At 36.3% G+C, this 72,089-nt stretch overlaps 1 protein-coding gene across 1 annotated transcript; it reads right to left on the bottom strand.

Moving 5' to 3' along the window:
* Window positions 1–4,687: 4,687 nt before the first annotated feature.
* CAND1 (cullin associated and neddylation dissociated 1) lies at window positions 4,688–48,506 on the bottom strand. The gene is made up of 15 exons (XM_061205137.1): window positions 48,111–48,506; window positions 33,188–33,331; window positions 24,012–24,166; window positions 21,731–21,854; window positions 20,171–20,427; window positions 19,985–20,090; window positions 18,584–18,729; window positions 15,087–15,379; window positions 13,388–13,529; window positions 11,534–13,027; window positions 10,315–10,410; window positions 7,759–7,928; window positions 7,516–7,680; window positions 6,274–6,381; window positions 4,688–5,510 (listed from the first exon to the last, which is right to left on the bottom strand). The coding sequence occupies exons 1-15, from the start codon at window positions 48,176–48,178 to the stop codon at window positions 5,286–5,288; spliced, it is 3,693 nt and encodes a 1,230-aa protein (XP_061061120.1). The 5' UTR covers window positions 48,179–48,506; the 3' UTR covers window positions 4,688–5,285.
* Window positions 48,507–72,089: the final 23,583 nt, after the last annotated feature.

A 72,089-nucleotide genomic window follows, 5' to 3' on the forward strand; every position in this document is an offset into this window, starting at 1 on the left:
CTAAAATGGTTCAGAAGCTTGAAAGATGACTCGTTCAATGGTCTTGTTTCAAAGAGTAAGCAATTTGATTTGTGATAAGTTTTTCTGCCACTTGCCTACACCACCATTCAGTCTTTAAAATCTCATGGGTGGTTATCAAGATTCGTAAGAAGGATTTTATTGTCTCTAAACATCAACTAATCCTAGAAAAATAGTAAAAATCTGCTAGAGTCACCTTTACTTTTACAATTTACTTTCAAAGTTCAAATATATAGTTTTGAAATAATACCTAATACCCCCCCATCACTATTTGGCATGTCTTTAAATATTACAGCTAAACAGGAAATTACCTGTACTGAAAGCAAGTCTTTAGTTCAAGAAAGTAAATTAATGAACAAACTGTTCTCTTGAAGAGAATGTAAATGAGTAATTTTGAAAATCCACTTATTCTTTTTCAAGAATTCAAGTAAAATGTACTAGTTGCCTTTTTATATAGTACACCAATTGCAAAGCACTCACATTGCCTCATATTCCCCTGTGTAGTAGAAGCCCCCTTTATACTCATATTTCTTTAAGTAAGAGAAAGCATTTTATAGCCAGAAAAAAAAAAAAGTATGTTAAGGGATTTAATAAAGACCATCCATTTAAATCAGAGGAGGTAATATATAGAATAGAAACCTATTTTCACTAAATCATGATAGTTCTAATTAACTGGTGGAAGAAAACAGGTTAAAAACAGTACTTAAATTTAGTTAGGAAGATGATGAACTGACACTAAGAATGTCTGAAAACTTCTGCATATATAGAATCTCAGTTGGTTTTACCTACTAACAAGAAACAAGAAAAAGCTCTCTAGAGTAATGGTTCTTAACTGGGGCAATTTTGTACTCTCTCCCTCTTCCCCTACTCCACTGGGGACATTTGGCAATATCTGGAGACAATTTTGGTTGTCACAACTGGGGGTGGTGATGGTACTACTGGTATCTAGGTGGGTAGAGGCGAGGGATGTTATTATCTTACAATGCACAGGGCAGTCGCCATGACAGAATTATTCAGTCCAAAATGTCATAGTGCTAGGTTGAGAAATCCTGATCTAAAAAGAACATGCATTTTCCTACTTAAGTCTAAAGTCTGGAGGAAAGCATGGGTTTTATTTCTAGAATAAGAAACTAGGTGTTTATTTCCAGACCTTTTAGGAAAGCCTAATTTAGTTCATGGATGGTAAGGATTCCAAGTAAAGTACACATTTGGTGTCTTAAAAATACATTAGGATTACAGTAAAATACCATCACACACATTTAGCTGCTCTTACCTAAGTAAGCAGTTGGGTTTATATTAAAAGTGAAATGTCTATGAAACAAGTAAAATAGTTTTTCAAAGTAACAGGATTATTACGGGCTACTAAATCATGAGGTTATCGTGGTTATCATATATTAACCAGTTCTAAAATACAATTCTTCAGATTTTTCTTGTGAGTGAGAGAGCATTCTAGAATAAAATCACTCAGTGTGCATCAGCCATTATTTACTGATAATGGCTAAATACACTAATTCCAATACATCCTAATCTAGAAAGAATTTCAGTTCACAGATAGCTTTTTCTCATCTAAGACTTAAGTGAAACAATTCAATTTGCCAAAATCACTGATAATCACTTATCAGAACTAAAAAGTACAAAGAGGTCAGGGTATTAAGACTCCCTCTACTAAAAAAGCATTCTGACACATTAACATTACAGAGTCTAACAAAGTAAAATTATCTGCAATACTCCCCTTCGTTTTAATTGAAGTTGGTTTTTATGAAAAGTGCTAACTTTCAAAGTTGTTACAAAGAGCCAAAAACATGTTGCTGGTAACTCTTGTCCTAAATTACAGTGTAGGTGTTCACAAAGTCCTATTTTTCTAGTATTAATAGGAAAATAAGCAACTTACTGTATTGTAAAGGGAAAATATGTAATTTCATTGTACATGTTTCTTAAGAAAATGGCCATATCTGGTGAGATTTTGGCAGCTTGCCACGTAATACTTCCAGTGTGTTGCATTTTGCAGCCAAAGGCATCAGAGGAGTTTTACTTAATTAACTGGAAGAAAATCAGTTAAAACCAGAATATCCTTTTCCCAAACAGTAAACTGAACTGTTGTTCTTGTCCATTTTCCATTTCACAGAGGATTAATTAAGATTTCAAAAACAGATGTGACTCTGGGGTGGCAGTAGTTTGAAAATTGGGATTCAATATTTAAGATAGAGCTAGAATCAACATGTACTGAAAATTTTAAGCTCTTTAATATCAAAATATTTACTAAGCATAATATATCTAGAGATTGGCAGTTAATTTTAACAATTGAAATTTTTGGTAAAATTTTTGATTTGGGCAGAAAATGTTATTTCAACTTCTAAAAAATTGTCAAGTATTACTACATTACTACATGTGGCTAAACACACCTTACAAGGTTTATTCGTTAACCAGTTAACTGAATTTTTCAGTGACTGAGGATTTTGTATATTTCATCATTTTAAACTTCAATCATGCCTATATAATCATATTCATATATCTGAGACTGAGCTAGATATAAAGATACCAGAACATCCCTTAAAACTGGTTAAATTAGATATGCCCATATGTTATTTCTTTACCATTTACCCAACAAAAGTGTAAAAAAAACCATGATTTGGTTACTTACGGTTACATAAAATTATATAAATATTCAAACATTTGTTGAAGTCTCCATACTCCAGTTTTTTAAGAATTCTAATTCCCAGGGGTTAAGCAGATTTAGATATCATTAATGAATACATGGCCACATTTAAAAAAAATCATTCAGTGCTACTGATTTTAAATTTTTAGTTTAGGCTTTGCCATACCAAATTTCCTTTCTACCTTAGTTTCATAAAATAACCTAACCTAAAAACACAACCCCATACCAAGCTTTCTTTAAAAAGAAATTGGGTAGATCCAAACAATTTAAACATTCTCAAGAAAATCAGAGAGCAGCTGTTCTCTTACTATTGTAGATCTCCTGAGGAACCTACATATGCAGAATTGCTAAGCAGAACTTCCTAATAATATTTTAAAGACCAGTAAGCAGTATGAGTGGCAGATTATGACGGAGCGCCACACCTTGCAACTTCCATCCCAATATCAGGACATTACCACTAGAAGTATGAAGTTAATCAGTATGACTCAGCATTTAAAATCTGAGTATTCTACTTTTACTAATTTTGTTATACATGTGAATATATACATATAATATATATTATACATATATAAACACTAAAACCATATCTACTACTAGAAAAGAGCAGAATCTTTCTTTTGTTAGAAGATAGAATTTCAGCTATATTAGAAAAGTTAGCCATTTTGCAAGACTCAAAAAAACAAAAAAAAACTGTAAGCATTTTAGAAGTTAAAGAATGGAGAAATCAAATACATGAAAAGTATTTGGATTTAACTTCGGACACTTAACTAAGACAGTCACACAACATATGCATGTCAGTCTCCTATATGGTCCTAGAGCCTGCAGTATTGTAATTTATTGTGAAACCACGTAACCAAATACTTAAATATATCCACAACATCTATATCACGGTAATGCATAGTACATAATATACCAACATCTCAAAATAAATTTCTATTACAGTTTTATGCAAATTATGGTATGATTATCACCTGCCACATTCTGAAATGGCACCAACTTCATGTAATGGTCCATGTCCATGTCCTAATCAAAATCCTTACTGGTAATGATGTCTTATGCATTATCATCTGAATATCTGAAGTCAAGCTGTTAATCTAATAACCACAGTATGTTACCAATTAAAATCACCGCATATTTGGATGTTAAAGCAGGTTAAGTAATACAGCAGGAAAAATATTTCTAATTCACAGTTTCAAAAATAAAGGGTGCAGTTTTCAAATATCTGAATGCTTAAAATTGGTCACTCAATTTAACAACTGCCTCCTTCAATACATGTAAACTATGTTTGCACAGCATTAGGAGATGTCTTTTATTTCAGAAATTAGTTCTTACTGTTACAGGAGCACCACAAATTTGAAGGAAGAGGCTACAGTGTGAAATGAGCTCACTGAAGGATATGTTAAATAAAATTTCAACTACAATATAAGGTACTGTTCCCCCAAGCACAGACCCTTTAATCAGGAAAAGTAGTCAACGCTTACCGAATACAATATGTAAATTAGCTCTACAAGAAAGGGGGAAAATCTAACTCAACTAAAAGAAAATACTATTATTAGCTAACAAACCTGTGATGGCCAGCTTCAGCATTTTCCTAAAAGTAAAATTCAAAAGCATATAGTTATTTGACTCTTTCGATAAGGAATGTAGAGATCCTAAAGGAAATGAAAGAAAAATCTGGCTTTAAGAATTTCTAAGTGGAAACACACGCACACAAATGGGTAACTGAGAAAAACTGAGTACTTAAATATTCAAATTTTAAATGTATACGAAAATTTATAATAGAAAAAGAAGTGGTGAATGAATTGTTATTATGACTTGATTTGCTGAAAACATCTGCAAATTCACACTGGCATTAAGAAAACCAAAGTTTCAAAAATTTACTCCTCTCTTTCTCTCCAGATATGTTTTCTGTGCAAAAATAAATATCTGAAAATTGCACTAATACAATAATACTTATTTTTACTTTTGTATTATGAATAATCTGCACATGCTGCTTTACAGACAATACATATTTGTAAACTTGCTCATGCAAAATTAGTGTGCGCAACAGGGATACTGTTAATCCCCATACCTAAAAAAATGATATCTTATTATCTCTTTTAAACTGCCAACCCCTCCGAAATGTAACAAATCTTACACAGATATTCTTGTCTGCCAGCTAAAAATCAATTTGTGTTGCTGAAACAAAAAGTTATACAAGAAAAAGAAACATGGTTTTTGTCTTGCAGAATTTTTGATTTTTAAATAAGAGAAAATTTATAAAAGAAAGAAAATTCATGGTCACAGAATTTTAACATTTTAATCCTAAACATTACAGGGTAAATAGATACTGGACCCTATCTCCATCAATCCTAACTTTTAGATGTCATTTTAAATGTTGCCCTAACCACTAAAACATTAGTGGTTTTACAACCTCTGGATTATGGAAATATGTTATTTCTGAAATAAATGCTACAAAAACAACAATGGAAGAAAGTCAAACTGTCTCCATGAAGGAAAAAAAAAAAGTGGAACATTTTGAAGCTTTACTTCTCTTTCCATGTCTTATGATTAACCTGTCAATTCAGTGCATCATATGGTCAATGTAATGGTCCCCAGGTTGAACCAACATCTAACTAGTGTCCATTGATTCCAAGTTAGTGGATGATGAATCTTTTTGGATACTTTCAAAGATGGCTGCCAGCTCAGGGTTAGAGCTGATCTGTGACTGGAATTCACTCATCAGTGGACTCTTCTCTGCTTCTGGAATGGTTAGCAGTGCTGCTACTGCTCTCATGGCAGATCGCTTTAGTTCATCTTGCTTTTCAAACTCCTGCTTTACTGAGTTTGCTTTTACCTGTAACAATGAGTAAATTTATATTACATGCTATAAAAGGCAGTTCTTATACAAACAAAACTTAAGCACATATAAATAAAGCAAAGCTACTCTTTCATAGATCCAAAAGGCACATTATTCTTCAAGCAGAGTTGCTCTGAAACTTTTTAGTAGTAGCTATGTATCTCATTTTAAGGGAATAGTCTATACAAGGCCCATTATAAAAACCAAGAGTGGGATCTGCTTATTAGCAAGTCCTACTTTGTCCTCCATCAAGAAACTACCCCTCTAGCTACCTTGTTTATTCATTATTCTTCAAACATGTCATGTACTGACATCTCTGTGCCTTAATTCATATAATTATTTTTGTATGGAAAGTCCTGTTTCACCTTCTGGACCTAAAACGATCCTGACTTCTCAAGGTGCATTTTAAATGCTGTCATGTGCATATGAAGCCTTCTGTGACCCCCCCCCACCCCCTCCTCCACCAGAATTAAACATTCCCTCCTCCTTTGTGGCCCTATCACACTTTAACCCATATCAGTACTTTAAAAATATGTGTCAGATTGTTTTAACAAACTTTTAAGAATAGCATTTAACAGTGCTAAGCTTTCTAAAACATCCACATTTGAAGGAAGTGAGGAATAGGAATAATAAGTTAACTTTTGAAACAAACTGCTACATAAGGGTGCTAGCATAGTTAAATTTGGAAAACCACAGTATAGAATCAACTAGGGATCCTGAACATACTAAGTCTGGCCTAAATCAATGACATCAATATTACCTTAGTTGTACATGTAGCACGTAATGGCTCAACAAGTCGGTCCAACCTCTGCAGTACTGCACTTGGACAAAGGGTAGAGAGTCTCACCAACATTAAAAATGTTAGCATCTATTATGAATAAAAGAGACAAAATTTAGATTTTGCATTATTTTCTAAAGACAAATCCCAAATTCTGACAAAGCTTTTGAAAGGAAAATGACTAACCTGTGCCATTAAGTTTCATTTTAATGTAATCTGCCATTGGAATCACACAGAATTGCGTCAAATCTTGTCTAAGGAATTTTACCTACAAGTACTAGAGTTACCTTATCTATCATCATGATTGATAGATGGTCACGGTCCTAGAGTACAGAACTAAAAAAGTGCTTCTCAATCTTGACCGCACATTACAGCTGGGGAGCTTTACAAATACATCTATTTTTACTTCACTCATCGGGATAGGGCCACAGACTCAGTATTTTTTAAAAAGCTCATGTGCACCAGATGGAACAATCAGTGAATAAGAAAATAATTGAACTAGAAGAAAAGCTTTATAAGAAGTTTCTACTGTCTTTGCAAATTTCACTAAAAAAAACAAAACAAAAAGCCTGCTTATTCAGATTAATCCATATAAAGTCCAGTAACCCATAATCTTTTCTCTTAGACCATAAACTGTAGAAATAAAAGGATCCTATTCTTTCAGGTCTCTGTTCATTGAGTTCCGGAGGGGTCAGGTTATTCCATATTACATTATGGAAACATGAAAGTTGGAGTTCTGATAGTATGGATGAATTACTGCTCAACTACCACTTTTGCCCTGCTTGACCAAAGGTCCTGAGTAGAAGAAAAAGATTTTTCAAATCACCCTTTTATAGTTCACATTTTAAACGGACTTAAGCAAATAGGAAAACAAAAAGCAGTTATGAACGAAGTTCATGCTCTAAACCTAAGAAGCAGTATAATTTCTCTATGGTTGCTTCTACAGATTGCTTTGTGTATCTGAAAACAGTTCTTCCTCTTATCCTTTAACAAAACTCTTGATATTGACTTCCTCCTCCAATGAAAAGGTTTCTGGATTTTTCCTGTTTGTCAACTGATGTCACATTGCAACGCTATTACTTTTGCATATTAGTTTATAACACACTAAAATCATGACAAGCAAACCAATCTTTCTCACTTAATAACAAGAGTAAATTACAAAGGTGAAAGTCACTAGTAAAGTCTTCTTCTAAAACATTCTATAAACAGGCACAAACATCTTACCTTAATATCATAATGGTCCTTCAAACCATCTTCAACGTGATTTAGAAATTCAAAGATATCAAGTCTATCCAGACAACTGTCTAGAAGTGTGTACATACACTCAAAAGCTGCCTTTCTAATATCCAGGCCGTCATCAACTGTATGCTTAAATGGACCCATTTCTACCTGTTGAAATAAAACAGGATACGTAGATATACTAGAAAGTAAAAGACAAGCTTAGGTAAACAGTGCAATCTAACTTACCTCTCTTATAAGCTCCTTTCTAACTTTTGTTTCATTATAAAGATGTGGAAGAACAGTATCTAGAAGATCCCTTATTAATGATGGCTTATTATGTGCTGCTGAGTTGAATGTGACCAAGGCCACTCTTCTTACATTCAAATCTGGGTCTTCCAACGTTTTTAGGAAATCACCTGAAAAATTGAAAGAGAAGCAACACAGTTATGGTAAGCTTAAAATAAAATATGCATTATATTATTTTCCTAAATTGATAGTTTATTATTGTTGGTATTATTGTTATTTCTTCAATGTGGGTCATGGAATATGATGAAATCCTAAGTGAGCTATATAATTTCTTTTGACAACAGGTAAACTATTAACGTCTGAATGTGAGTGGACTTAATTGATAAACCTATTCTCAGCACCTTTAAATGCAAAAGGTAAGGAGTGAGAGCCCCAAAAGCTCCCCATTACTTTTACAGATAGTTGATTTAACAGGTGGGTGACATAGAAAAGTGATGGAGCCAGCAACCACAAGAACTAGTAACTTGAATGATTCTCCTTAAAATTCAAAATTAGTACTCGCACTAAAAAAGCACCAACAAAAGTGGAATTTTCTTTTTTTCACTCATTCAAAAAACATTTATTGAGCATTTATGGCATGAAGCAGTGGGGATACAGCTGTGGACAAGTCAAATAAATTTATGCTCAGATGAAGTTTACATTATATTTACTTTAAATTTTAAATTCCAAAAGTGAAATTTAAAAACCTGAGTTCAAAAGATAAGCAAGGTGGAGACAGATCCACTGCTTGATAAAGATGGAATACTGTTAACAAGTATACAATCTATCAGATGACGGAGAAATGTGCCTCCAAAAGCCTATTTTTATCTTTAACAAGAAATAGGTAAGAGGTCTAAGAATACAAAAAGGAGGAAACTGAAACCTACCATAGGACAAAAAGCTAAAGAAAGCACCTAGCCACTTTAAACACAGATATAAGTCTGGTTGTTCTTCCACACGGGGGAAAGAAATTATAGTGCAAAGATTTTTGGAGTCATACAGACGGTGATCCACACTGCTTCACTTGTCAACTGTATGACCGACTTCTGGCAAGTTACTGTAGGCAAGAGCTTCAGTTTCCCAGTTTATAAAATGAGAATTTTATACGTACATTACTGAACACAGTGTCTGGTACACATGTGATATTCACACAGAGCTACTCATCATTATGTAATCTCAACCCTACCATAAGCAATCTTTTAGAATATACAGGGGAAAAAAGGTATGAGAAGACTTAAATGTATCACAACAGCAATTTGAAGAAATGGGAGGGAAAAAAAAATACTTCAGACACCATAGGTTGGTAAACTCAAGGTTGACCACCCAGGAAAGTTCTGACTACAAAAAAGGTTAAGAGGTAGCTTGGGTTCAAAAAGAATTTAAATGTACCAGACTAAACCTCCTCACCTCTGTTTGCTTAGAATTACTATCATGGTGAATTGCTTTCAGTAAAGCACAAAAAGTATTGCTATTATGATAGACAAATGGTGACGTGGTCTAGGAATTTCGATTTTAAACAAACAGAATGATAATCATCTGACTGAATAACTATACCAACGATGCACACTGGTTGACTGTTGTCAACCTAGAAAGATGTCTCTAAAGATCTGGCACAGGTCTCTTCCTTTGCTGTTATCTTGTACAATGACAAAAATGTGAGTAAACATATCAAAGCAAAAAGAGGGGAGGGGAACAAAGGCAAGAATCTTCTGATAGAGACTTTCTTTGAATTAATTCTAGGTCTCAGCATTGGCACCCATTTATCCCCCGTGTCCCCCTTACTCTGAATTGGTAACCCCTTGCTGTAGTTCTTTTCTTTTAGACTGTGTTTTTTTAAATGGCATGAAACTGCAAAGCTTCTTTGCCATATCCCTCTATCCTCTCTGCTGGTATCCCCATTCTTCTGTCCTCAAGAAAACACCAGAGAGTTTGGTTACTAAAAGCTCTAGGAAAACTGATGATGAAAACAACACAGGGAAGTTATAAAATCATGAAAAATAACACTAAAAGCTAATTCTTGTCTTCATAGAAAGAGATGGCCCTTTTCTTTCTTGGATAGCTCCTCTTAGGTTGGTAGAACTAATTACCACACGAATAATCTTTTTTAGTCTTAAATTTCTACCTTAAATTTAAAAGCCTCCAAAGATCCCCTTGGGAGCTGGAGGGATACAAGTAATAACGAAGAACTGGGGCCATCACAAGCTCAAATGAGATTCATTTACAACTGGGAAGAACTTCAGATTAGTCAGATAGATCATATATCTTTTTCCTTTACCCATTAGTTTACTTTAGGTCATTCCCAAAATATGATTATCAAATGTGTAGTTGACTTTAAAGACATCCTAGCATATTTACTAATTTCAGCTATTTGCAAAATTATTTTTTTAACGAAAGAATTACCAGACCCTTAAAAGCATTTTAGTTCCTTGGTGATATATTTAGCTATTGAAATGATTCGGTTTTTGACAGTTAACTATTAACTAGTTATTCAGTATGTTCATCTTCATTTCCACTTACCTATGCAGTTCTTTAATAGTGGATCAATAGGCTGTGGATGATCAGAAATAGTAAACTTCACAGCTGTAACCACTGAGCTTCGGGCATATGATGAGCCTAATTAAAAATAAATTGTAAGTCTATTGGTATTTAAGTCAACTAAAACCCATGGACACCTTTATCATTTTCAAACCACTTCAAATAACACCAGGGTCTTTAATTCCTTAAAACTCTCTTTGGTCGGGCTCCCCTGGTGGCGCAGTGGTTAAGCATCCGCTTGCCAAGGCAGGGGACACGGGTTCGATCCCTGGTCCGGGAAGATCCCACATGCCGCGGAGCAGTCAAGCCCGTGCGCCACAACTACTGAGCCTGTGCTCTAGAGCCCGCAAGCCACAGCTACTGACCCCATGTGCCACAACTACTGAAGCCCACGTGCCTAGAGCCCGTGCTCCGCAACAAGAGAAGCCGCCGCAATGAGAAGCCCGCACACTGCAACGAAGAGTAGCCCCCGCTCGCCACAACTAGAGAAAGCCCACGCACAGCAACGAAGACCCAATACAGCCAAAAATAATAAAAAACAAAAAAAAACCTCTCTTTGGTCAAGAGGGGTATTTCTTATTACTTCCAGGATACTAATGAAGCAAAGTTTACTCATCTTATGAAACATAATCCCATTAGATTTCAAAAGGAACAATTTCTTCCAGGAAGGAGGCGGCCTGAGAGACCAGCAGTGGAGGATCTATCCCTCACAAAAGGGAACTGGTTAAACCCCTGTATGACTGTCAAGTTTTTTATTAAAAACGAAAGCAATTTCTAAGAATGAATGGCCTTTATTACCTTCTCCTTGGACAACAGGGGTTGACACTGGTAATCTGAAAACTCTTCTAGAATCTTTCATTTGAACCAGGTTAGTTCACCAATTTTAGTACTGTAATTAATTCTAGCAAGCTCCTCTGGCTATATTAATTCAAGAGACATCTGTCCCACATTAAGACAAGAGTAACATTAAAATACATTAAACACTAGAAACTACAACAGATTTATTTAATCATTATCTAACTACATTCTCTTTATCCTTTTAAACAACAAGGTGTCATCTGAATATGGCTCCATATCGTAACATAAGGCAATAGGTTCTACATATAACAAGATACAGAAATGTTTTAACTTCGGCCCATCTTTCCAGGCAACAACTGCTAATAAACAAAAATTTTTTAGATAAGAAAATCTAGGTACCCACCTGATATTAAGTACCCCTTAAGCCGTGGAAGGAGAGTTTCTGGATCAATTAGAGTGAGTTTGCCTAGACATTCAGCAACAACATTTCTGGTTCCTTCTTCTGCACACTCACAGTGCTTTAGCAATAAGGCCCAGATGTTTTCAACATATGGTTTAAGGCCCACCACTGATGCAGAGCTAATAATTTCCTTCAAGGAATGAAGCAGTAGATACTGCCTTTTGGGTTGACTGGTTATTTCTTGTAAGACAAATGGTAGATATTCAGGAAGGTTGCCCACACTAATGCTGCCTAATGCATAGGACGCAGCTGATTTGACTTCTTCACTAGGAGATGAGAAGGCTTCTAATATGACAGATTTTAGTTCCAGCTGCCCACTTAAGTCAATATGATGCCCAACTTCTCCAAGAGAAAGTAGAGCTAAGAGGCGAATAGAATCTGTAGACCTTGAGTTCTTGACATCTTGAATAAACTGACCCACTACAGCTGGTCCTTCTTTAGGGCATGCTCGAGTAAGAGCAGCTACACATTTGGCAATGGAATAATAAGACTGCTTATGAGTAAGAGCTGTGCTCTGAGAATAAACTGGACCGGTCAGCATGCGCAACAAATCCATGTATCCTAGGTTATTTGTTCCAGTGACAACCAGAGCTTGGAAAAAGTCTAGCATGGCGCTAAGAGCTCCCCCTTGCAATAAAGGTGATCTAACAAGTCCAATAAGTTCATTGAGAATGGATCCACTTATCTTTGAAAGGGAGGAGGGATACACTTTTGCCAGTGTGGTAAGAAAACTGATAGCCATCTGTGAAACATGCATATCACTTTCGCTGATAAGAGGTGGGAGCTCATCTAGAACTGCATCAATCATGGCAGCTGTCAGGCTATCACTATAGTTTTTAATTAGAATATCTAGAGCTGAAAGGGTACCCAGTTTCAAAGCTCTCTGGTTTTTCCTGAGAAATGAAGCAAGGATAGGAACCCCTTCTCCCAGGACAGGCCTCAAATCTATCTTCAAAGGCGACCCAGCAATCAGTGTCAACGCCTTCACTGTAGTTAACCGCGTAATCTCATTCTTCAGTCTCTCCAAAAAAATCTGAAGGGTATTAGGCAAGTCAGAGCCCAAATTGTCTCCAAGGTTGCAAATAATTTGTCCCATACAGGAAATAGCCCTTTCCTTGACTTCCTGATCAATGTCAGCTGCTTTTAACCTCTTAATGGTACAGGTAAATAGATCTTTGATGTAAGGAGTCGCATCAAACGAGGAAGGCTGATCTAAAGGACGAATTACTTTGACAAGCTGTTGAGTAACAAGAAGCGCTTCAGATGTAATCTTGTAAAATGGATCTCCAACACAAGCCACCACTGGAGGGACCAAAGCTTGAACATGAGGATGGAAGACTTGAGGAGAGTGGTTACAGAGGATTACATATAGACAGGACAAAGCATCAATCTTCAAATTTGACGAGCTTGATTTATCGTTCAGTGAGAAAATGATTCCTAAAACCCAACCAAAAAAGAAAAATCCAGTATTTTTATCCATGGCACCTTTATGAATTTAAAGCTAGTTTTAAAATTTAAAACTAATTCCTAAAAGATTGCTAAAGTTCCCACTATATATTATCTCTAAAGCAGCTGAAATTCCACAAGCTATGATAAATATTAAAGTAAAAAATTTTAGGGTACGATTTTAAACTTTTTACTTTTAACTTTAGGTATTCAATGGTACTGTAAAAAAGTTAGTTCCATGTGCAAAGTTGTCACAAATTATCCTTTTCAAGGAAACAATTATTTAAGCTTATCTAAGTCTTAATAAAGCCCATAATAAGTCCCAAAAGTTATTTACTACTTCTTTCATACCTGGTACAAGTACAGGAATGTGTTGTGTTAGGGCCCCAGGTAATACATTTACCAGTTCAGTTAACATGTTAAAACAACACTGTCGGGTCTTCACACTTTTTTCTTTCATCTGTTTGTGCAGAGCTTTAACAATGTTGGGAACCTGTAATTATCAAGTGCTCATTAGCTGGTTCAGCTATTGGTACTTCCTCAGTACACTTAACACAAATTACAGGGGATGGGGACAAATGGAAGAATTTTTTTGGTCAAATTCCTAATTCCACCAACTGTCAACAATTTGTACAATACAAACTTTGTTGCATCTACTATATATGTTCTCTTGAAACTATATTAGCTTGATATTGATAAATAAGAGAGCAGAGAAAAGCTATCATTAGCTTTCTACAGAGCAACAAAAGTCTTCCTTGATTAATTTTACTTATGAAAGGCACAAGACTAAATAGAGATCTAAACAATAAAATAATTTTCAACCAAAACTTTAGGAGCATAATTTATAAATGGTTTTTGAAACTGAAATAGCACATACAAGCAGTTAAAGGAAAAAGACAAATTATGGAAAAGAAACCATTAAATGGGTCCTTGTGTTTGCTTTTTGTTGGCTGTTACAATGAAATCAACCTCACTTCAAATGTAGTTACAAGCGGCAGGAATAAGATTCAAAGACATCTGCTTCTAAACTTTCTAATGTCAGTCAGTAAATACTAAACAGGCAATTTACCAATAAATCTTATGGATGCCAGGATACAGACACCATATCGAACAATGATGTGAGAGAACTAGAGGCAAAAGAAAACATCTATCTAATTAATTCACCACAGCATCATCAAAATTTCCTGTGATTTTTATCTGCTTTCCATATACTTAGTCAATTGCTTATGTCCTCCATACATTTTATCTTTTTCTTCTACAATTAATCTTCAGTGTTCACCTTTAAGTTCACCACAAACTTTTAAAATTTTTACTACTTGAAAACAAGATAGATATGGCATGTACATCCCCTCCTCTGGTTTAGTTGTTTAGTCCCTCTCAAGATCTGTTTTGTAATCTACAAAAATGGACAAATACGTACCCCATAGGGCTGCTGTAGAGACTGCATATAAGATAGGAAAATACCTAGCATGTACTAAATATTCAACAAATGGGGGCTATATAGAGCTAACATTTAGGATCTTAGCAAAGATGTCCTCAAGTGAAAAAAATACGTATTTTATCAATAACAATAGCTGGTATATATAAATACTATGTAGCAGGCTTCATTGTATGTTTACATAGATCATATCATCTCTACCTTGGGTAGACAGTTCTAAGTAAACCCTTACTACAAATGAGAAAAGTGAGCCTTAATAAAATGTCTAAATAACTTGTCCAAGATCACACAGCTAAATTAATTAGGAGGGAAGGAAGCTATGAACATAAGTAGTCTAATTCCACCGCCCTAAGATTTCTCCATTAATCAAAGATGAAGACTACTTCACTGAATCTTAAAGCTAATATTGTTTAGCCAGGAAAAATCAAGAAAACTTCAATCAGAATAAATTATTTACAAGTAATGTGATATGAGCATCCATAAACTACTATACAAACATATCCCAGAACTGTTTCTCTAAAGCTATTCTGGAACTCATATTTCCATATAAAAACACCACTTTAAAAGATCACATTTACTAGCATGACTTTCAAAACACACTTTTAAACTGACCTGACTCTGAAGCATTGTTAAAGGTGTTTCTCCCTGTTCCATTGCATCAGGGTCACACAGCCAACTTTGCACAGGACGAGTTTGCTTCAAAAGAGAAAGGTATGCATGAAAAACATCTGCCTTTACATTCTCTTCACGCTCTTTAAATCTGGATATCAGTGCAGGAGAGACGGTCTTGTAGAATTCTGGAAGCATTTCATGCCTTGTGCTAACTACAGCATCCAAGCACTTAGCAGCTGCACGTCTCACTTTCCAACTCATGTCATCATCGTCACTGTATTCATCATCACTCCCTAAAGAGAAGTTTTAATGTTAACAGGCTATTAATCATAAGAAAAGTTTAATATAGAAAGTGAACTGATATTCATAACTAAGATAGTTTTCTAACTTTCCACTAAGATATACAGCAATAGATAGGTTTAAAAAGAACTAGTACTTAAATCGGAGGCAGAATTTACTTATAAAAATTTACACATAAACAAACCTCTAAAGAAAAATTATCTGATTGTGTTTTTAATTTGTTAAACATTTTCTTATTTATGGGTAATGAGCTGCTTATTAACTCTTTAAAATCATTTATTAACACATGAAACTTCTTCAGATTATAAATATTTGTAAAATCATAAATGTCCCAGCCTTTTAAAATAATGTGAATAGAAGTTCAATTCAAAAGATTCACTTGACACTACAGGAAAATCAAACAAACAACTGGGGAGTTTATAAGATAAACTATAAAATAGATTTGTGGTATAGATGATGTGATAAAAAGAATGATCACCAATCCCAGGTCATGCTGTGAAACTAATTTTTCAGGGAAGAAAAAGAATCCTGACATCAGCTTTCTTTGTGACTACAAGGCTTTTCACTAAATTTGTTGATGGGCTATTAGGAACAAATATGCATATTCTCAACCTTTCAAGATATTATCTTAATATAGCTTAAATAAACTATACTTTCTCAATTATAACAAGAAAATTCTGCCCACATAACAGAGCACCAGCTTCTCCAAACTCCTGTTAAACATTAAAACAATATTCCAAGCATAAGCATTAACAACTCTCTCACCTACATATTCTTGCTAACTTTTGTGTGTGTGAAATCTCTGAAAATTATTTCCAACACCATCAAGCCGAATCAGTTGGGTAACATGAAGTCAGGAGGATGGCCTACATATTAGCAGTTCTCAGGACAGTCTAAAATTACTAACAATAATTTCGTTATTCTTAGATGTAAGAACTATAGTCCTGAAATGATTCCTCAGTGGGGGAAAAAAGATATCATCACTTCTTTGGCTTATATTCCAATTAGCTTAGTGACAGCTAAATGTAGCCAACTATGCCTTGGAAAATTTTCCAATCTCCAGAAGGCTTACTTAATTTCATCTTAGCACTTTATAGTAAAACCCAACCAAATACTGCTAAACCAAGGCATTTGATTTATTCACCAATACCTATTTGAAGAAAAATTATAGGGTACTACCAAATAGATTATTTTAAAGCACATAAATAAAAATTTCCAATGGCAACCCAACTATAGGAATTACTTTACAGAAATATACTTAAAGGTTATAAAAAATTAAATAGCCTAATCACGAAAATTATGTTGGTTTTATAAGTTACAATAACACTATGATAAAAAGATATTTATTAGGTATAATCCACGTACCTGATAAAGCAGCTGAAGGACCTGGTTTGTTATTCAACATCGGTACTTACCACGCTAAAAAAACCAACAATCAAAAAATCTGGAACATAAAATGCTACTCCTTTTTTCAAAGGATATTCCTATTATAAGCTAAGGTTTCCCTTCGTTAATATAACACATTTACTGAGTGTCTAATGTGTGTCAAGCACTGTCCTAGGCACTGGGATAAAACAATTGATAAAGAAGACTAAAATTAAAATCTCTTCCTTCATGAAGCTTACAACCTGGTACGGTAGAAAATAATTTCAGTGTATCAGAAAATGATTAGGTGTAATGAAGAAAATAAAAATGCTGCAAAGGGAGATAGATATGAGTATGAAGTAAGGGGAAAGCCCTGAGATGGGAGACTGGATGAGGAGGGTGTGTAAAAGAAGTGATCAGGTATAACCCCAAAGTTTTTGGCCTGAAAAACTAAGAAGAATGGAGGTGCCATTCTGAGATGGAGAAGTCTAAAGAAGAAACAGGTTCGGGCAGGCAGTGGGGGAAGGGTGGAGAGAAGATATTTTAGACATCTAAGCAGTAAATCAATTAAGCAGTTGCATATATGAACCTGGAATTCACAGGAAAGGTCTGGGATAAAGGTAAAATTTGGCTTTTCAGCATATTGATATTAAAGCTAAGAGACTAGATGAGATCAACAAGATCATAAGAACGTAACAGAGAAGTCAAGGACTAAGCCCGGAAATACTCCAAAGTATAGTGGTCGGGGTGATGAAGAGGAACCAGCACAGAGACTGAAAAGGAGTAATCACAAAGATAGGAGGGTGTGGTATCCTGGAAGTTAAATAAAGAAATGCTGCTGAGAACTGAGGAAGAGGCAGACTCAAACATTTGAGGTCACTGGCAATCACTGGAAGACTGGATTTAAGAGAAAAGGGGAAAAAAGGAGCTGGAGAGCATTCATTCTTTTGAAGAGTTCTGTTGTAGTGGAAAAGAAATTGGGCAGTATCTGCTTGACTCTAAAATGGGATTAAGAGAGGTTTTTTGCACCTTTTTTTAAAAAAAAAAAGATGGATGAAATTACAGACTTTAGAGCAAAGTCATTACCTAAATTCATTCAAAGAATCAAACTTAGAAGTATAATTAACAGGAAATCCACCGATGCATGTACCCAATAACTTAAACATTTCTATTATGATTCTTTTAATACTAGCAGAAACAACTAAACATGTGTCCTTGAAGTGCTACTCCTTTCCAGAGTAAATACCACAAATCACAGCACAATGACATCAATCTTACAAGCCTCAGAAATGCTTAAATTATTCATGAAAGTTAAATGGAGCCTCAAACAATATTTAGGATTTCTCATTAAAGTAACTATGTATGAAACCAACCAAACTGCTATGAATATGTTATCTATAGGTATAATTTTTAAAATAACATTCATTTCCCTCCTTACAAAAACACTTTGTAGAAAATTTGAAAAATAAAGAACAAAAGTCACTTATAATTGCTTGCTAAGAGAAAAACACTAGTAACATCTTTTTCACCATATTTAAAAAAATAAAACTGGGACAGAGTAATTTTTGCTACCCACTTTTCATTCAACTTATTAACTGCTTTAACAAGAACAAGATTTTGAACATGTTGCATAGCAGTTCAATACATGGATGCCCCATAATTTTTTTAACCAATTTGCTCTTGTTGAATATTGTGGTTATTTCCACTTTCACTATCATAAACAAACAGACAAACAAACACAGTACAATCTGGGTAAGAATCACCTCCATCTATAACACTGACTGGGTCTTTCATGAAAATGTAACAAATTCCTTCTACTTAATTTGAAATACCTTGGTCATCATCATCACCACCATCCGCATCCATGGCATTTTCATCTTCATCTTCATCATCATAATTATAATTTGGATCATAAGTAAGATACTTAAGACATATATTTATAATGGTAGAAACATGAGGATATACTTCCTTAGGACATCTGAAGAAAAAAACAAAAGCTGCCTTGAATAATCATACTTTTCTCCTTGATTCAGTATCTGCCAATTTTGCTTTATTACCAAATTTTTTTCCCTTCCCTTTAACATAGTAAAGTGGTTCCCAGCCCTCAACACCAATGATCCTTCATCTTTCCCTCCCACTGACTTAAGGTTTTAAAAAAGATTTACTTTTCAAATTACTCTCATTTAATCAATTTTAAGATGAACTCCACCCCCCCACACACACTTTAACATCTCTGAAGTCAGATGATTCCTATGATAAATGGTATGACGTAGTTAGTGTGGGGTCATACAGAGAGAAATCTGTATATGCTCCATCTTCTCAACACACGACTAGAACACCAAGCCCAGATAAATGTATTCTTCAGTAACTAGGATTATTGGTGAAAATGCCAGTGTACATTCATCCAGGCTTGGTCTTCTAACTTTATGTTGAGAAAAGACAGAACATATAATAACTGCCCAACAATAAATAATTTGTATTTCTCAATTAAAAGGACAGAAATGAATCCCACAATTTCTGATTTTAACAATTTGATATGACTATAAAAGCTCCTTATCAAAAACCATGAGTGGCAAATAACTACTTATAATTACTGAAAATAACAACAGTGAAGTCTCAAGACACTGTGCTACTACACTGTCAATTCTAGCCAAAGCAAAAAAAAAAAAACCCCAAATCTCACTACTTAGCCAGTATGGCCTTCTTGTACATAAATACAGTTTTTATTATTAGAACCAAGGTTCCAAAACTGAGAATCACCGCCCTAGCAAAATGGCTGTAACACATCTCAAAAACTGTTGAAGAGATATGAAATTCACTAGTATACATTACTGACCAGATTAATTTCTGACCAGATTAATTAATTCTGACCAGATTAATTAATTTATCCTGGTACTCTCTCAGGATAAAGACTACATCATTAAAGTAAACTGAAAGACAATTATAAATACCTTTCCCAAGTTCTTTAACAAAACTCCTAACAATAAGAAGGAAACATTTCAAAATAAATGTAAGGATTTTATTTTAAAATAAAGATGATATTCACTTCAAATACTGTATTGGTTATCAGTTATTGTTTAATAAAAACTTAATTAAAACGCATTTGAAATCCAAAACTCAATCCCAGCTGTCAGTAAAACCCATTTCTCCTCACCCACCTAATCTAGATCTTAATTATTACTCTATTTTTAAGAAAAATTTTTATTTGAAAAATATAGATCTTAAAAACTTGCCTTCTCACAAATGATTCAAAGGCTTGAATGCAGTACTCTCTTAATTCATCGTCATCTACATTACAAAATTTTACCACCAAAGGAATTATCTTCTCAAGGTATTCACCTAAGAAAAGCATATTAGTTCTTATAAACATTTGTTAATATTTTTTAAAGAAAACTTTTCAATACATAAATATTTCTTACCTATTCTATGACCAGCTTGCCTACTAATAGCAGCAATACATTGTATGTAGGTTCTTGTTGTTGACATGGAATCATTTTTGGACAACTCTGACAAAAGATGTTCAATAAGATCAACAAAAACTATATTTCCACAGCTCATAACCAGATGGCCAAGAGCAATAATGGTTCTTTTCCTCACTGCAAGTCTAGGGCTGGTCAACTGGGGGAGCAGACAGGTCAGAATTGAAGGATGGAAATTAACAAGAAGTCCTCCTTGCCTTAAAATAAAATAAAAAGAAAACAAATAAATACAAGATGTCCAAGTACTACTGAAATGTCTGCCCTCTGACCATCTCTTGATTACCCCTTCTCCCTATTGTCTTTCCTCTACAAATCTACACACTAAGTTTCAACGATCTTGTTGGTCCAACCCTCTCTTTCAAATCATTTCACATGTGCAGTTCAATGACTCAATAGCAGTCAAACATCTGTGTCCTGCCAGGATAGTGCTAGTGATCAAGTCACACACAGGACAAAACGTCTAACTGAATTTTCACTACTTATCAAATTAAGCATAAATTCCTCACCCTCCTCAACAAGACTCCAGTGTATCAAAATGATCTCCTACCACTTTTCTATTCATTCTATATTCTGGAAAATTAGAATACAATGTTTCCCAACTCAAGACTACTTACATATTCTGATATATTCTATGTTTAAGCATAGACACCTGTGCCCTACCCACTTTTCAAAACTAAATTCAAACGCCACTGTTTCCATAACAAACTTTCTTGGATCCTTCCATTTTAAACCCCCAAATACACTATACTCTCCGTTAATATTTAGTCCAATTCTGCCTTAATTATAGTCATTTGTGTTCTTACCTCCTATAGCAAAGTATAAGCTCTTTGTGTGCTAGGATGATAGCTCTTCACTTTTACTATATATTTGTACCACATGAAGGCACTTGATTATTTTCAAGTTCAAGTGAATTAGCCACAAATAACAGACAAATAATGATGACATACAACGATTGTAAGAATCAGGGACAAACTGAAACTGACAGGTCTTTTAAGGTTACTTCCCCCTTGGAGTTGCTTAGATCTCTCTCTATCTTCCCAAGTTTGACTTCCAGAGGAAAAGTAGAAAAGCGACAAATATATAAAGCCAAGTTCCTTCCACCCTCACAACACATGCTCTAAAAACATGGTTGCTGAAGAATACCAGCATTATTTTAACTGGAAAACTTGCCACTCCTACCAGCACATCTCCTTATCCAAGTAGATCATTGTATTCAAGAATATCAAAGAGTAAAACAAAATATAAAAACTCTGCTGAAATATTTAAATCACAAATTTTATTATTTTACAAAACTACAAGAAATATGCTTGCTATGCAGTATTACATGATAATATAATTAGCTTTTTTCTTCCCTCACTCCTAACCACACACATTTATAAAACAGACACAATTTAAACATGAATAATTTTAGACCAAGTTTTATTATATCTATCAGAAAGCATTCTTAATAAATGCACAAATATTTGTATTATAAGTAATATAAACAATAGTCATGTTTACCTGCTCAACATATCAGCCATAATATCCAAGGCTTCTAGCTGAACAGAGACATCTTCCTGCTTTGCTATTGCACTGGTAAGACGCCCAGTAATCTTTTTACATACATTAGCAGCTAATGCAGAGCCTGCATGAATAAGAAACCGATTATGATTTCAAGGCAAGTATGTTGAATTCCACCTCATATTCATGCTAGTTAGCAAATATTCAGCAACTCTAAACTTGATTTTAAAACTGACTCAAGAGATCCATGTCAGAAAAATATGTTTCAAGGGACTTCCCTGGCGGTCCAGTGGTTAAGACTTCGCCTTCCAATGCAGGTGGCAAGGGTTCGATTCCTGGTTGGGGAGCTAAGATCCCACATGCCTCGAGGCCAAAAAACCAAAACTTAAAACAGAAGCAATATTGTAACAAACTCAATAAAGACTTTAAAAATGGTCCACATCAAAAAAAGTCTTAAAAACGAAAAATATGTTTCAAAACAGGTTGTTTTTCAATCAAATAATTTATTAGACATAAGTAAGAATTAGACCCCACTGCAGGAGTACATGACACAGGGAAAACAATATCGATTCAGTAAACTCTACTGGACAACTATTTCTGTGCACTGGCACGAATGCCAGCTATGGAGCTAATAGTAACTGTAGTGCTTACACCTCTAGATTGGAAAGCAGCGATGACATTTTTCTCTATTTAAGTCCTCTTTACTAGTAACCTAATAAGATCCTTTCCAATCCAAACAAAGTAGAAATGTTGTTCCAGGAGACTCATCAATAAAGATTATGACTATTTTAAAGTAGATCTGTGTTGTTACTGACCAGAGAGAAAAAAAAGGAAACAAGAAACTGTGAAAGTAAAAATCTGAATGGTTAATAGAATTCTTGTTAGAGCCAGAAATCAGCTAAAAACAAACATGTTTCAATGAGAGGGAAAAAATGAGGAAAATACCAATGTAGCTAATACAACTATAAATAACATACTTCAGAGTTGGTGAAATAAAGTAACATTGGCATGATACAGTGAAAAAAACCCATCACCTTTGGATTAAAAGATAATGGGGGGCTTCCCTGGTGGCGCAGTGGTTGGGAGTCTGCCTGCTAATGCAGAGGACACGGGTTCGGGCCCTGGTCTGGGAGGATCCCACATGCCGCAGAGCAACTGGGCCCGTGAGCCACGACTGCTGAGCCTGCGCGTCTGGAGCCTGTGCTCCGCAACAGGAGGGGCCGCGATGGTGAGAGGCCGGCACACCGCGATGAGGAGTGGCCCCCGCTTGCCACAGCTAGAGAAAGCCCTCGCACAGAAACGAAGACCCAACACAGCCAAAAAATAAATAAATAAATAAATTAATTAATTAAAAAAAAAAAAGATAATGGGTATGAATCTTCATCCAACCAGGTAATCAAAACTTTGGATGAATTAACTTATTAATCTCTGAATTTCAGTTCCCTTATCAACAATCTACATTAAGACCTCCCATATGACTGACATTTTTAGACAAAGTGAAATAATATACACGCACTATCTAGCATGATACCTAGCATAGAGAATAATAAATATTTATTAAGTAAATGAGTGAAAACTACATACTAAGACTACATTATTACCAATATACATCTTTCCATGAAACAGAGAGAGTAATTTCACCCCATTTGCAGATGAGACAGTAACTTTAGCCTGCAATTTTAGCCTATAGCTTAGCAGTCAAGACAAATTCTAAAACTTACATTACATAAACATCTGTCAGAGGTCAAAAGCTAATTACTTGACAAATTCGTTAATTGTAGTTTTAAATTTTAAAAAAATTGTAAGTAGCTATAAAAGGCTCAGCCTTAATTAAAGATACTAGTAAACTGAACTCTTTCACAGCTGTCTTAATGGTGCTAAGTTTTACATCATAAATTCTAAAGCAAAGCAAAATTAACACTGAAAATAGAAAGCTAATCAGAAATAACTCATGATTTTGGTTATCTTTTCTCTCATTGCATAGGCTGGCTTAACTTATTCTGCAAGTCACAGTTAATACAATATAAAATCTTGCTCCAACATAAAAATCCTTCAGAACTGGTATTCCAAAGAGATACTTAAATTCAATCAAAATAATATTTTTAAGCAAAAATAAGACTCCGGACTTTTTTTTCTTCACTATTCCAAGGGATGCTTACAAAGATCTTTTAGGGATAGATACCTCTCTCCCTCCCTGGTCAGGAGGAAAAAAAAAAAAAGGTGGAGGAGAAATACCTCCATTTATAAAAGGGAAATAGGAGAAAAAAGCATTCTTGCTTACCACTGGAAGCTGGAGGGAGTTCTCCAATTACTGTTTTAAGGCCAATACTCGAAATATCTCGAAGTTGCTCTTTATCAGAAAGCATGTTAGTGCAGAGGGTATCTACAATTGTCTCTACTTGGTATTCTTTCACTTTACTCACTAAAGGGCCAAGACTGTAACAAAGAAGAAAAAACATTTTTTTAATCTAGATAAAAACAGAAAAACAGATGAGTGAAAACATTAACTTTTCTGCCTAGCAACTGTCAACACGAAATAAATGCTATGCCTGTAACATAGATAGTATACGAATAAGAGTGTTAAAAAATTCTTAATAAGCTCTTTGCAGTTTCCAATTTTTTCCCACTTACTTTCATCACAGTATCATGAAACTCAAGATGCTTTCACCCTCTCCCGCCAAACCCTTCAAATACACACAACATCTTTTAATAATAAAAACGCTAATTAGGAGTCTGCTCCTAACAAGGATCCTATGATTTACCTGCAATAGAAATTCCATCCAGTATATCACATTTTGCCAACTGTGACCCTTCCTTCCTACCATCTATCACCAACTCCAACTCATGAACCAAAAAATTTATATTCTTTTTATTTTCTTGTTTAAATTTTAAAAGCATCAAGTAACTGGGAAAAGCTCTTCTTCCACTGTGTCCTTTCCACAGAATTTAGCACATCGGAGATAATGTTTGGTGCATGACTATTCATTGAGGAGCCACTGTATTCAAGACTGTATTGAATAAAAAAAGTATGGCCCCCATCTTCAAAAATGTACCATCTGGTTGGTGAGGTAAGGAACTCACATAACTACTTTAGAAATTATGCAGGCATTCACTACTCTGCACAATTTTTAAAAATTTTTAAAAATTAAAAAAACTTCTAAATTCAATGTTAGTATTTATTTACAGACAGGAGACTGCACCTCGGAGACAGGTTTTTAGGTACTTGTATTTATGGGGTATGGTTAGAAAAAAAGAGCATTTCAAATGAGAGACTAGAATGAATAGAATACATGCTGAAAGAAATGAGAAGTCAAAAGAATTGCTTGATGCAAAAGGCAGATGAAACACAAAATAGGAAAGGTAAACACCTGGGACATTAAGGAGAATCTTTAAAGTTAGGCCAATGAATTTAAATGTGATATGGTAAGATTGGGAGCCAATGCATTTTCTCAAGCATTAGTGACATGATAAAAATAATTTAATTTGATAAATGCTCAGATCAATGTTTCACATACAGATTCTCAATAAATAACAGCTGACTGCTTGACTAGAAAAGTAGTAGGCAGTATGATTTGGGGAATTAAGAAAGAAGAAAAATAAACAGAGAAGTTGGAGAAATCCATGAACAGCTCAATCCAAATGGATGGAAATGATAATAAGGGACACGGCATATATGTAGAGACCTAATGTGAAACAATACAAATTGGGATTGAAAATAAAAGGAACTCCAAAAATGAATTTAAAGACTTCTAGCTTCTAAAATGGCAAAATAGCTTTGTTGGACTAAACCTCCTGCAGATAACAATTACAAAATCTCTAAAACTGTATTTTAGAAAACAACTTGAATGCATTAATGATGGAACTAAAAACAGATGCAAAAGGTGTCTACCTAGAATTCCATATTCCATGAAATCACCCTTTAAAAATGAAGAATAATAAAAATTTATATTAAAGACAACTTCAGATAAAAGCTGAGACTACATGGCAACCAGACCTATACTACAGAAATTGCCAAGGGAAGTTCTTTAGGCTAAAGGAAAATTAAACCAGATGATAACTCAGATTTACAGAAAGGAATAAAGATCACCAGAAATGGTAAATGTGTGTATACCTAAAAGGCTACATTTAAGAGACTATATATTTTTTCTCCCAACTATCAATAATACTGTATTATGGACACACACACACACAAATTTAAAAAACAATAGTAGCACATAGCCAGGAGGAAGGTAAATGGAAAAATGTTATTTCAAGGTTTATATAATTTGTATCAAGTGGTACAATATTAACTTTTAAGACTCTGGTAAATTTAAGATGCAATTTATAATCCATAGCCTAGAGTGACAATTTTAAAAATAACACAAAGATGATGTATCTGAAAAGTCAACAGACGAAATCAAAATTAAATATTATAAAACAAGACACTTCCCAACTTCTGGTTTCAGGAACCCTTTTAACACTCTGAAAATCAATGAAGACCCCAAAGAATTTTTCTTTATGTGGGCTGTATGTATCTGTCAATGCTTACCAAGTTAAAAATTAAAAGTAACAATAATAAAGGTACATGTTAACATAAATTTAACATTTTTAAGGAATAACTGTATTTTCCAAAAAACAAAATATGAGAAAAATAGCTGTTTCACATTTTTGCAAATTAATGTTTCAGCTTAAAATAACTGGATTCTCACATCTGCTTTTGCATTCAATTTTTTGTGATATAACATGTCATGTAGCCTGTGGAAATTATACCGTGTACTTACGGGAAAATGAGCAAATTATACCGTATACTTATGGGAAAATGAGCATCAAAGGGTAAATAACACCTTAGTATTACTCATATTACAGTTTTGAACTTTCGTGGTCACAGATGTCCCAGGGACCCCCAAATCAAACTTTGAGAGCTGCTGCTGTAAAATATCTGATTAACCCAAAAGAAGGCATGAAAAAAAACAATTAAAAACAACCCCCCCCAAAAAATCACACAAGAGAAACAAATGGAAAAAAAAAAAAGTAAAATGGCACACCTAAATCTAACTACATCAATACTTACAATAAACAACAATGGACTAAAACACTCATATCAACAGGAAGAAATTATGAAACTGAATAGAAGGAAAAAAGCAAGACCTAACCATCTGCTGTCTACAAGACACATAATTTTAAAACACAGGACTTCCCTGGTGGCACAGTGGTTAAGAATCCGCCTGCCAATGCAGGGAACACGGGTTCGATCCCTGGTCCGGGAAGATCCCACATGCCGCAGAGCAACTAAACCCATGCACCACAACCACTGAGCCTGCGCTCTAGAGCCCATGAGCCACAGCTACTGAGCCCGCGTGCCACAACTACTGAAGCCCGCACACCTAGAGCCAGTGCTCCACAACAAGGGAAGCCACCGCAATGAGAAAGAAGCCGGTGCACCGCAACGAAGAATAGCCCCACTCGCCTCAACTAGAGAAAGCCCGTGTGAGAAGCAACAAAGACCCAACGCAGCCAAAAAATAAACAAATACAAACACAGATTAAAAACTGAAATAGAAAAAGATACACTAATCTTAAAAAAAAACTGGAGCAACTATATGAACATAAAAATACATTCCAAGGAAAAATATATTCCAAATGTATTTAAAAAGAAACATTTTCTACTCATAAAAACATCAAACATTAGGAAGACATAATTATGAATGCGTATGCCCCTAATCATACAACTTTAAAATACATGAAGCAAAAATTGGCATTAAAGAGAAAAACAGATAAATTGACAATTATAGTTGGAAATTTTAACACTCTTTTCTCAGTATTTAAGAAAAGAAAAAAAAATCACAAAGGATATGAATCTGAACAACACTACCAGCTACCCTGACCTACCACTTATAATATACCATACCCAACTACTGTAGAACACGCTTTCAAGTGGACAGGGAACATCCACATCCACCAAGACCTATCATATGCTGAACCATAAAACCAATCTCAATGAGCAGACAAAAGAAACCAAAACAAACAAATAAACTTCCCTGAAACCTTAAAGAGTATGGTTCTCTGACCATATGCAATTAAGTTAGAAACCATTAAAAATAAAGATCTAGATAGCCTCCAAATATTTGAAAATTGCTTCTAAATAATCACAATGGAGATTAAAAATATTTCAAACTGAATGATAATAAAAATACCACAATTTACTTAGAGGAGAATATATACCTTTAAATGTTTAAGAATTAGAAAGGAAAAAAATGAGTGGAAAGAAAGGAATAATAAAAAAGAAGCAATCAGTTAAATAAGGCAACAGACAATAGGGAAAATAACAAACCCTAAAGTCAGTTCTTTGATAAGATTAGTAAAGTTGGTAAATCCCTGATTAAATGAATTGAGGGGGGAAAAAAAGAGAAATCACAAATTACCAAAATCAGGATCGAAAGAGGGGGATATTCACTGATGACGATTGTTTAGATAGACTATCCCGAGGAATCAACAAAAATTACTGTAATAATTATGAGATACTACGGTTTGCAGTTAAAAGATTCAGTATTGTTAATTGTTGATTCTCTTCTAATATTTCTATAGCTTCAACACAATCTCAATCAAAATTTGAGCAAGCTTACTTTTAAAACAGAAATTAACATTCTAAAATTTACATGGAAATACAGAGAACTTAAAAAATCAAAATACTCGAGAAAAGAATGAAGCTAGAGAACTTACACTACCTTACTTCAGACTTCTATAGATCTACACCAGCGTTTCTCAACCAGGGGTGACTTTTGCCCTTCAACAGACATTTGGCAAAGTCTGGAGACATTTTTGGTTGTTCCTACTGGAGGATGAAGGAATGCTACTGGCAAAAATAGTGGGTAAAGGCTTAGATACTGCTAAACATCCAACAACACACGCAATACACAAGATACCTTGCCATAACAAAGAATTATCTGGCCCCAAAACTCAACAGCGCCAAGCCTGAAAAAGCCTGAGCTATGCTAATAAAACTGTATGGTACTGGCATTAGAACAGACAAATAGATCAGCGGAACAGAATAGAGTCTAGAAATAGACATACACTTTATTTTTTTTTTAAACATCTTTATTGAAGTATAATTGCTTTACAATGGTGTGTTAGTTTCTGCTTTATAACAAAGTGAATCAGTTATACATATACATATGTTCCCATATCTCTTCCCTCTTGCATCTCCCTCCCTCCCACCCCTCTAGGTGGTCACAAATCACCGAGCTGATCTCCCTGTGCTATGCGGCTGCTTCCCACTAGCTATCTATTTTACATTTGGTAGTGTATATATGTCCATGACACTCTCTCACCCTGTCACATCTCACCCCTCCCCCTCCCCATATCCTCAAGTCCATTCTCTAGTAGGTCTGTGTCTTTATTCCCGTCTTGCCACTAAGTTCTTCATGACCTTTTTTTTTTTTCCCCTTAGATTCCATATATATGTGTTAGCATACTGTATTTGTTTTTCTCTTTCTGACTTACTTCACTCTGTATGACAGACTCTAACTCCATCCACCTCATTACAAATACCTCCATTTCATTTCTTTTTATGGCTGAGTAATATTCCATTGTCTATATGTGCCACATCTTCTTTATCCATTCATCCGATGATGGACACTTAGGTTGCTTCCATGTCCTGGCTATTGTAAATAGAGCTGCAATGAACATTTTGGTACATGACTCTTTTTGAATTATGGTTTTCTCAGGGTATATGCCCAGTAGTGGGATTGCTGGGTCATATGGTAGTTCTATTTTTAGTTTTTTAAGGAACCTCCATACTGTTCTCCATAGTGGCTGTATCAATTTACATTCCCACAAACTGTGCAAGAGTGTTCCCTTTTCTCCACACCCTCTCCAGCATTTATTGTTTCTAGATTTTTTGATGATGGCCACTCTGACTGGTGTGAGATGATACCTCATTGTAGTTTTGATTTGCATTTCTCTAATGATTAATGATGTTGAGCATTCTTTCATGTGTCTGTTGGCCATCTGGACATACACTTTTATAGTCAACTGACTTTGACAGAGATGTCAAAGCAATTCAGTACCAAAACGAAGATGTTTTCAATGAATTGGTACTTCAACAACTGTATTTCCATATGGAAAAAAAAAAGCTCAATTCCCACTTGACAAAAATTAATTCTAGATCACAGGACTAAAAATAAAAGCTGAAACTACAAAGCTTTTAGGTGAAAACACAAGAGAAAAATCTTTGCAACATAAAGTAAACAAAGATTTCTTCAGCGCAGAAAGCAATAACCATAAAAGTTGAAATTAATTTATAAATTAAATCAAACTAAATTTTAAAATAAATTAAAAACTTAAGATCATCAAATTGGGAGAAAATACTATAAAACATATATGTGCCAAAGGACCTATATCGAGAATATATGAACTCCTATAATTCAACAGTAAAAAGACAGCCTCAATTTTAAAAACAGGGAAAAGTCCACAAAAAAATAAATAAATGGCCAATAAACAAAATAACATTAGACATCATTAGTCATCAGGGAAATGTAAATTAAAACTACACCTATACACCAACTGGAATAGCTAAAATTAAAGAGTGACACAACCGGGATTTCCTCGGTGGTCCAGTGGTTAAGACTCCGCACTTCCACCCCTGGTAGGGGAACTAAGATCTCGCATGCCGCGGCCCAAAAAAAAAAGAAGAGTGACACAACCAACTGCTGATGATAATGTGGAACAACTGGTACTTTCATGTAAAATGGTAAAAATACTTTGGCAAACAATTCCACAGTTTCTTAAAAATCTAAATGGACAACAGCAATTTCACCCTTCCTAAGAAATAAAGACACATGTCCTGAAAAGGACTCACACAAGAATGTTCACTGTCTCTTTATTCACAATAGCCAAACCTAGGAAGATATCATTGTGCTATCAATGAACTACTAATCAGTAATAAAAAGTCACAAAACACTAATACATCCAACATAAAACCAATTTAAGGTGAACAATGTTGACCTTAAGTAGGGAAGTTGTGAGGTAAGGACACAATTTTATCTTTTTCAAATGGTTATCCAGTGTTTTGAAAAAAGGTCCAGCTTTTCTCATGATGCCACCAACTGCATCATGTATCGAATACTTTCCATTCTATTTTACACTACTGGTCTATTAATGCCTCACTACCTCACTGCTTTCATTAGATAAACATAATAGTATGTTTTCGTATCTAGTAGGGCTAGCCAACACACCTCCAACTCCAGAAATTTTCAGGGAATTTTTTGTCTATCTTGAGCAAATACCCTGTCCCTCTTCTCCCTTCCACCAAAATATACTTTAGAATTAACTTGTCTAGCTTGTGGGAAAAACTTACTGATTTTTAGAATTAAGTTAGCATTAAAATAACCCGGAGAGAACTGACAACCCTGTTGAGTTATCCTATCCAAGGACCTGAGATGTCTTTCCATTGGTTCCAAGTACATTTTTCTGCAAGTACGTTTTTGTTATTGGTCAAGAGTAGTTTTTCTTCTATAAAAGAAAGTTTTTAAAAAGAAAATTGTAACCTTACCTTAAACCATGCAACACCCTCACCCAAGGTCACCCCTGTAACATTTCTTGTCACATTTATTGCTAGGCATTTTGTCTTTCTGTTACTATAATAAATGGACATTTGCTTCCATATCTTCTAACTGGTTATTTGCTTATGTAAAGGCTACTTATTTTTGTTCATTAATTTTATCCAGTTCCTTCACTGAATTCTTATTGTTTACATTATTTTTTTCTTCCTCTGATCCATTAACATGATGGAATAAAAATATTAATAAAGCACATAATATTAAACTGTCCTTATACTCTTGGGATGAATGAACCTCACTTGGTCAAAGTATATTATACTTAATGTATTGTTGGATTTTATTTTGAGCATTAAAATGAAACTGGTGTGTAGTCTTCTTTTCTAGTGTTGTATTTAGTCAGAATTTATCATCAGTATTTGGTTTAAAAAAAAGACTGGAAGGTTTTCATACTTTATGTTCTGAAATAGTTCAAAAACTATCTATACTGGAATTATCTGCTCTTCGAGGTTTCAAAGAGTTGTGTGAAAGATTTCTGGGCATGAGTTTCTTTTGGGTGATGAGTTCTTTGATAAATTTTCCAATTTCTATCTATTAGGATTTTCCCTCCTCCAAGAATCAGTTCTTGGGTTTTATCACCTAATATATTACTTTTGTTAATATCTTAATTCCTTTCTTATTTTCCTGAATATACGTCATTTTCCCCCCAACCTGTTAAATTTTAAGTATAAAAGATCATCAAAAGCTCAAACGCTCAGGTTTCTAACAAGATTCATACTCAAGTGAACCTGTGTACCTCTCACCTCTCAATCTGGGACAAAGCCTACATTTTATTATCATTTTTAAAGGCTGCTTATTGCTCAGCACATAATTTGAACCAAACAATTTTGTTTATTAATAAGCACATGGCAAAAGAAACAAAAGATGAAAAATAATTAAGTAAAACTAGACTCATTCCCATTATTCTGCAACTTACCATTTTCTGAAGACCGTTTGATTTTAAACTTGCTAATGTCCCAAGTTAAAGAAAGTTGTACTACATATCTATAAATTCTATGCTGACCAATGATTTCTCATACTTTTGCCTGTTTTTACAGCAGATATGTAAAACCTTAGCCTAAAATAAATGTAAAACCTTTATAAGAAAATCCAACAAAGGTAATAATGACAAGACTTTATTTAAATTGATACCAGATATTATATGCCACACAAAATGACATAAAATTCTATAATTTAATTTTTATATGAAACCAGAAGTTATACTTACTAATAACTTACTTGTAAATTTTTAAGGGTTTCTAATATTTGGTATGCATAAATTAAATAGATGCACTAATACAATTTACCAAGAACTCAAATTCTGTACCTTTAACTAAGAATAAGAGTCCAGCTGTCAATATCACACCTATCAAGATGCTGTCAATGCCCCGAACACACAAAGGTAACTGGAATTCTCAATTTTTAGGAAAGATTCTTTGTAACTATTGTATCATCATTGTTAATTTAACTATGGTTTTAACCGTTGTTATCCTTTATCAAGTCTTATTTTTTACTTCCTTGTCATTGGTTCTTAAAACCACCCCTCCTCCCCGGAATACAGAGATGGAGAGCCTTTTAACTAATATAGAGATGGACAAGCCTTTTAACCTAGCTAAAAAACCTGGCCAAACAAGTAAGAGAACTACTCCTTCTGGAGTTTCCTACATGTATTTCATAAGAATTAAAATAACATGTCCAGCCAATACAGAAACTACATATAAGGAAATGTGTCTCATGTACCAAGTACAAATACTAAACCAAATCACCTACAAATTCTAAAGAAAAAATCCAGAAAGACATAGTACAAGACTAAGATAATTTACCAGTTATACTGAATTTTTTAATGGAAAGTGAAGGCGGTAGGAAGCAAGTAAAAAACAACTTACCATTTGACAGCTAAATTCTGTACCTCTCCATTTTTATCTTCCAGTAACTTCAAAATCATTTTCACTACCTTCCTTTCACTATCATCATCCAACTTGATGGAATCTTTCTGCAGTTCTGTCATCAAATCATTTGTAGCCATAAACCTATGAAAAAATTAAAATTTGTTGGTAATTAAAATTTTTTAAGCACTAATAAAAAAAATCACGGTTTTCAAATCCAATGCTATCATTCATATCTAAGTCCTGATCTACTCTTCTAAACAAGGTATCATTGGCTAAAATTATTTTCCCCGGGTTAGTCTTGATTTCAAATTTACTGACCTGACCTTCAATGAATGCTCTTTCATTCTAATAAAGTTGACCACTGAACAACGTGGGGGTCAAGGGGGTCACCCTCCCCCCACCTCGCTAAAAATCCATGTATAACTTTACAGTCACCGTCTACATCTGCACTTCCGCATCTGCAGATTCAACTGACCACAGATCGTGTAGTACATGTAGTACGTATTTATTGAAAAAATTTCCCATATAAGTGGACCCACGCAGATCAAACCCATTGTTCAGGGGTCAGCTGTAATTGCATCACTGATTTTAGGGAAAGAAAAGCTTCTCTTTACTTTTTCTTTGCATGTGATTTGAATTTTATCTAGGAAGTCTTTAACTAACATTAAGAATACCTTCCTGTGTAATACTGTTGTGTTGGATTGGGGGTTACATATTACAAATCACTGGGAAAATTCCAAAATGCAAATTCTCACCTCCACCCCAGCTCCCACCACCAGGATCAAATGTATTTTCAAAACGATGAAGAGGTGATTCCAAAAAGTTATTCCAACTGACATCCAGCCCCGTTTCCTTAAGAACCACTACCAAAGGACAAAGTTTTAAACTATGCGCAAGCACAGTTCTTATCGAGTCTTATTAAACAGCTTATAAAGAAAAGCATACATTCAAATTGGGATAATACAAGGTAAATTAAGCATGGGCCTTTTAAAAATTAACATCGTTCTCCTAATTGCAAGCCCCTCCCCATTTTATATAATGACAAAATGAAATTAAAACCACACAATATTCCAGAAAGTTAAAAAAACAAACTGAATAGAACACTAATGCAGGCACTTCTACACACAAAGCATGAAAAGCACCTTAACTATTTTACTTAGATAAAATCCATTAAACAACCATACCAGTTAGGACCTCTAAGAACCCCCGAAATGTTAATCATCTGGTTGAAGAGAAAACACAGTGATCATCAATTTAAGTAAAAAAGCATGTAATCCCAATAAAAAAAAAAGTTACTTTATAGTTCTGAAGAAGCTATACGGGTACAGAGATTCCTTCCTTTATTTACCATTTATTTATTCACTGCCTGTTATGATGCTACAAAGGCTGGACTATGAGCAAAGAACAGATAAGATGTAAGTCTTGACTCCTAGCCTCAGAGAGCTTATACTCTAATAAAGAAGTCTACTGATTTTCAAAAATCAATAATTAACGGTTAAACATTTTTTTAAAGTTGAAATGAGCACCAGCAAAATTAGCAATAGATAATATTTTTAAAACTCAGAAAACCTGGATTGAGATAGTATGAGGTTATAAGAAGAAATACTTTTTAATTGTGACCCTGAAACCAGAAAGTTCCTTCTGTTCATGTGTTAAAAGGTTTGCACTATAAATCTTATAAGGAAGTTGTTTGACCAGTTTGAAAGCTGTCTATGGAAGATTCAAAAGTCAATTTGTAAAACGTCTCTTAGGCATTCACTGCTTTAGGTATGGGGCTAAGGACTGAGAGGATAAATTTATACTCAGTCCCCTCCTCTTAACTTATTCATCTAACACAGCAGACAGGTAAATGGAAGAATCTCACACAAATTTTCTAAAACACTCAAGGGTGTTTGGCAATGATCACACCAAAGAACTGATAGTTAGTTTGGATCTCAAAGGATTACCAGGGCTTGCATGGGGAAAGCTGGTTCAGGATTTTAAGTGTATTTGTGTGCATGGTGGTGGTGGTGGTGGTGGTGAGGGGCGTAATACCTCAGAGTGAAGCAATTCAGTGTGTCTGAGGCACAGGGAAATAGAAACCTAACAGGAAGATGGAAATGTAGGCTGAGGTCAAGATGGGAAAGGTTGTATATACTCATTCACTATGTACTGAGAACCTTTTATTTGTCAGGTACTGTGATAGGTGTTAATGGATACAAGGGCTGGCAAAAGCAAACACAGTTGCTTCCTGCTATCTTGGAACTTATACAACAGTTGAATAGAGGCATATTGATTTTTTAAAACTACATATATGAGTACTTACATATGTAGTTATGAACTGAGATAAATGCTATGAAGGAAAGGAATGTGGCACAAAGAAAAGATAATGGGATAACAAAGTAACATGACCTAGACTGGAATGAAAGTTGTGTATCAGGGAAGACTGAGATCTTAAGCATGAAAAGGAACTGTGTGTGGGGAGTGGGGAGGTTATGGCCAAGTAGGCAGGGGCCAAAAGATTAAAGAGATTTGAAGATCTTACTAGGATTCTAGTCTTTATTCTAAAAGTGATGGGAGGATGGTTCTGAAGAACCTACGGGCAGGACAGGAATAAAGACGCAGCCGCAGAGAATGGACTTGAGGACACGGGGTGGGGGAAGGGTAAGCTGGGATGAAGTGAGAGAGTGGCATGGACATATATATACTACCAAATGTAAAATAGCTAGCTAGTGGGAAGCAGCCACACAGCACAGGGAATCAGCTCAGTGCTTTGTGACCACCTAGAGGGGTGGGATAGGGAGGGTGGGAGGGAGACGCAAGAGGGAGGGGATATGGGGATATATGTATATGTATACTTTGTTATAAAGCAGAAACTAACACACCATTGTAAAGCAATTATACTCCAATAAAGATGTTTTTAAATAAATAAATAAATAAAAGTGATGGGAGGGACTTCCCTGGCAGTCCACTGGTTAACACTCCACGCTTCCAATGCAGGGGGAGCAGGTTCGATCCCTGGTCCGGGAACTAAGATCCACATGCCGCGCAGCGTGGCTAGACAATTTTTTTAAATTAAAAAAAAATAATAATAATAAAATAAAAGTGATGGAAAGCTACTCATCTGAAGTAGAGATGGGGAGTAAATGGAATGATCAGATTTACATTTCAGAAGTATTACTCCAGCTACACTGTGGAAAACAGTTTGAGAGAACCAAACTTCATTTAGCAGACTGGATAGAGAACAGTTAGGAGAGCTATGGCAGCAGTCTAAGTGAGAAATGATGGTAGCCAGAATAAGGGTTATGATAGTAAATGGAGATGGAAAAAATGGACACACAGTCAATTCTCATTTTTAGCAGAGTAAAATTTGTTGTAACCCCCAAATCAATTCTCCAGCGCTTTCATGACATTTGCAGACATGCGAAGAACCAGGAAATATTTGAATCACCCAAAGCACACATTCCGCACACACTCCCAGCTGACACTGCACCAGGTGACACTCTGCCTATTTCAGCTCTCATACTGTAAACAAGCATCCTCTTCTCAGTCTATCTGGTGCCACGTTTTCTTTTGTTGTTTTTTCTTTTGCATGTTTGTGCTTTTTGTTGGTAATTTTGTTGTTTAAAATGACCCTCAAGCGTGGTGATGAAGTGCTATCTAGTGTTCCTAAATACAAGAAGGCCATGATGTGTCTTCCGGAAAAAATACATGTTAGATAAGTAACTACTGCGAATAATATAATGAGAACAAACCCTATTTGAGATTTACAAGGTTAAAGTTTATAGGTCTTTGAAATGGATTAGATATGGGGATGGTAAAGGATTAGTTAGGAAAAGGACAAAGAAGTAGAAGGGAAACCACACGACTTGGGTGTTATAGTCAGTATACATCCTGTCCAGTCTTAGTGTTATTGAATAACCACTGTCACATATTAGACGGTTCAACCACTCATCTTACAACACAGGAAGAGAGATTTAACAAGCCTGGTTCAACTACAGACTATACTGAATGGCCACTCCTCTGATCCTGATCAGCAAAATCCCAGCCAAAGTGAAGACATCAACAACATGACTTAGTGCCCTGCAGACCAACTTTGTCTGCCCTTGGCCAAAAGTAAGGACTGGCGGGGGGGTGGGGGTGACCCAGCAGCCCCTACAGTCCAGGAACTGTTCTAAGGCTCATACCTAAACTTCAATGATAACATCCAAATGAATAACCCAAACAGATCTGATGCTTTCAGGGAAAGCATATTTTTTTCCTGGGCATAAACACACAGAACATCCATTTCAGGTTAGTTCACTTAGCAACATAAAATACCAAACATCCTCCTAACTAAATGAGTGACTGCTACTTCTTTACCAATTATAGCTTTTCCTCTGCTTTACTGTGCCCTCCTTATAACATTTATTAAGATGTCAAATGATAGAATTGCCCCTTTCTGACATTCACAGAAAGATAGACAAGATGAAAAGGCAGAGGGCTATGTACCAGATGAAGGAACAAGATAAAACCCCAGAAAAACAACTAAATGAAGTGGAGATAGGCAACCTTCCAGAAAAAGAATTCAGAATAATGATAGTGAAGATGATCCAGGACCTCGGAAAAACAATGCAGACAAAGATCGAGAAGATGCAAGAAATGTTTAACAAAGACCTAGAAGAATTAAAGAACAAACAAACAGAGATGAACAATACAGTAACTGAAGTGAAAACTACACTAGAAGGAATCAATAGCAGAATAACTGAGGCAGAAGAACGGATAAGTGACCTGGAAGACAGAATGGTGGAATTCACTGCTGCAGAACAGAATAAAGAAAAAAGAATGAAAAGAAATGGAGACAACCTAAGAGACCTCTGGGACAACATTAAACGCAACAACATTCACATTGTAGGGGTCCCAGAAGGAGAAGAGAGAGAGAAAGGACCAGAGAAAATATTTGAAGAGATTATAGTCGAAAACCTCCCTAACAGGGGAAAGGAAATAGCCACCCAAGTCCAGGAAGCGCAGAGAGTCCCATACAGGATAAACCCAAGGAGAAACACACCAAGACACATACTAATCAAATTGGCAAAAATTAAAGACAAAGAAAAATTATTGAAAGCAGCAAGGGAAAAACGACAAATAACATACAAGGGAACTCCCATAAGGTTAACAGCTGATTTCTCAGCAGAAACTCTACAAGCCAGAAGGGAGTGGCATGATATACTTGAAGTGATGAAAGGGAAGAGCTTACAACCAAGATTACTCTACCCAGCAAGGATTTCATTCAGATTAGATGGAGAAATCAAAAGCTTTACAGACAAGCAAAAGCTGAGAGAATTCAGCACCACCAAACCAGCTCTACAACAAATGCTAAAGGAACTTCTCTAAGTGGGAAACACAAGAGAAGAAAAGGATCTACAAAAACAAACACAAAACAATTAGGAAAATGGTAATACAAACATACATATCGATAATTACCTTAAACGCGAATGGATTAAATGCTCCAACCAAAAGACACAGGCTTGCTGAATGGATACAAAAACAACACCCATATATATGCTGTCTACAAGAGACCCACTTCAGACCTAGGGACACATACAGACTGAGAGTGAGGGGATGGAAAAAGATATTCCATGCAAATGGAAATCAAAAACGCTGGAGTAGCTATACTCATATCAGATAAAATAGACTTTAAAATAAAGAACATTACAAGAGACAAGGAAGGACACTACATAATGATCAAGAGATAAATCCAAGAAGAAGATATAACAATTATAAATATATATGCACCCAACATATGAGCACCTCAATACATAAGGCAACTGCTAACAGCTATAAAAGAGGAAATTGACAGTAACACAATAATAGTGGGAGACTTTAACACCTCTCTTACACCAATGGACAGATCATCCAAAATGAAAATAAAAAAGGAAACAGAAGCCTTAAATGATACAGTAGACCAGATAGATTTAATTGATATTTATAGAACATTCCATCCAAAACAGCAGATTACACTTTCTTCTCAAGTGTGCACGGAACATTCTCCAGGATAGATCACATCTTGGGTCACAAATCAAGCCTCAGTAAATTTAAGAAAATTGAAATCATATCAAGCATCTTTTCTGACCACAACTCTATGAGATTAGAAATGAACTACAGGGAAAAAAACATAAAAAACACAAACACATGAAGGCTAAACAATACATTACTAAATAACCAGGAGATCACTGAAGAAATCCAGGAGGAGATCAAAAAATACCTAGAGACAAATGACAATGAAAACACGATGATCCAAAACCTATGGGATGCAGCAAAAGCAGTTCTAAGAGGGAAGTTTATAGCTACACAAGCCTACCTCAAGAAACAAGAAATATCTCAAATAAAAAATCTAACCTTACACCTAAAGGAACTAGAGAAAGAAGAACAAACAAAACCAAAAGTTAGCAGAAGGAAAGAAATCATAAAGATCAAAGCAGAAATAAATGAAATACAAAGAAAACAATAGCAAAGATCAATAAAACTAAAAGCTGGTTCTTTGAGAAGATAAACAAAATTGATAAACCATTAGCCAGACTCATCAAGAAAAAGAAGGAGAGGGCTCAAATCAACAAAATTAGAAATGAAAAAGGAGAAGTTACAACAGACACCGCAGAAATACAAAGCATCCTAAGAGACTACTACAAGCAACTCTATGCCAATAAAATGGACAACCTGGAAGAAATGGACAAATTCTTAGAAAGGTATAACCTTCCAAGACTAAACCAGGAAGAAATAGAGAATATGAACAGACCAATCACAAGTAATGAAATTGAAACTGTGATTAAAAGTCTTCCAACAAACAGAAGTCCAGGACCAGATGGCTTCACAAGTGAATTCTATCAAACATTTAGAGAAGAGCTAACACCCATCCTTCTCAAACTCTTCCAAAAAATTGCAGAGGAAGGAACACTCCCAAACTCATTCTATGAGGCCACCATCACCCTGATACCAAAACCAGACAAAGATACTACAAAAGAAGAAAATTACAGACCAATATCACTGATGGATATAGATGCAAAAATCCTCAACAAAATACTAGCAAACAGAATCGAACAATACATTAAAAGGATCATACACCATGATCAAGTGGGATTTATCCCAGGGATGCAAGGATTCTTCAATATACGCAAATCAATCAATGTGATACACCATATTAACAAATTGAAGAATAAAAACCATATGATCATCTCAATAGATACAGAAAAAGCTTTTGACAAAATTCAACACCCATTTATGATAAAAACTCTCCAGAAAGTGGGCACAGAGGGAACCTACCTCAACATAATAAACGCCATATACAACAAACCCACAGCAAACATTCTCAATGGTGAAAAACTGAAAGCATTTCCTCTAAGATCAGGAACAAGACAAGGATGTCCACTCTCACCACTATTATTCAACATAGTTTTGGAAGTCCTAGCCATGGCAATCAGAGAAGAAAAAGAAAAAGGAATACAAATTGGAAAAGAAGAAGTAAAACTGTCACTGTTTGCAGATGACATGATACTATACATAGAGAATCCTAAAGATGCCACCAGAAAACTACTAGAGCTAATCAATGAATTTGGTAAAGTTGCAGGATACAAAATTAATGCACAGAAATCTCCTGCATTCCTATACACTAATGATGAAAAACCTGAAAGAGAAATTAAGGAAACACTCCCATTTACCACTGCAACAAAAAGAATAAAATACCTAGGAATAAACCTACCTAGGGAGACAAAAGACCTGTATGCAGAGAACTATAAGACAATGATGAAAGAAATTAAAGATGATACCAAGAGATGGAGAGATATACCATGTTCTTGGATTGGAAGAATCAATATTGTGAAAATGACTATACTACCCAAAGCAATCTACAGATTCAATGCAATCCCTATCAAAGTACCAATGGCATTTTTTACGGAACTAGAACAAATCATCTTAAAATTTGTATGGAGACATAAAAGACCCCGAATAGCCAAAGCAGTGTTGAAGGAATAAAACGGGGCTGGAGGAATCAGACTCCCTGACTTCAGACTATATTACAAAGCTACAGTAATCAAGACAATATGGTACTGGCACAAAAACAGAAACATAGATCAATGGAACAAGATAGAAAGCCCAGAGATAAACCCACGCACCTATGGTCAACTAATCTATGACAAAGGAGACAAAGATATACAATGGAGAAAAGACAGTCTCTTCAATAAGTGGTGCTGGGAAAACTGGACAGCTACATGTAAATGAATGAAATTAGAACACTCCCTAACACCATACACAAAAATAAACTCAAAATGGATTCGAGACCTAAATGTAAGACCGGACACTATAAAACTCTTAGAGGAAAACATAGGAAGAACACTCTTTGACATAAATCACAGCAAGATCTTTTTTGATCCACCTCCTAGAGTCATGGAAATGAAAACAAAAATAAACAAATGGGACCTAAGGAAACTTCAAAGCTTTTGCACAGCAAAGGAAACCATAAACAAGACGAAAAGACAACCCTCAGAATGGGAGAAAATATTTGCAAACGAATCAAGGGACAAAGGATTAATCTCCAAAATATATAAACAGCCCACACAACTCAATATTAAAGAAACAAACAACCCAATCCAAAAATGGGCAGAAGACCTAAATAGACATTTCTCCAAAGAAGACATACAGATGGCCAAGAAGCACATGAAAAGCTGCTCAACATCACTAATTATTAGAGAAATGCAAATCAAAACTACAATGAGGTATCACCTCACACCAGTTAGAATGGGCATCATCAGAAAATCTACAAACAACAAATGCTGGAGAGGGTGTGGAGAAAAGAGAACCCTCTTGAAAAAACTAAAAATAGAATTACCATATGATCCAGCAATCCCACTACTGGGCATATACCCAGAGAAAACCATAATTCAAAAAGACACATGCACCCCAATGTTCACTGCAGCACTATTTACAATAGCCAGGTCATGGAAGCAACCTAAATGCCCATCGACAGACGAATGGATAAAGAAATTGTGGTACATATATACAATGGAATATTACTCAGCCATAAAAAGGAACGAAATTGAGTCATTTGTTGAGAAATGGATGGACCTAGAGTCTGTCATACAGAGTGAAATAAGTCAGAAACAGAAAAACAAATGTCATATGTTAACGCATGTATGTGGAACCTAGAAAAATGGTACAGATGAACTGGTTTGCAGGGCAAAAGTTGAGACACAGATGTAGAGAACAAAGGTATGGACACCAAGGGGGGAAAACCCCGGGGGGGTGGGGATGGTGGTGTGATGAATTGGGCGATTGGGATTGACATGTATACACTGATGTGTATAAAACTGATGACTAATAAGAACCTGCTGTATAAAAAAAATTTTTTTAATTAAAAAAAAAAAAGAATTGCCCCTTTCTGACAACATCCAATCTAAAGCAAACCTCTGCTTCCTTCCCCAAATTACCCAAATAGGTCCTAACACCCTCTTACTGAGATATCCCATAGTATGTGTTCTCCCTCACTAAATGGTAACAAACCAAACCTGTGTGAGAGACATCTATACATATAAGAGAATATCAAGAAGAAAAAAGTGGTAAACAGTACTTACATTACATATCGTTACATACCAAATAAAAGAGCAAAGAAAACACCCACTAAATTAGTTACCTGGAGATTGTTAAGGATTTCAGGGAGAGTAATTTCAGTAAGCCTAGGTGGGCAACCTCTAAGTTTAGAGTTTATCTCGTAGTCTATGGGAATTAGTGCAGAAGGCAATGATCAACTGTGATATTTAGGAAGAAAATTCTAATGGAAGAATTACCAAAAGATCGGATTAAAAAGAGGCCTGAGATAGAGAGACTAATTTGAGAAATACTCATCAGGGAACTAAGGTAAAGAGAAAAGGGTGACATCAAGCTTTCCAACTGGGACATTTGGTGGATGGTAATGTGACACAACAAAATAAGAATAAAAAAGGTTTAAGGTGGGAGAGGAGGAAGTTAAGATGTTAACTTTCAGACTTTTATGGGAGTCCCAGGTGGATTAACCTACAGGCAGTGCCATCTCATTCATTTATTCAAGTATTTTGGGGGTACCATCATTAGAAACTGTGCCAGGCTCTGCAAAAAGTTATGAGCAAGACAGTCAGACTGCAACACACACACTTGGCGACTGAAAGTTCACTGAGGAGAGAACTTACTCATCTTTAGTAAATCCAATTAGAGAAGCAAAAATAATGGTAGAAATAGATACTTTGTACTGCACAATGAGTGGTTTCCAAAACCCTTCCCCTAATATATAAACACAGTTTTACCCTTGTTTCCAACAGCAATCTAAATGCTATGGGCCAACTGCATCACCCAGTGAACCAATTATCTTTCATATATCTTGTACACACCCCACTGCTGTCTCACTTTTTCTCATTTATTCTCTTAGAGTTATGAATTAACTTGGGACAGTCTTAATATCGTTCATGTAAATAAAACTAATTTTTAGTCATCTTTCTTCTTCACCGTTTCCTCAGTGAGGTCCCTTTCTCCTCTTTTTCAGTAGTGAGCCCTAATCATTGCTGATAATGAGTGTTAGCAGTACTATACCTGTATCCCTCCCCACCAAATCACAAGTGAAATCGTGTAACTTAGTGCCATCAATGCACAAAGAACTTAGAAAATGCTCAGTAATCACCTTCTTAATCTCTACAAACCTATTTCTTCTGATTAAACTTACTTTTCTTCAAGCACAAGCAGTCCAGATAATGTAGTCTTTCCTGTTACATTATTGTAAATGCCCACACAGTACTTTCAGCTATGTTATAGGATCTCTAAGCTCCCTTCCAACTCTGAAAACTGATGATTCTGTAACAGGCCCGAGATTTTTATTAGCATTTTAAACAGTTTCCAAGGGCAAATGCCTTCCAATAGTCAAAACACATACATATATTTGGTGACATAAACCATAATCAAGCTAGGAAATTCTACAATGCAGTGAATTATTTTAAGATTGTATCAAATGGTATTTAAAAAAAATAGATTGGTAGATTTTACAATGACTTCTTAAACTTCCCCAATCCTTACATGCTTTTTTAACTCTGGAATTAAAATCAAATTCAACTAAAACAAGTTATCTATTGAGAACCCACATGGCCAAGGCACTAAATAAAGTGGAGGATTCAGTTCAGTAAGACAAGGTCCCTACCCATTCCTATCCCCACCCCGAGAGTGGTGTTTGTATTGTGTGCTTTCACACCTACCTAGAACTTCAAGACCTAGCTCAGATGACTCCTTGAACATGAATGAATCTCCTTGCTTTCATCTTCTCTGCCACTTAAGCCTGAACACTACATACTGCCCTGGGTTATTTATGTTTTTACAAATGCCTTAACCACTCAACAAGCATGCAGACAATACTGAAGGCAAGCACTATCTTCAACTTTTTGTAGTCCCTCTCAGGGAATTATTTAATCTTCTAGCACAAAATACTCCCTAAGCCTAACTTAGAGGGAACTGAAATTTAAGGTCTTACTCTTAATGTCCCCTAGTCAAAATCTTGCAGAAGTAGAATATGGTAGTTTACAGTTCATGCTCTGGGGGTATCTGGAAATCCCTGATCTACTACTGTTTAACTGGCCTTGGGCAAGCACTTAGCATCACCAGATTGAAGTTTCCTCAGCTGAAACAGAGATTGCTAGTATCCACTTTACTAAAGTTGTAAGGATCAAGTGTATAAAGTCCACAGAAAGCATTAACAATTATGTACAGAGAAATAAAAGAACGGTAAAAATTTTTTTTTAGCTCTTGATTCCTTGGAATACTGGAATTCAGCTGGTGATGAAGCATATGAAAATAAAAGCTGGTGATGAAGCATATGAAAATAAAAGCAGAACCTTATTAGTTACCTCAACCCACTGAATATTCAGTATTACTATTTATAGGTGCAGCATTCACTTTGTTTATACACATTAAAGTTTTCATTCTGTTATCTACAGAATCACTACTTACTGGCACTAAACCATAGTATCCTACCTTCGAAGAACACAGAACACTAAAACATGAAAGAAAAAAGGACACTAGTTTTTTTTCCCCCCCCAATAAATTGAGCCTATAATTTAAGTCCTACCAAAAAAAAAAATCTTTAAAAATGTTGACATTCCAAAATTTTGAAGTCGGCATCCATTTCTTTACCTTCTTTATATTAAAAAAACTATTTAGTTATTCAGAGACCTGAAAATTTGGGCCTATAAGGGACCTTTCGTAATCACCCATGTACAAGTCTCTCGAAAGTGAATTTAATCCCAAACTAAGTTGCCTGCCCAAGATATCAGATAGTTCACAGCAAAGAATCCTACAGGACTAGAACCCATATTTGTAACTGGGAGGTCATATTCTCTTTGGATTCCACCATGAGAAAAATGTTTTTTTCTTCCTTTTGGATGTACTATCTTCTTCTCCCCTTAGCACAAGGTACAGTGGTCTGCACATGTTAGATTTTCTATAATGTTAATTAATCTTGTCCTCAAGATCCTCCTAGCACTAGGTATTTTAAAACATGTAACAATAACTATGATATTTACAGCAAAATAAACAAGTAAATAAATTTCTAATGAGAAATTAGAAAGCATCATTTAAAAATAGAACACATGTATTCAAATACAGAAAAATCTTCAAGATACTTGACCGCAAATGCTATTTTAATTAATCTCTTAAATATCAGTAATTTAATATATATAGTGCTTTGGTTCCCAAGACCTGTCTATTACTGAATGGCTTGAGCGTATTAAGTCTTAAAAACATAGTTGTTAAAAATACCTTAATGACAAATTACTGGAAGTCACTTACTGTTCTTAGGCATATCTTCTATAATATTCACCAACTATTAGAAATATATCAGTATCACATTTTTAGGAGTAATCCTCCAAGCAATGTTTTAATTTATTCAAGCCCAAATTGGTAGATAATCCTTATCAAGTTCAACACTAGTATACCTTAACATCAGAGCATTACTCTTCCATATAATTAGAAAAAACAAAAAACAAAAACAAAAAACTCCTCAAGCATGTGCGTATTACCTTTCCTTTAGAAGAAACGTAAGAAAGGAAACTTCAGTCAATAATCACATATGCAGTATTATCACATGACTTTACTTCTTTATTCTAAACATATTATCCATACACAAGTCTGACTAGTGGAACAAAACTGTACTATTATAGGGAAAGTCCTATCTTTAGACTAAAACTGAACACAATCAGAATGAAATTCAGTACTTCTACAGAATGAGCCAAACTGATAGAAATGGGAGGGGGTAAAATCACACCACATATTCTACACTACTTAAAAGCTTTTTATATATGTTCCATTCAAATGTTTATTTAAATTTTAATGGCTTGCATTGGGAGCAAGCAAAGCTCCAAAGGGAAGTAAACAGCATTCTAAAAACAAAACCTTTTATTTATCTTAATCTTGATTTTGACCCTAGAACTCACAAATCTAAAAATATTAATGCCCAAAATAAACACGTCTCTTCCAAAAACGAACACTCGAACCTTTATTATTAGCAAACTAATTTTAAAACTTTTGAATACAATGCTTAAAAACTCCCTAGATAGCAAAACTTTTTGAGAATCATTTCTGGCTATGAAGTCACAGAACCAAAATGTATTTCATTGGCCATTTTAATATGCCAGCATATTAATTTAATTAGGAACAGATTATTACATTTTTCTTGGTTCTCCTTTCACAAATCAAAAAATTTTTCCCCAGTACATAAGGTTTGGGCGTGTTTTCAGGTGTTAAAATGTACCGTTCATACAAAAAAAAACCAAATAAGCCCGTCAGCCACAATTTAAGTTGAAGACTATTTGTTCTTCCCTTTAAAATGCACAGAAAATAAAACCACTAGAGAACAAAACAAGTATCAAAGCTATAAAAAGCTAATTAGATCGGGAGTTGATTGATTTTGTGATGGGATAGAAGGCGGGAAGGAAGAAATGTAACAATTACTGTAGTGCAAAAAAAAAAAAAAAGAGGGAGAGAAACCAAGATTACCCGTGAAAATATAACAATTCTTCAATATGCATGTGAGCAAGGTTTGGAACCAACCGTACAAGTCTCCTGGAACAGAACTTTATAACAAACCTCCACATTCACCATCCCCATATTAGAAAACTCCTTTCAATAATACCCATTTGCTTGTTGCACCTTTTTGTTTCAGGTTCAGTAATTCACCTTTCTGGCAGTAATTTTGGATATAAGGAAATGAGACTGAAACCCCGAGATCCTGCTTGGGTTTCTACCTGACGAAGGAAAATGACAAGAAATGCTGGCGGGAAAACCCTACGAGTCAAGTTTCCACCATCCTGGCTCCCCCTCCACCTTCTTCCCACCTTGACGAAAGGGATAATCCAAAGAAAAGTTTATAGCCCAATCCCCGAAGGGCTGGAAAAGCAAGCAAATCGTTCGAGCTGAATACACCTAGGCCCGCTCACATCTGCGGGAAAGGAGGCGGCAGCTGGTACCCCGAGTGGGCAGCAACAGCAGCTCTGGCCCCGGGAGCAGGGCGGCCTAGCGCCTCGGGCAGGCCGGCGGGTAGGCCTGGCCTCCGGGTCTCCAAGCCTAGAGCGACTCCCTTGCCCACAATGGTGCGTGATCTCGCCCCTTCACGCTACCTGGGACGCGAAAGTCACGTCCTGGGAGGGCAGAGCATGCGGTGGGGGACGCAGAAGAGGCCTAGGACCGGAGACGGTCAACGGCCTAGAGAAAAGAATGGGGGAAGGGGGTTAGAAGGTGGGCGAGGAAAGGGACCTGCCAGGATCGGGGAGCGGAGAGTGGCCTGGAGACCTCCGCAAAGCCGAGCAACCAGTTAAGGCCAAAGGGGTGGGGCAAGGCCTATGCGAGGGCCAGGGCCGCGGATGGGGGACCCCGAGGGGAGCTGAGGGTCGGATTTTGGCCTCACCTGAAGTCCTTGTCGCTGGATGTCATTTTTTCCAGCAAATTGGAAATGTGGTACGAGGCGCTCGCCATGTTGCCGGCCTCGATCCCGCCCGCCGGCGCTGCTGGTGCTGCTGCCCGCCGCCGCCGCCGCTGGGGCTCCTCCTCTCGCTCGCCGCGGCTCCCGCTTTCAGGGTCGCAGCGCGACGCAGACGCTGACAAGGGAGGCGCCTCTACGGGCTGCCCCCTCCCCGGCGAGGCGTGGGCCTGTCCCGGGGTAAGCAGAGGCTACGGGGCCGGCCTAACGACGGCGCTGCTGGCCGGAAAAAGAGCTCATGAGCAGCAAGGAGTACAGCAGGCTCTCTCCGGAGAGGCAGACACTTCCACTCGAGGCCGTCCCACTCCCACTCCCTCCGCACTCGCTCCCTAGGGCAAGAGGCCAAAACCCGCCTCCTTCGCTCCGGGGGAGGGCGCGGCAAACGCGGGACGCTACGGAAAGCTGAGGTCAGGGTTCAAGGAAGTCTCCCCACGCACGCTGCGGAGACGCTAGGTAAAGGACAATCCTGTTGGCTGAAGCCTGTGTCAATCTTCGCGTGACCCGCCCTTCAGGAGGCATGACAACGGCCCAAAGGCGCTGTTCTCGCGAGACTTGAAAGCGGCGGTTAAAGGATTGGGGACCAGTGGGACGAGGATGCCTTCATCCGAAAATAACTTGTTTTTCCTGTACGACAGTAAGAGAAAAAGATTACGATTTTTAAGGCGCATAAGGCCTAGGAGTAAAGCTAATTAACAGGTTAGACTCGGGGTCAACAGAAGAGTTATTAGAAGGAGCTTTCGTTCTGAATCGGACGCGTGGCCTACATTGCCTTAACCACGATGGTGTAATGTTGCCACGTGAAAACCACAAATCCCAGAATTCAGCCCGCATGTTACACTGGGTCAAGGTATGATTGGCTGAAGGAACTTGCAGCTTCCTCATTGGCTCCATGGGAGGCGTGAATGCTGGGATTTGTAGTCTGGTAGTCTGGCGAGGCAATTGTGTTGAGTAAATCCTTTGGAGTACGGTGGACTAGGTTTCTGCAGCAGATTCGAATTTTCTCTTCCAGTTGTTTTTGGCTGTTGTGGGGTGTCTGCAGAGCTAGGCTGCTGCGGTCTGGGCAGGCGCATTGCGGATGAGTTGATGTTCTTGGCAGAGGCCTAGTAGCGGCTTCCTAGCACTAATCCATGAGAGTGATGGTCGCCTCATCCTCTGAAGGCAGCTGAGCCTCTTCTGGGCACTTCCCACGTGCATTGAAGAGCCAGCCCCCTAAAGCAGGAAGGACCATAGTAAGACCAAGGGCAGATGACCGATGATTGTATTCAGGGCTTATTCCTTTTATCTGGAATAGCTAAACGATTACTCTCTGTATTCAGCATTTGTGGAATTAATAATCCTGCAGCTATTTTATTGTTCCCTAAAACATACACACACAGCAATCGGAGATACCGAATCATGTGTTTCAGTATCCACGTTTTTATCTCCTTCATTCGAATTGGAGCTGACCTTCCTAAAAATAAAAGATAAAAAAAAGAGAGAGAGAGAAAGCCCAGTTAAGAGACGAGAAAAATTCAGTCTAAATCTGTTATTGCTCTAGTTGGGGGAAAAAAGAATTTAAATAGCTCCTTTCTTCCAGGTATTAAATCTCAACATTTCTTTACCGTTCTTTCCTATATTCACCAAATGTTATTTAGTGTCTGAGAAAAGACAGGCATAGTTATAGGCAATAACAAAATAGATGAAACACTTTCTGACCTCGTAATTCATATTTAAATTTCCCCTCATTACTCGTTTACCCACATGTATCCTCTACTTTACCCAAGTTAGCTATTATTAGGTTCCATGAGTGCTTCAGCCACAATTCCTTTCTGCTCTGAACAACCTTTTCACAGTATTTAATATAAACTATACACACACACCCCACACACATCACACACAAACAAGCCAGTCATTTATTGTGTGAACCCCAAGGCCTAAAATCTCAATCATCTAGTGATAACCCTTTTTTTTAGCCTGAATCTAATGAGAACCAAGTCATGTTTTTTCCTTTTGTGTGTACAAATCTTTCATTTATCAATTTCCAACTGAACTATAATATTTGTAGTTAGCTTAAATATAAATCCTGTTTACTGCCACTTATTAGCTGTTGTAGGCAATTCATTTTAAGCTCTCTGAACCCCTCTTTCTTCATGGGTAGCACAATGATCATCAGAGTATTTCCCCATAGGGCTGTTTTAAGAGTCAAATTAGCTATTGTCTTAGTCCGCCAGGGTTGCCATAACAAAATACCATGGATTGGGTGGCTTAAACAACAGAAATTTATTTTCTCACTTGAGGCTGGAGGTCCAAGGTCAGTGAGCTAGCAAGGTGAGTTTCTCCTGAGGCCTTGGCTTGCAGACAGCCACCTTTTCACTTTGTTCTCACAAAGCCTTTTCTCTATGCACCCACAGCCTGGTATCTCTTTTACTGGATTAGGGCCCCACCTTTTTAACCTCATTTAGCCTTTATTGTGTCCTCATGTAACCTTAATTACCTCTTTAAAGGCCGTATCTCCAAATACTGTCATACTGGAGGTTAGGGCTTCAATATATGAATGGGGGGCGGGAACGACACAATTCAGTCCATAACAGATATCCCATATAAAGTGCTCAGCACATTGTCCAGAACATAATAATAATATTTATAACTAATTTTTTTGCATACTTACAAAGGTCATGGAACGCATCTAATAAAAGTTGGCTATTGTTATTATTACTACATTCTCAGTTTTGTCCCTATCCCAAACCATCCTACATAGCCAGTTTAGAGTTTCCCAAAACATTGTTTTTATAGTGCTACTCACCAGTTTTAAAAGTTCAGCAGGTTTCTGCTACTAAATAAAGTCCAAATGTTTGCAATCAGTGACCTCCTTCATCTGTCCCTAACCCTTTCTGATCTTTCTCCCACTATTCTAATACGGTATAGGAATTGCTCGGGTCAGTTTTTTTGAGTACCTCAAAGAACCAGCTCCAAGTTTTTGTACATCATTACTGTCATCATAATAATGAGCACTTACTTATGGGTGAGGTGCTGGATTAACTCATTTAATCTGCTTTTTAAGTATGAGAGGCACAGATTGGTTATGTAGCTTGCCAAAGATCAGCAATTAAGAGCAGTCAGGATGAAAACCCAGGCAGTGTTGCTTCAGAGCCCATACTCCAAACCTCTGTACTGGAATGCCTCTCCCTACCTGGAATGCCTCTCACCTCCCCTATCTCACTTTCTAAGATCTTGAACCAATCATAGTGTTTATATGCTAGCCTCCAACTACAGTGTTAAGTTCCTTAAGAGCTTATACCAACTTGAAATCACTTCTGCTTCTTTCAAGTACTTAGCCCGTGCCAAATTCGTAATAGGCACTCAATAGTACTTAATTTTATTTTGTATTCTTGACCACTTAGAAATTTGATTTGTGTATCACTGAATATAGCTTGTTGCTAAACAGTGGGAAAATGTTTTCCTTTAAGGATCTGTAAATGCTAAATTAATGTTAAGTGCAAAAGGAAATAAGTCTAGATAAGGCTATCCTCTAAGAATTTTCTTTCTGTTTAGTGGTTATAATGCAAAACTGAGATAAGAAATTTGATAAAAGTAAAAAAAAAAAAAAATGGAGTCTTTCAAGCTGTTGGGAGGTTCTTCAAATATCAACCAGTAGTTTAACTTGTTTCTCATTTACTGAGTGTCTACACTGTGCCAAGCACACACTCCTGTCTATATCAGGACCACCATGGGAAGAGAGGATTCTAAGAGAAATATGGTTATTAGTTGGCAGAGTGCTGGGTGCTGGGTCTTTCCTTCCCTTCCTACTCAAAAAAAAAAACAAAAAAAAAACCGTAAACAAACAAAAAAACCCACCACTCAGAGGAAATGAGAATCCCTATGGAAGAGAAGGACCTTGAAAGCTTTGAGGTTTGCCCAAGATGTTATTCCGGGTGAAGGAAAATATTTGACGGAGTGTGTTAGAAAGCAGTAATTGGAAAACAAAACAAGAAAGAAATATTTCACTTTGGTACCCTCAAAGCTTCAGATTATTCATCCCTTGGCTGGCCACCTACTGATTTGTGCCCATTTGAGGAGGGAAGAAGAGAAATGGAGGATAGAGAGGGGTACTGCATTGTAGCAGGTGCACTCCCTCCTATTTTTAAAGACACACACCAAGGGAAGTGCCAATCACCCCTTTTAGAAATGACTTGTTACCGTCATACTACCAACTCCCTCCATTTAGTGTGGCAAGGATGCATGAGTCTCCAGCGGGCAAAGTAGACAACTCCCTCCAAAGTAAGTTCGGTTTGAGCGTTCCCCCCCACCCCCCCTGTCTCTCTGCCATATGAAGACACAGAAAGAAGGCAACCCTCTGAAAGCCAGGAAGAGAACTCTATGGTATTCTGTTATGGCAGCCCAAGCTGACTAATACAAGTGTGCAGCTACCTGACATATTCAAGTGTAGAATTTTTTAAGGTCCTACCTATTATCATCTCAAGGGATGAGAGTACCATAAAACATAATTTGGAAATCACTGTTCCATTGGTAATTTTTTTTTTTTTTCTGAACTGAATGATGAATGGGTGATGTGGAGGAGGAGAGTCTTGGTAGAAAATAAGTTTATTTGACGTTCATTTTAGCACAGCCTTATGCTAAGTGAATGTGGACTGTGCTTACTTCATACATTTGCTATAAATTGAGTTAAAGAAAATAAAGAAAATAGAGCTATTTATTCAACTAGTTATTAGTTTCTGAAACATAGTTCTTTGTTGAATGTCAAAGCTGATATGTTAATGAGGGAGGAAAAGGGCAGCTCTGATTTGCATTTCAGTGTAGACAGCTTTGCACACAAATAAACAGACACAAAATGCTTCCTGTTACAGACCATTTGTCAATACTGAATTCAACTTAGATGCAAAAGGAAGTAAATGCTATATAACACTAATCTTAAGAAGATTTCCATTTGATTGAAAACAGCCCAGCAACTAGAGTTTTTCTATGATTTACTGTCTTCTAAACAACTGCTAGAAGCTCTTGGTTAATTTTTAGTGGCACTCTAAATCAAATTTAATTGTTACTCTATGAAGGAATTATTTTTTTAGAGTTAGAAATACATTTGCATCATATTAGTGAAAATTACAAAGTCACAAAGTTGCTTCATTTGGAATATCTTGCATTTCATTCTCACTTTTGACTTTTATAGTAGTATTAACCATCATCTGGCATTTTAAAATCGTAACATTTTCCGATATGAATTTATAAAAGCACTGTCCAGAATTTCCAAACAACTAAAAATATAACTTTACATATGTAAAGCTGGTTATCAGTTTTGGCAGAAGGAGGCAGAAGAAAAGGCTAGAATTCAGCAAATGCTGCATTTTGCTTTAAATACAGATGTTTGCTGATGACTTGAAGCACTGCTTAAAAAGATATTCCGCTTACCACCAAGTGAAAGTTTTGATTGGGGGAAAAAAAGGTGTGAAAGACTAATTAAAGAGAAATCATTAGCCCACAGGATCAGGGATTGGAAAAAATTGAAAAAAAAATGAGGCAGGGGAAAAATACTAACTTTAGTGAAAAGAAATTTAATGAAGTGATACTGAGATTCCCTCAGCAATGACTATTTATACAATGAAATAAGTCCATCATTATTACTTATACTATTAGATAAAGTGGTAAAAATATCACATTCTAGAAGAAAGTTGCCAATTATATAAAATGTGTTTTTGCTCTATTTATATCATTTTGGAAAATACAGACTTTTCTATATGATCAGGTAAACTCTTTTTACTTCATGGAGAATGCAATAATATTTTTCCATCAATTTCTAAATGTGAGAGTTTTGTTGTAGTGGATGTAGTTATTAATGCTTAAGATATGTTGCAGCCTAGAATTGGTTTAGAAGAAAATGTTTACTGATTGGGCAAACTATTTCTTTTAACAGTACAACCAAGGCTTAACACAGGAAAAAATATTTGTAGAACATGTATTTGACAAAGGACTTTTATTCAGAGCTTTTATTCAGAACTTATATAACTCCGTAATAAGAAGACAGAAATCCCTGCTTAAAAATGAGCAAGATTTGACCAGACACTTCACAGAAGAAGCTACAGGATGACAAATGAAAAGGCACTCAATATCATTGGTATCAGGGAAAGATAATTTAAAGCTACATGAGACACTACTACATCAGAATAGTTAAAATCAAAAAGGGTGATCATACCAAGTGTTGGTATACATGCACCCCTGTGTTCATAGCAGCACTATTCACAATAGGCAAGACATGGCAACAACTTAAATGTCCATTGACAGATGAATGAATAAAGAAGATGTGGTACACTAATATAGACTTAATAAAGGAGGGTCCAGGGGCTTCCCTGGTGGCGCAGTGGTTGAGAATCTGCCTGCTAATGCAGGGGACACAGGTTCGAGCCCTGGTCTGGGAGGATCCCACATGCCGTGGAGCAACTAGGCCCGTGAGCCACAACTACTGAGCCTGCGCGTCTGGAGCCTGTGCTCCGCAACAAGAGAGGCCACGATAGTGAGAGGCCCGCGCACTGCGATGAAGAGTGGCCCCCGCTTGCCGCAACTAGAGAAAACCCTCGCACAGAAACGAAGACCCAACACAGCCAAAAATAATAAATAAATAAATTAATTAATTAAATTAAAATAAACAAAAAAATTAAAAAAAAAGATGTGGTACATATATACAATGGAATACTACTCAGCCATAAAAAATGAAATAATGCCATTTTCAGCAAAATGAATGGACCTAGAGATTATCATACTAAGTGAAGTAAGTCAGAAAGAGAAAGACAAACACCATATGATATCACTTGTATGTGGAATCTAAAATATGACACAAATGAACTTTTATGAAACAGAAACAGACTCACAGACATAGAGAACAGGCTTGTGGTTGCCAAGGGGGAGGGGGTGGGGGAGGGATGGATTGGGAGACTGGGGTTAGCAGATGTAAGCTATTATATATAGAATGGGTAAACAACAAGGTCCTACTGTATAGCACAGGGAACTGTATTCAATGCCCTGTGATAAACCATAATGGAAAAGAATACAAAAAAGAATGTATATATATGTATAACTGAATCACTTTGCTGTACAGCAGAAATTAACACAACATTGTAAATCAGCTATACTTCAATTAAATAAATAAGTAAATAAATAAATAAAAGGACTTAGTAGATATATTTATAAACTATTAGTTACCTGAACATATAATCCAATCATTTTGCCTGTGTTCTACTCCCATATTTCCAACTGTTTTGGCATTTTTCTGCTTAGATATTACACAGTCACCTTACACTCACTGTGTGATACTGTATAGCCAGGTGATTCAGAGTGCAGGCTCTAACTCACAAAGACCCAGGTTCAAATCCTGGCTATACCACTTATTCCATCTGGACAACTTCCCTAGAATAGAATAATGCTAATAGTACCTAGGGTTGTACGAGGTTTCAATGAGATGAATGTAAAATGCTTGGCACACGTACTTTATAAATAATACCTATTATTAAAAACCAAAATTATTTTTCTACAAAGAAATGAACCCTCTTGCCTACCACCACATTTCTTTTCATAGGTCCTACAAATATTCCCATCTCCTAGACTGAAAATCTTGGGAAAATATTTGAATTTTGTATTTATCTACATTCTATATTCATTATCTATATTCACTTTAATACCAATTCTTCATTAAAATGTCACTTAGATTTTCCCTTTCTAATAAATTCCCAGTGCAATTAGTCTCTTCAGGCCATCAATTCATTACTATATAGTAATTCAGTAAACTCTAGCCACACTAGATGCTAGCTGGGTGATTTAGGCAAGTTAGTTAACCTCATTAAACTTCAGTCTTCTCCACTGTAAATTGGGGATGACTGTATAATGCACTAAAAGTCCTTTTTACTGTGCCTGATACAAGAGTAATTGCCTGACAAATGGGTGCTACTTTTACCATTTCCTAATTCTGTTCAATATTTATAACTTACGGTCATTTTAGCTTTTTCAGTTGCCGCATCTCGCCATTGCTTCATTGATTTTACAGTCCACAGAATCCTCTAAACATTTCCATACTTGCACTGGACTGTGGTTATTCCACTTACCACGCCCTCCTCATCTTTCATAGTTAGTGTATTCCAAGTGATTCTTAGCTCTGGCTGAACTTAGAATCAACTGGAATGCCTCTAAAAATTATTGATGCTCAGGCTGCACCCAAGACCAATTAAATAATAATCTCTAATTCTAATGTGCAACTGGCATTGAGAACCACAATTTTGTTTTGCTTGTTTGCTTTTGGTTTTGTTGTTCATGTTTTGCTTTGTTTTGTTTGGGATCTAATTGTAGGATTTGCGTCAGGTTCTGAAGATCTTATTTGGATCTTGATTTTACCATGAGACATGCTAGCTACCCCTTGCTACTACTGAGTTTCTGCAAATTTAGGTATCATGCAGCAATATCCTTAACCGAATCATTTGTGTGTGTGTGTGTGTGTGTGTGTGTGAGAGAGAGAGAGAGGGAAATAGTAACATACTCCTGGAGAATTCTCCATAGCTTGGCATTAATTCATTAATCAGCACTTTGGAGAATATCGTTAATCAAGTACTTTAATTACAAATCCACATAACTGCACTGATGATACTTCCTAATCTGCAAACATCATCCCTTCTAAATCTTCTACAAAGGATATTTTGAGAGAACCTATCAAAGGATTTTCTAAAATCAAGATATATATTATAATCCTATCTAAAACTGATATGAGGTTTTATCTGGTATGATTTTCTTAATAAACCTATTCTCTTCCTGATCACAAGTTTCCTTCCTCAGTTCTTAAAGACTCAACAATTTATTGTACAGTTTTACTGGGAGTCATAGCAAGCTCTCAGTCCCATAGTTTGCAGCATCTTATTTTTTTTTTTAATGAGACTTTTAATCTAACTCTATATTTTAAGCATCTTTTCAGTTCTCTCCAAATTCCTGAAGATTACCAATAGCTTTCTGGTAGATTGAGATGATGATATCTTTTTGGTATCTTGAGAGATTGTTCACCCAAGCCCGAGGTAAACTAGAGAAGATGGGTATTTTTCACTATTTTACTCTGTTAATCTCCATTTCTTATTACTATTAATTTTGTTCTTCTCAGATGATGATAAATCTTCATATAAAAGATAGAAACATACTTAGGGAGGTAGTAGAGTTAGAGAGTTAAGTAATCAGCTTAATTTTCTCTATTCAGTAGCATTGTGCCATTCACCCCAAGTGGTAGCCTTATACACCATTCTTGTTAACTTATAAACAAGGGTCATTTTTCTTGCTGTTTATAGTTGTCACAAGCTTCAGAATCTTCTGAGCTTTTAGCCTCACTGACATTTCCGTACATTTCCTGCTACTTCTCCAAATTATTTCTTCCTCTCCTCCTTCTTATGAACCTTTCCCTCATATTTCTTTTCACATTTTTTCAAGAGTCTTAAATATGAATTCATGAACTCACTGGAGAATTCTCTATGCATTCATATTCATCATTTTATATTCCTCCCCTTTTCTTCTTCATCACTGTCAATCAGAGATTGGCAAACTTTTTCTGTAAAGACACAGTAAATATTTTAGGCTTTGTGGGCCTGCAGTCTCTTGTATTTACTCAACTCTGTCACTGCAGAACAAAAGCAGCCATAGAAAATACACAAATAAATGAGTGACTGTGTTCCAATAGAACAATATTTGTGGGCACCTATTTTGGGATTTTATACACATTTCACATGTTATAAAATATTCTTCTTTTGATTTGTTTAAAATCATTTAAAAATCTATTTTCAGCTGATGAGTCTTATCAAAACAAGTGGTTGGGTGGAATTCACATCTAGGCTGTAATTTGTCAGCCCCTGCCAGAGAGGGGTCAAAATATATAATACACATTACTGTCAGTAGGGAAAAATGATAATAATAAAAATAATCATGTAAATAAACTCAACATCTCTTAAACTCACATTTCTGTTGGGAACTATTGTGGGTTGAATTATATCCCCCCAAAAGATATGTTCAAGTACTAATATCTAGTACTTATGAAATATAATGACTAGATTTGGGTCCGCAAAGGCCTGGCATGGTATTGCAGCTTCTAGCATAGGACCTTGTACAAAATGAGGAATCACAAATGTTTGGTAATTTGAAATGATAAATGAAAAAAAAAAACCTACTTTGAATATATATATTCAAATTATATGTATTAATGTATAATTTAATAAGTGATTGCATTGGCACTTAAAACTCATATTGTTCCTTAAATATACTTGTCTTAGTTTTTTCTTTTGCCAGCATTGGGTCTTCGTTGCTCTGCACGGGCTTTCTCTAGTTGCGGCGCACGGGGGCTACTCTTCATTGCGGTGCACGGGCTTCTCATTGCGGTGGTTTCTCTTGTTGCAGAGCACAGGCTCTAGGGCGCGCGGGCTTCAGTAGCTGTGGCACATGGACTCAGTAGTTGTGGCTCACGGGCTCTAGAGCGCAGGCTCAGTAGTTGCAGCACACGGGCTTAGTTGCTCTGCAGCGTGTGGGATCTTCCCAGACCAGAGATCGAACCCGTGTCCCCTGCATTGGCAGGCGGTTTCTTAACCACTGCGCCACCAGGGACACCCTTGTTAGTTTTTTAAGGAAAAGAATATGGAAAGGAACATGGGGAGAAAATCAGTGGATTACAATAATGTACTATTCTAAAGAAAAATATTAGGAAACAAGGGAATACAATTTAGATGGGGAGATACTGAAAAGAAAATAAATTCATTACTTGAGAGAATGGGCTCATTTTACAATCTATGTCTAAAATTTTTGTTCTTCTTTGACTCTTCCCAATTCACAGTAGATGGTTAATGATACATTAGTAGTTAGATGGTTAGATGCTGCAATACTACCATGCCAGGCCTTTGGGGATCCCAGTATAGTCACTATACTTCATAAGATGCTGTATGCAGAGGGGTTTGGCCTCTGCAGTCACATAGACTTGAGCTCTTCTTAGATCTGTCATTTACAAACTATGATCTTGAGCAAAATAGCTGATATTATTCAGGCTGATGATGAAAAGTTCCACAATATGCAACATGTGGACTACAGGGAAGTGACTAGTTCTGACTATAGTGAGGAGGGATTTCAAAGTACTTGGTAAAGAAATAAAATTAGAGGGGAACTTTGAAACATGGCTACGACTACAGAAGGTGGAACTGCAGCGGGGCCAGGAGAAAAACAATATTGTTTGGTTTATGAATAAAACACTCAAAGTTTAAAAATATTTATGCCTTATTATTTGACTTAAACATTTAAATAATATAAATGTTATTTTATGACTACATATATATAAATCTGCCATTTTATTGTTTATATTTTGTGAAATATCCAAATGAATATACTGTGAAAAAGTTATGATCTGATATAACCCAAAATACATACATTTTAAACACACTATAATATATAATTAGCCAAAAATTACTTTTAAAGTAAAAACTGAGGAATTCCACACATTAGTCCCATCTCTATCCAGTACATTCTTTTTACTAAACTTGTATTAAAATCTTGTATAGCCCTGAATCTGTTTTACTGGCTGCTTCAAACTGGCTTTAACTCTGTCTTGAGCAGAATGTTTCACAATGTGACCAATAGCTTAGATACCAGGGAAATTCTTTTTCACCATGGCACACAGTCTCTAGAAATGTTGTTCCTGAATAAATAAGTGTGGTAATTTTTTCAAATGTTGCTTCATATTGTTCTTAACAATTAAAGCCATCAAGATAGTTGCTAATCAGGGAACTCGTAGATTTGAAAGGAAGGACAGACCAGCCTGTACTTGTCCCATCCAGGCCAGCGGTGCACTCAGTGGGAGGAGGGTGGGTGTGTGCACTCCAGGGATTGCTGAAAACAACCCATTGAGATACAGCCGGAAAATAAGAGAAATTTGGTTTACGTATTTTTATTAAAAAATTCTATTTGTATAAGTTTTATTATGTGCATCGTTTATTAGTATAATAACGTATGTATACAATTTGTAAATAAATACATCTACCTATGTTGGGGGGATGTGCTCAATCATTTTTACATGTTAGGGGTATGCAATTAAAAACACTGGATGGGGGGTGAAATGGAGAAACATCACACCCCCTTCTTCCCATTTTCCAGATGCAGCATCAGGTCCAAGAGAGCCTGGATTGCCTCATTCTGTGGGCTGTGGGCACCACCCCTGTGCTCTTGTCAGAAGCTGCTGCGGTCCTGAAACACTGCACAAGGAGAATTAGTGCCTTTTGAATCTTGTGCTCTGGGGACTATGCCAGGGTTGGTTACACAGCAGGAAAAAGCCAGACCCACGATGTCATTCAACATATCTTCTGTCAGAGACTAGATACACTTGTGAGATTTGGACTTTTGTACTTGCTTCACGGGTGTAGGTGTTTTGCTGTTTTGTTTTGCTTTGTTTTGTTTTAAACCACGAAAGTACTCCGTATCCCATGGCCCTGGTTTTAGTAAATATCCTTGTACTGTTTTGATTTATCAGCTTGAGATTGTCAATAACAAATAATTAATAGTAGCTTCATAATGAAACAAAGTACACTGTTGTTGCTTATTGAATAATTTTGGATCTCATGGAAAATATAATGGATAACAGTGACAGGCTTCTTTTACCTGCCTTGGCTCCAGAAGAGGAGGACTTTAATCTCGAATGTAGAAACTATTTGTTAACTCTTCCTGTGGGAAGCCCCAGACCACCAATACCACCCCTCCCCCACCCACCACCCTCACCCCGCCCCCCCCCCCCCAAAAAAGGCTGTTAATGAGAGAGCCTCTCAATTGGGGGAATGAAGGATGCTCTGGTTGATTTTTTTCCCAGAATAAATTTTGGTTAATCTAAAAAAAATGCTTTTTAACCAGTGCTTGTATTAAAAATAACTTCAATAAACCTGACCAAGGAGGTGAAAGATTTATGTACTGAGAACTATAAAACATTAATAAAGGAAGTTGAAGATGATTTAAAGAAATGGAAAAAATATCCCATGCTCTTGGATTGGAAGAATATTGTTAAAATGGCCATACTACCCAAAGCAATCTACAGATTTAATGCAATCCCTATCAAATTACCCATGACATTTTTTCACAGAACTAGAACAAATAATTCTAAAATTTGTATGGAACCGTAAAAGACCCAGAATTGCCAAAGCAATCCTGAGGAAAAAAAACAAAGCAGGAGGCATAATCCTCCCAGATTTCAGACAATACTACAAAGCTACAGTAATCAAAACAGCATGTTATTGGCATAAAAACAGACATATGGATCAATGGAACAGAATAGAGAGCCCAGAAATAAACCCACACACCTGTGGACTTCGACGAAAGAGTCAAGAATATACAATGAGAAAAAGACAGTCTCTTCAGCAAGTGGTGTTGGGAAAGCTGGATAGCCGCATGTAAATCAATGAGGTGAGAACACACCCTCACACCACACACAAAAATAAACTCAAAATGGCTTAAAGACTTAAATATAAGACATGACACCATAAAACTCTTAGAAGAGAACATAGGCAAAACATTCTCTGACATAAATTGTACCAATGTGTTCTTAGGTCAGTCTCCCAAGGCAATAGAAATAAAAGCAAAAATAAACAAATGGGACCTAATCAAACTTACAAGCTTTTGTAAAGCAACGGAAACCACAAACCAAAAAGACAACCTATGGACTGGGAGAAAATATTTGCAAATGATGCAACCAATAAGGGCTTAATTTCCAAAATATACAAACAGCTTATACAACTCAATAACACAAAAAAAAACCCAATCAAAAAATGTACATTAGACCTAAATAGACATTTCTCCAAAGAAGATACACAGATGGCCAATAGGCCCATGAAAAGATGCTCAGCATCACTAATTATTAGAGAAATGCAAGTCAGAACTACAGTGAGGTACCACCTCACACTGGTCAGAATGGCCATAATTTAAAAGTCTACAAATAACAAATACTAGAGAGGGTGTGGAGAAAAGGGAACCCTCCTACACTATTGGTGGGAATGTAAGTTGGTGAAGTCATTATGGAAAACAGTATGGAGGTTCCTCAAAAAACTAAAACAGAGTTGCCATGTGATCCAGCAATCCCACTCCTGGGGATATATCTGAACAAAACTACAATTCAAAAAGATACACGCACCCCTATGTTCATAGCAACACTATTTACAATAGCCAAGACATGGAAACAACCTAAATGTCCATTGACAGATGAATGGATAAAGAAGATATGTGTGTGTACACACACACACACACACACACACACACACACACACACACACACACAATGGAATATTACTCAGCCATTAAAAGGAATGAAATAATGTAATTTGCAGCAACATGATTAGACCTGGAGATTATCATACTAAGTAAGCCAGAAAGAGAAAGACAAATACCATATGATATCACTAATATGTGGAATATAAAATATGACTTAAATGAACCTATCTAGGAAACAGAAACAGACTCTCAGACACAGAGAACAGACTCGTGGTTGTCAACCCGGAAGGGGGGTGGAAGAGGGATGGATTGGGAGTTTGGGGTTAGCAGATGCAAGCTATTATATATAGATAATATATAAACAACAAGGTCCTACAGGGAACTATATTCAATATCCTGTGATAAACCATAATGGAAAAGAATATGAAAAAGAGTACATATATGTATAACTGAATCACTTTGCTGTACAGCAGAACTAACACAACATTGTAAATCAACTATACTTCAATAAAAAAAATGATTTCAAGGTGTTATGGCATACTTCATTACAGTAAAGATGACTAAATCTCTCTCTCTCTCTCTTTTCCTGATAAAATATTTTGTAAGGATTCAGGATTACCATTCTTGATACCAAGTTTCAATCTCTAGAAGTATAGCAGTAAGAGAATAAACAGTGTGTACTGACCTCAAGGAAACACCTGACATTTAGGGATTTTTTTCCACAAAATACTTAAATTGACATCCTGTTCTTATCATCTACCCCTTTCTCTGAAAATATGTCACTGTCAGACTGTTATGGTTAAATTGAGACTCTGGTCAATTGGGGTGGGGATCTATTATGTCTAGTTTTACTTTAAGCTTTTGAGTGACCAGTACCTTAAAAAATAAATCTTAGGAGAATACTCATGTAGCCTAATGAAATATTTAACACTCTTTCTGATCCTGTTTTCTGACTTTTCATATACTTGACTTTTGAAAGTATACTTGAGAGTATACTTTGAGAGTATTTCTCTTGTTATTTTTTTTTTCTTTCATCAGGAAGGATAAGAATTCTCTAATATAAAAAATAGAGAGGGGCTTCCCTGGTGGCACAGTGGTTGAGAATCCACCTGTCAGTGCAGGGAACACGGGTTCGATCCCTGGTCCGGGAAGATCCCACATGCCCCGGAGCAACTAAGTTCGTGTGCCACAACTACTGAGCCTGTGCTCTAGAGCCCGTGAGCCACAACTACTGAGCCCACATGCTGCAACTACTGAAGCCCACGCGCCTACAGCCCGTGCTCTGCAGCAAGAGAAGCCACCGCAATGAGAAGCTGGCGCACTGCAATGAAGAGTAGCCCCCGCTTGCCGCAATTAGAGAAAGCCCGCGCGCAGCAACAAAGACCCAACACAGCCTAAATAAATAAATAAATAAATAAATAAATAAATAAATAAATAAATAAATAAATAAAATAGAGAAAGATCCTACAACCACATGCATTTGGAATTTTTAGGTATAAAGGTAACTGATTTTCTTCTTGGTTTCCAATTTCTGCCAATACATGCTATCAAGTTTGTTTTACATAATGAGCTCACTGCTGAGTACACATAATCTCAGAGATGAAAGGGTCTGTCATCCACCCTACAAGAAATAAGACACGCAGTACTTGTTTATGCTGGGTCCTCTCTAGTGGTGAGCCTACACTTGCTTCTAGTCTTTTCAGAAAGAAACATTTTCACCTTAACAGGTGAACTCAAAGGATATAATTTCTGTACCGGTCATGACACTGAGTGTTGTCGAACAGCAGTCTCTCCTAAAATTAGTACTTGAAGAGTAAGCAAAAACTTCAGCATGAAAAAAATCACCTAATAATTTTTTTTCAATAATGTTTTTCTAACAGTTTGTTAGAATATGAGGTGCTTAATAAAATTTTTGAATAATAATGTAAAATGTTTCATCAATTTGTACAGCTTATAAATAATAGCTATGTGTACAGGATGGCCTTCCAACAAATACATAATTATATAGGGGCAGTTTATGATTTTTAGATATAAATATCATCTTGCCTTTAAGTTACTTGAAGTTTCTGAATTGTTTTTTGGTAGCACAGAGCATCATAAGAGATAGAAGCAAAATGCTGTCAAATGGCAGCATAAGGCTTTGGAGTTGGATAGAAATGCATGAGTTAGAAAAGAAGATCCAGAGCTTAACTAGCCTTATAAGAATAACAACGTCTAGTTCATAAGTTTCTTGTGAAGACAAAATGGAAATACACAGATGCAAGACTTACTCAGCATCTGGCACATGGGTAAGCCTTCTGTGAGGAGGCAGCTGACAGTGATGCTGTGCTAACCTGTCAAAGGTCTTCTTTTCTTTTTTAATCTTAGTTTGGCGGTGCCCATCAGCATGCGAGATCTTAGTTCCCCGACCACAGATCGAACCTGAGCCCTCTGCAGTGGAAGAGCGGAGTATTAACCACTGGACCACCAGGGAAGTACCTGTTAAAGTCTTAAAACAGGACTATATCCTCTTCCTGGAGACTGAAAGTTTGTAAGAAATTAGCAGTAGTGTTTGTATTTTGGGGAAAAAAAACCCAAATACAGTTAATCTCCCCTCCAAATGTTTCCTCTCTTTTCATCAGCAGTATTCAGCTCCATAGTTCAGAAATGGAGCAAACTATTCTCAGAAGTTAAAACGTTTTATGACTGTCATTCCCATGGAAACTTCTGAGGAAAAGAAGTCATGCTGATCAAGGGTAATCGATTCTGTGTAGAATCAGATACAAAATTCAGCTCTCCCTGCTTTTCAATCTATGTCTGCCTCTTTTACATCCATCCAAGATTCAGCCAGGCCATTATGGCTTGTGCTCATAAGAAATTCAAAAGAGACCTAGCCTATTTATGTTCACAAGCAGAATTTTGTCTTTATTCCTATTTATCTCTACCAAATCACTTCACAAATCTTCATAACATACACATATTATGTGCTTCTGCACTTGTGTAAAGCTTTGGGCCAGTAGACAAGCAGTTCTTACCACAAATGTAATAACTGAATATAGTTTTGTCTTCATTTATAGCAATCAAAAAAAAAATTTCAAGTGTGTAAAATAGATTGCTTAGGGAGTGGTTATTCACATCAGAATTCCTTTATCATTAGCTTCTTGAAGAAGACAAAAGGCTGGAAGCGTGAAGTTAAAATGTCAGGTGCTCTTAAGCAATGAAGCAATGGAAAAATAATCAATTTACAAAACTTTTATTTACATATAGTTTGTAAGGGCAGATTTACCTCTGGATACTCCTGGGTCTCTTTTTAAATTTGTTTTAATAATATTAAAGAGTTTTTTTCATAGACCCCAGATAATTCAGTATATAAATAAGATCATTATGCTAGAAAGAGAAATATTCGGAGTCAAGGTAACTCTAAAATCTCTTTCATATATGAAATAAAACTAACCCCTGTGCCATTAGGGATGTCAACTAAAAAAAACCACACAAGCTTAAAGTTGAGAATTATGTCTTATTTGGTAGACATTCTGAGGACTTCAAGCCCAGGAGGCAGCCTCTCAGCTAGGAGGCACTGCTCCAAAGTGGTAGGGGAGAAGCCAGGATATATAGGAGTGAAGACCAGGTAGTTGGAACTTCAAAAGATTACTGTTTAATTAAAGAAAACCAGACATCTCAAGTTAATGAATTTAGCACTTTTCTATGTATGGGAAGATGCAAGAATCAGGGTTCATTGAAATCGTTCCTTTCATATGCACCTTAGCTATCTAGGGCCAGTATCCCGTTCTTTCCCATCCTGAGTCGCCTCAGGGTACACTGTTGGGGACAGCTGTAGTGGCTGATGGCTTGATGGCTGCAGCATCCTTAGTTTGCTTATATGGCTGGTAAGGTTTTTCATTCACAGGGACAAAGGTGAACAGAAAATACTAAAATAAAAGGAGTTCCTAAATTAAGTAAGGAGAAATATTTAGAAGACGTGGTGAAGAAGTGTTTTCTTCCTCATCAGGTTTTTTGGTCAACATCTAACTGAAGGTCAGTGACCTGAGTGGTTCTAGAGTCTGGTGGTGTCAGGATCAGTTAGAGGATTAGTCTTCAGTGTGCCTTGGCACAGACCTTGCTCTCAGCTGTGTGTCACTTTGTGGCTTTTGGACAACGTTAAAATAACAGTTAAGAATAGTTGTTCCTTGCTTGAGCTTAATGTCGTCACAGAATTTTCTAGCTTTGCTTCTGGGCCACTATCAAGTTTCTGATTCAGATAAATTAGGTCGTGTGCTATGAGCGACCATTCACCTCCAATATTTCTTTTTTTACAATCTGAATTACCACAAAATGAACACTTAAAACAATGGGCTTTTAACATGAAACTTACGGAGTATGGAAGAAAAATATCATCCAAAGCAGGGATTTTCAAACATATTTTTTACCATGTCACATATTAAGAAAAACATTGTATATCACAACTCAGGACATGCAAATTTATAGATACAGTTGGCCTACATCCACGGGTTTTGCATCCTCACATCAACCAACAATGGATCAAAATTTTGATATATACAGTATATTCGATATATTTGATAAATACGACTGTGTATATACACACATATGCATGTGTGATATTGTGATTTATATAAGAAATATACATATATGTGGTCTTCATCCCATTTCTGGCACAGAGCTCCTAAAACCCTTGGTATTTCCGAAGTGCTGAGTGCAGTCAACGTGTCTCTTGTCATGTTAACGAGCTGACTCTTGGAAAGCTCCGAAGGATGGGGGTTGGTTGCCAGTGCAGCCTACTGTGTGATTAGAGAATTGGAACTTTCAGTCCCACCACCTTAACCTCCAGGGAGGGAGAGGGGCTAGAGGTGGAATCAATCACCCATGCCCAATGAATTAATCATTCATCCCTATGTAATGAAGCCTCCATAAAAACCCAAAGGATGCTGTCTGGAGAGCTTCGGAGCTGGTGAATACATGGAGATTTGGGGAGAGTGGTCTACCTGGAGAGGGCACGGAAGCACCACACCCTTTCCCCATCCCTTGCCCTATCCATCTCTTCCATCTGGCTGTCTCTGAGATATATGCTTTTACAATAAACTGGTTACCTAGTCAGTAAAGTGTTTCTTTGAGTTCTGTGAGCCACTCTAGCAAATTAATCGAACCCAAGGAGTGGGTCATGGGAACCACTGATCTATACCCACTCTGTCAGAAGTACCGGTAACAACCTGGACTTGGAATTGGCATCCTGAGTTGAAGGAGGTCTTTGGAACCTCCAAACTATAGCTGATCAGCCAGAAGCACAGGTGATAACCTGGGTTTGTGACTGGCATCTGAAGGGGGTGAGGGGCAGTTTTGTAGGACCGACCCCTTACCTGTGGGATCTGATGCTATCTCTGGGTAGATAGTGTCAGAATTAAGTTAAATTGTGGAACATCCAGCTGGTATTGCATGGTGGTGTGTGGGGAAGTAACCCCTCCTCCCCTCCCCCCGACACACATTGAAATTGGGTCAGGAACTCAGAAAAAGCATGTATCTACACACGCACAGATAATGTGAAACAAACGTTTCATGAAACAGTACTTACTATAGGCAAGACACTCTAATATTTTCTGATCTATTTTATTTCACTTTTTTTCTAACTGGTTGGGACCCACCAATGGATTGTGACCTGCAGTTTGAAAATCCTCTTCTCAGGAGAGTCCCTAGAACTTGCTTCTCCTGCTGAGAGTCTGCTGAGTTTGTCATTGTTAGGGTACAGGGTAAAACCCTTCTGTTCTGTTAGACATTTGTATAATTTCTGTATGTCAAAAACCAGTAGGAGACAGATTTTTGTTAGGTCCACAATGACAAATATGCCCACAGACCTAGGTCTGAAGTTCGTTTGACAGTATTCAAATAATCTTTATACTAATACTTCTTGACTCCATTCTGATGAACTTGTTAAACCTATGATGAGCTATGGGGAAAAAAAGAGGGAAATGCAAAGTACTTTAAAATAAAAATTTAACATTATCTCTGCTGCTTCCAGAATGACAACTACAAATATTTTGCTTAGGGCAAAGGGACAGTGCCTCTTGCCTGGAAGAAGAGATTCTGGTTCCTTGTCTGATCTCAGTTTAGTACAGCAGTAAAAGGTGCACAATTCCCATTTTGTCCTACCATGGGTAGAGTCTGTGTGTCAAGGCTTTTTTCCCCCAACTTTCTGGATGCCTCTAATCTTGCATTCTATTTGCAGTCCATGGTTGGAAATAGGTTTTTTATATAGCTGTGTGTGCATTTTGGTGACCAGAATCGGGGAGCCCTTCTATCTGCCACAGCAGAAATTTGGAGAGGCGAATGTGACAGAAATTGGACTCAGAAAACTGGGGTTTGTAGGTTCCACTCCTTGTGAATTACACTGCCTTGGAAAAAAGGCATTTCACTTCTCTGAGCCTTAGGTTAATAACAAACATATAGGGTATTGTCATGTGCCAGATACAGTGCTAGATTTTAAAAGACAAAGATGACTAAAATATAGTGCACACCCCTAAAATAGAGACGATAATACTGTAATACTGTTCTCATAGTATTATTATGAGAATTAAAAGAGAGAACAAAGAGGAAATATCCAGCACAACGGTTCACCCATGTTAGGATTATTTGTTTCTTTCTTTTTGTATTTGAATCCATTTTATTATGAAATAGAACACACAGAAAAGTGCAAAAACATGTCTGTTCAGCTAAATGAATTATTAAAAAGCAAACACTCATGTAACTGAAACTCAGATATCGAAATAAAATATTGCTGTTACCCCAGAAATACCTCTTTGCTATACCTAATCACAACCACTCCCTCCCAGAAGGTAGCCACCTTCTTGACTTTTACAGTTATCACTGTCTTGTTTTCTTTTTTTTTTCTTTTTTTTTTTTTTTACCACATAGGTATGCATGCTACGTATTACGGTTTGGTTTAACCTGATTTTGAACTTTATATACAATCTGTTCTAGCTGGCTTCTTTTACTTATCATTATGATGATGACAATGATGATTATTATTAATTTTTGGCCGTACCACATGGCTTACAGGATCTTAGTTCCCCGACCAGGGATTGAACCCAGGCCTTGGCAGTAAAAGCATCGAGTCCTAACCACTGGACCGCCAGGGAATTCCTCATACTTATCACATTATTTTTAAAATTACCCTCATTGTAAATGTGAATTGTAGTTAATTCATTTCTGTTGCTGTATAATTTTCATTTGAATAAACATACCACATTTTCTATTTTAATTCACTCTATCATCCATGAACATTTTGTTTGTTTCCACTGTTTGGCTATTACGCAAAGTGCTGTGATTAAAATTCTTGTCCATGTGTTTTGGTACATCTAAGCCTGCATTTCTGTAGAGTATATACTTAGGAGAAGAATTGCTGGGTCATAGAACATATGTATCTTTGTTCCTGCTACATAATGTCTAACTGTTTTCCAAAGTATTTGCACCAATTTACACTCTAACCAGCAGTGGATAAGAGTTGCTTTTGTACCACCTTCTCACGAAATCTTGGTATTGTCAGACTTTTAATTCTAGCTATTCCAGTGGGTATAGATCTTATTTTAGATTAAATCTCACATCCCTGATTACTAATAAGATTGAGAACGTTTGCATTTCCTCTTATGCGAAATGCCTGTTTAAGATTTTGTCCCCCCTTATTAATTGAGTTGTCTATCTTTTTCATTATGCTCTGTATGTAATCTCTTTGTTAGTATATGTAATATAAATGTTATGCAAATGACTTTTCCCACTCTATACCTTGTCTTTCAATATCTTCCTAGTGTCTTTTGAGGAACAGACGTTCATAATTTTAATATTAGTCCACCATATCAATTTTTTCCTTTATTTTAAGGGCTTTTCTTTGTCCTAACAATGCTTTTCGAAAAGATCTTTTCCCTCACTGTACTCCAGTGCTACTTCTGTTATAAATCAAGCATACATGTTTGTATTGGTCTGTTTGCAGGTTCTCTTTGTGGTTCCATTGATCTATGTGTCTATCATTGTAACAATCCCACAAATCTTCTATATCCTCAGTGATTTTTATCTACTTATTTAATCAATTACTGAAAACTGTATGTTATGATTTCTCAATATGATTGTGGATTTGTATATTTTACTTTGTAACTATCAATTTTTACTTCTGACATTTTAAGGCTAAGTTATTAGATGCATACAATTTTTCATTTGTTATAAATTTCTTGCAAATTGAACTTCTTATCATCCTTCTTTATTTCTGGTAATTGAAATAGAAACTTTTTTTTAAAACTTCCATGTTTTTTATTTTCTAAATGTGTTTCTTATACAGCACCTAGTTGTAATTGTCTCAAAAAATTTGCCTTTTCATTGAATCATTTGGTTTACTTACATTTAGCATAATTATGGATTCATTGGTTTATACCATTATCAATCTATTGCCTCTCTGCTCCACATTCACCCTTCATTGCCAAGCTTGTGATATTGGAGCATTTCTCCCTTGACAGCTGGCATAGTGTTAAGCTTCATCAGTGAAGCCCACCGGAAGCACAAAGAAGGGAGAGGGCAGAGGTCAAAAGTATGTAGAATCCCCCATGGACAGCTTCCTCTGGCACTTAGAGGGAGGCTTCCCAGTTAACCTCACTGGACTCTGTCATATTTTAACCAGTCCCTCATCTATGTTATTTCTAGTGTTGAACTTTTCACATTGCATTATAATTTGTCTAGGTGTCAGACTGTTTCCACTAGGGTATAAGCTCCTTAAGAATAGGGTCAATGTGTTTGTTATCTATATTCTATGGTGCTATCACTGTTCTAGGCAACAACAATGATAGCTAACCTATTCTATGTTAGACATTGTCTCATGTGTTTGAATATAGTGGACACTTGGTCAATGTTGATAAAAGAGTAAGTTATTATTCCCATTTTTCAGGAGAAGTAAGTGAGGATCACAAAAGGAAAATAAGTTGCTGAAGGTCACATAACTAGGAAGTGGCATGGTCAAAATTTAAACATAGATATGTCTCTTTCCTCTATTCTGTGCTCATTAAGATACAAAGATGGGTCATGCCAAGAGGGCCTGTTGTTATTTTGTTGCTTACAGTAGAATCCTCTGTTGACTTTGAACTCAATAGCAGGAAATAGGGGAAGAGTCTTACATAGCACTGATTATGTGGAACCATTTTTCATATATTCACTGATAAGATGGGTATTACTATCATCATGTTACAGAGAAAGGCACTGAAACCCAGAGAGGTTAAGTGGAACTTCTCAAGTCACACAACTTCTAAATGGCGGAGACAGAATTCAAATCCAGTTGGTCAGGCTCTTGAGTCTATACTTGACCATTAGTATACTGACTGTCCAGGTACCTTAAAAAGGTAAGGAAAATAATATAATAAATACCTATGTACCTATCACTCTACATAAGAAATAAAACATTACCCCATGTACAGATTACATTGTCCTGAATTCGGTGGCTATCATTCATATGCATGTCTTTAGGTTTCTCATATATATAAAAATACTGTGCAATATACAGTATTATTTCCATGTAGTTATATAAATGACATTCCTCTGTAAATACTTGAATATGTACTCTGTGCCAACCACTCTTTTAAGTACAGAGCAAACATAGTGACAGAACAAAATCCCTGCTCTCATGAAATTTAATTCTGGACTGGGAAGACAGACAAT

This window comes from Eubalaena glacialis, chromosome 11 (assembly GCF_028564815.1).
Source record: "Eubalaena glacialis isolate mEubGla1 chromosome 11, mEubGla1.1.hap2.+ XY, whole genome shotgun sequence".
Taxonomy (NCBI): domain Eukaryota; kingdom Metazoa; phylum Chordata; class Mammalia; order Artiodactyla; family Balaenidae; genus Eubalaena; species Eubalaena glacialis.

Excerpts from the sequence above, each read along its gene's own strand:
- CAND1 (XM_061205137.1), bottom strand. The coding sequence starts at position 48,178 with ATGGCGAGCGCCTCGTACCACATTTCCAATTTGCTGGAAAAAATGACA. Across the intron at positions 20,091-20,170 it reads GCAAGCTGGTCATAGAATAG|GTGAATACCTTGAGAAGATA; the intron begins GTAAGAAATATT and ends TGCTTTTCTTAG. Across the intron at positions 5,511-6,273 it reads GTGCTACATGTACAACTAAG|GTAAAAGCAAACTCAGTAAA; the intron begins GTAATATTGATG and ends TCATTGTTACAG.